General features: G+C 47.0%; 1 protein-coding gene across 1 annotated transcript; it reads right to left on the reverse strand.

Moving 5' to 3' along the window:
* Positions 1–11,980: 11,980 nt before the first annotated feature.
* Positions 11,981–44,393, reverse strand: Lgi2 (leucine rich repeat LGI family member 2). Its single transcript, XM_021163218.2, has 8 exons — positions 44,009–44,393; positions 42,050–42,121; positions 40,208–40,279; positions 38,265–38,336; positions 33,802–33,873; positions 32,566–32,735; positions 24,894–25,058; positions 11,981–17,252 (listed from the first exon to the last, which is right to left on the reverse strand). Exons 1-8 carry the CDS (start codon positions 44,194–44,196, stop codon positions 16,435–16,437), a joined length of 1,629 nt encoding a protein of 542 aa, XP_021018877.1. The 5' UTR covers positions 44,197–44,393; the 3' UTR covers positions 11,981–16,434.
* Positions 44,394–71,456: the final 27,063 nt, after the last annotated feature.

The following is a 71,456-nucleotide window of genomic DNA, read 5'->3' on the forward strand; positions in this document are numbered from 1 at the left end:
GCCTGTATCCTCACATTGTGAGCCAATCCCCTGAGAAGGCCTGTATCCTCACACTGTGAGCCAATCCCCTGAGAAGGCCTGTATCCTCACACTGTGAGCCAATCCCCTGAGAAGGCCTGTATCCTCAAACTGTGAGCCAATCCCCTGAGAAGGCCTGTATCCTCACACTGTGAGCCAATCTGCTTCGAGGGACTGTATCCTCACACTGTCCTTCATCCCTTAGATCACTTTTGTCAAATGTTCAGTCCTAGTGAAAGAGAAGTTACTAATATATATTCTGTGTTTTAATGGACAAAGGGAAATCCTCTAGTTCTAAAAGGAAGTATGTAGTTCTCAAAGAAAGTATCTTTCTATGTGTAGCCATCCCAGCCATGGTCTCCTAAGTAGCCAAGATGGCTACGAGGTTCTGGGCACCTTGGTGTGGACTTACCTTGAGGTAAGCTGACCCAGAGGAGGATCCGGGGCCAGCTCTGCCTTTTTAACCCCATAGATTATATGACTCCTTTGCTTTGATCATCCATCTCCTCTAGGTTGGTGTTTGGCCTTGTGCTTGTGCTGTCTAAGGAACCTTGCAGGTCGGTCTGAACAGTGTTCCAATCTTCCCACCTTTCCTGGATGCTCGCTTCCTTGTTCTGGCCTCTCTGCCACTGTTAGATCAGCCATCTAACAGTGGGGATATTATTATAATAGCTTTTGCATGCCTGTTGGGCACTCGAACTGGGGCACACCATGGTCCCAGAAGTAGACAGGTACCTGGAACAGCAGAAGGAGGTAAGGTGGGTGGGTTAGAGAATCGCTGAGGACAGGAGAGGCAGCTAAACAGATTCCCTACAGACCTCATCCCTAAGAAGGGACAGTCTGTGTTGCTGCTCTCTGACTGTCCCCCATTTGGAATGCCTGCTGCTTCTATTACCACAGATGTTCGAAGAATGATCCTAAAAGCTTGGAGCTTAAAATCAGAATTATCTGATTTTTTTTCCATGTTTCTGTTGGCCCAAAATTTCAGGAAGGTGCTCAGCTGGGTGACCAGGTGGAGGCTGGAGCTGTAAGAGGGGAAGACTGGAGTGGCCAGGCTGTGGCATCTCTTGTCTCATTGGAGGTACTGGGTTTCTCCAGAGATCTCCCTGCTTGGCCTGGCCTGGCCCTCCTCGAAGCACGAAGTTCTCAGGACTGTGGCACTCTCCGAATAGACACCAAGACTGCCAAGAGCACGTGGACATTCTTAGGGATACCGTAGGAGTCTTACCTTCCTAACTTCTGCAGTGTGTCTAACCCTTTAACGTCTGGGGTGCATCTAATCTTCTAAAGTCTACACTGAATACAACAAGGCTTACACTGTTCATGATCTCTACTGTCTACACTGTATGTAAGCCCTTAATGCCTACCCAGAAAGCATGAGGCAGTGTCATGCTTAGTTACAACATTGTGGCATTTGTCACACCACATCCTGACCCAGCACGGCTTTAGTGATGCAGCAACTTCAGATGTCACAGAACCACTTCTGTATCACTGTGTGGGTGACAAGTGAGCCATAGGCCCACCCATACTTGAATATTGGGAAGGAACGTATTGTCAGGATTGGACAGAAGCACCCAGCCTGCAACATTGGCAGAATTGAATTTTAATGTGTGAGGTCCATAATTAAAAGTGGAGCTGGCTCTCTTTATCCCCATCATCATAATTTGCACTTCAAGTCTCCTGTTCTTCATGGGGAAACCATGTGAGCTTTTCTCAAGGGTGTCTGCCCCCTTGGTAGAGTCTCTGTGATGATTTGTATATGCTTGGCCCAGGGAGTGGCACTATTTAGAGGTGTGGCCTTGTTGGAGTAGATGAGTACTGTGTACTGTGGGTGTGGACTTTAAGACCCTACTCCTAGCTGCCTGGAAGCCAGACATCCACTAACAGCCTTCAGATGAAGATGTAGGACTCTCAGCTCTGCCTGCACCATGCCTGCCTGGATGCTGCTATGCTCGTCTTGATGATAATGGACTGAACCTCTGAACATGTGAGTCATCCCTAGTTAAATGTTATCCTTTATAAGACTTGCCTTGGTCATAGTGTCTGTTCACAGCAGTAAAACTCTAACTAAGGCAGTCCCCAAGTCACACGGTGGCAGGACCTACTGTGAAGCAGGCTGTTTCAAACATGCCTCCCATGCCACACAATGTCTTCATTGGTAGGAATGTGATAGGCTCAGATCTGAGCCTGGAGGACACCCACTGAAGCCTCTAGATTCTTGTGTCCCAAGGACAATGAATTGTACCAAGGATCCATTCTGAGTGATGGAACTAGACTCCATTACTGAGACAGGACGTGCTCTGAGGATGGGAGAGGGCTCTGAGCTGGGACTGAGCATTGCCTCCAAAAGCACTGGGCCACCATATACCTTTATAGTCATTTACACAATACATCTCCCACATCTGTACCAGGGGCTTTTCTTACAGATGTATGTAGCCCAGATGGGGAAGGGTTTTCAGTCTTTTCTTGCCCACTAGCTTCTTTTAGGTTAATTTTGCTGTTTCTCTAGTCCTTACTCGTTTGCTGCAGAAACAGCTGTGTATACCTGTGAGTTTCCTTCCTACCTGGCCCTTCCCACTCTCACCTGCTTTCACTGGGCACCGGCGAGTGTTTCTCAGCCTCTTGTGAAGCGACCTCTGACACAGGTGTATCCAGCCATTTCTCAGGGCTACATCTCCCCTAAGAAGCCCTTCCCTGGTCCTGCACTGTTCCTGAGACCCAATAGAGCAGCCCACTAGCTATACCCCATCTGCTGCCCTCAGTGAGGAAGGACCTTGAGAACATTTAGGCTAAGCAGACTGAGATGGGGCTCGCTCAGTTGTCTTCTGCAATACCCCCACCTAGTGGATCTGCTGGAACGAGTCTCCAAAGGGGATAAGGATTCCCAGTTGCCCCAGGGAAGAGAAGGAAAGGTTTTAGCCAAAGAAGGAGGCCAGTGGGCAGCTGAAGTCTATGAGCAGCTTTCCCTAACCTCTTTAGCAAGAGACTTGACAGCAGTGCCCTGTCAATGAGACGCAGATTCTAGATCCCCTCGGTTGTAGTACCACACTGAAGCTTGGCTGTCTCTTTTACAAAGGCACAGGGCACTCATGGGATGGTGCAGAGAAAGTGGGACCACCACCCAGAAGATGGGGGTGAACGGGGAGAGGGGCAGGGAGAGCAGAGAGCACCTGGCTGAGGTTCTGGGTATTCGACATGTGCTTGGAGGTCAGGGTAGGACCAACAGGGATGCAGAGCCCCGGACACACCATCTCATGCATCCCAGGGGAAGTCTCCTCCGACAGTCCACCCCCTGCCCCCACCCCAACACACACACACACAGAGAGAGAGAGAGAGAGGGAGAGAGAGAGAGAGAGAATCCAGGGGGAAGTTCCAGTGAGCTCTTTCAACATGTCCTCAAGATAGGTGGCCCCAAATGTCAGATGCAGAAGGTCTGACTCCATGGAGCTCAGAATGTATATACCTGTCCTTGTTAGGTGAGGTGACCTGCAGGGACTGAGAGGACTAGGGGAGGGGCCTTCAGGGGCAACAGCTGCTACAGGAATGTCCTTGAAATGGAGGTAGTGGCTGCTATCCAGAGCATTGGATGCCACAGGACCCCTCCCTAGTATGCAGCACCACTGCGGGGCTGTCCATCCGTTATAGCAGGGAGATCTTTGAACTGGATGATTAGATTACGAAAAATGGCGATCTTCATGTTGTGCACAACGAAACCGAGGCACCTGCCTAAGATCACTCAGAGCTTAGACAGAGCCAACTTGACCCTAGTGGTCCTGAGTCAGAGGTTAAACCAAGACAGGGCAAAGGACAACCAGATCCAGAAAGTTCTACACATATATTTAATCCATTTTCTACTGCTCCAAGGACTCTGGAGAAGTCCTGGAAAAGCCGGAGAGGGAGGGAATCTGGAGGACAATGAGCTAGTGGGACTCATTAAAATAGCGGGTTAGTTTGGGGCTTGGGACTTACTCTCAGATTACTGGAGTGGAACTAGTATGGTTTACTGCTGCTTAGTGTTGTAGGCTACATAAAGGAACATTAGCACAGGCCTGACTTGGTATCCCAGTAGTTACAGAACACAAGAGACCGGGGCAGGAGAACTGAGAGAGCTTGGGAGCAGCCTGGGCTACCTAAGAAAACACTGTCTCAAATAAACAAGTAAGCAAGCAAGCATGCCAACCAGGGGAAATGAAGAAGCTGCGTTTCTGGCACACAGAGTTGGCTTATGTCCTCATTACTGCTTAGCCTAGTCTACCTGAGGCATGACTTGGTTTGAACTTGAGAGTCAGGCAGTTCCGGGTTGGAGTGCAGCTGAGCTGTTTGCTAAATGTTGGGGCTTCATTTTCTTCACATAAAAGTCTGTAGAAGGGCTGGAGAGATGGCTCAGCAGTTAAGAGCACTAACTGCTCTTCCAGAGACCCTGAGCTCCATTCCCAGCAACCACGTGGTAGCTCACAACCATCGGTAATGGGATCCGATGCCCTCTTCTGGCATGTGTCTGAAGATATAATATACTCATATAAATAAAAAATAAATTCTAAAAAAATAAAGTCAGTAGAAGAAGTGCATGTCACGAAGAGCAGAGACCAGCAAGCATCTTCCATAAGGGCCAGAGAGTGAATAGTGAAGGCTTAAAGTTCACAGAGCCTCCAATGCAGCCGTTCCACTGTGCTAACAGGACAGGAAATGGCAGCAGATGATACTGAGTATGCTTGATGTGCCAATAAAACTTTATTTGCAAAAGTGGGCAGACAGATTTGCCCCGCCCCACCCCTTGCTGGTTGTGTTACAGAGTTTCTTAAAAAAAAAAAAAAATCACCCCTCAGCTAAAGCAAAAATGTCTCTCTCTCCTCTTTGATGGTCTGGAGAAAACCAATGTTTTCTCCATCTTCTGTCCCTTAGGGACCAGGCTCGCTCCCACAGTCCCGAGGGATATCCCAACAGCCGCAAGGCTGAGGCTGGAGAGACCGTGGCTGAGCAAGCAGAAGCTGCAGTAGAAGACAAGATATGGAGGTTTTGCAGAAGTGGTGGCTCCCAAGTGAGACACACAGAAGAGGCATAGAGAGGGGTGAAGGCTTGAAGGCCATTGTGCGGGATCTCGCTTCTACTCTGTGACTGATGGAAAGTGGTACCTTTGGCCCTGACCCACCTGTGCTTCACTCTCCACAGGACCCCTCAGACCCTGGGTGGAGAACAGACTGCAGTGATGGAGCCAGGCAGGCATCTGGAACCCACAAGACAGCCGGGGCAGAGCCCCAAGATAGCCAGCAGTGACTTGGGAAGAAGCAGGCAGATTTTGGAGTGATTTTTAAATGCTTTTTTTTTTTCCCTGCTCAGAAGGTTCATGATTTTGCTCAGCTTATCAAAAACATTACAAAGCGCTTGCCAGTCACATTTAGGATATGACCCAAACCCTCTGGAAACACTTCATCTCTGAGTGCCATTGTACAAACAGCTGCACACGCGCGCGCGCACACACACACACACACACACACACACACACACACGAATTGTATGTCCTTCATTAGGCGCTGAAGGATGCTGCTTAGCATAGGTTATGACACATGGGGCAACAAAAGTTTGCAGAGAGAGCAAGAACAGGCAAAGCAGGAATTTCTCTCTATAACTACAAGAATGCATGGAAGTAGATTGTGTACCAATTCCCGGAGTCGGCTGTAAAGCAAATCTTGAGGTTGCTTTCTTTAGGATGGAGACTTTTCACTGGAGAGTCCCATCGGGTAAAGAAAGGATTGCCAAGGTGAGATGCGGGTGTGGCACAGGCTAGTCCACTCCAGCTTGAGCAGCTTCAGCCTCCTGGAACTCCTCAGGCCGTGGGCCTTCACGGCCCTGCTTCTTCATCAAGGAATGGGTGACGCTGCAGATAGATCCCCGTGGGTAACATGCACTTTCCCTTGCGTGGTAAGGACTAGGCACAAGCAGAAAGTGACCAGGTCAGACTTAAGGAAGGGTTCATAATCTCTACACTTCAGCTTCCTCCCCAGACTAGCCAAGGCTCAAACTCATGTGGCCCAGGCCTGGTCTCTCTCACGTGCTGGCACTAGAGGGAATGGCTGGCTAAAGGTAGCAAGACAGCAAATGTACTGGACACGAGAAACAGCCGGCTTCAGAAAGCATCGCTCGTGCCTATTACTAGGCCAGGGCTACATCAGGGTCACATACAGGTGTTCTGTATTATCCTGGGCAAATGTCATGAACAACCCAAGTCTCAGCTCCTCCAATCATATTTAAGTTGCCCGTGAAAAACTTCACAATAAAGTAAAAACTGTTTGCGAGTATACGCTAAACGGAGGCCAGCGTCGCTCTGCCAGGATGCCCTCATGGCTTGTTGACAGTGCCTGGCAAGGGTAAAAAGTAGGCTGCTGGGAAAAGTCATGAGATTTAGGGGAGTGAAGGAGAATAAAGATGGGGAGAACTAGTTTGTATTTCAGGGTGGTGGGAAGATGGCTCAGCTAATCCTCTACAAGCATACTTCTAACCTCCCCCGCAGCTTAAATTCCCAGCACCTAGGTGAGAAGTGGGTCGTGGCAATGCTGGAAGGTAGAGACAGTTGAGTCCCTGAGGCTTGCTGGCCAGCCAGTCCCGGCCTCACTAGTGAGCTCTGCATCAACGAGCCATTGCTTGTTTGGAATTCAAATTTTACTGAGCAATCCACACTGTATCTGGCAACTCTATTATGAGGGGAGAGATGGGGGGTAAATTGGTTATATTTGTGTTCTGGGTACAAAGCTGAATAAACTTTCTAACCATTCTATACCATATCGCCCTAGTTTTGCCACCCTTTCGCTGTGTGACCTTAGCGAAGCCCTCAACCTCTCTGTGCCTCTACTTCCCCATCTGTAAGATGGCCAGATGGAGAGCATCCACTTCCCAGAGGCCTCTCAAGAATGAATGAGAGAAAGAAGGAAGGTTTAGTCCCACTGCTCGGTGCCCAGTACTCAAAAAGGTTCCGCCCCTCTCTGCACTCCCTGGGTGGGGGTGAGGGGACACACTGGAGGAACAGTCAAAACCCACCAGGCCTGGATTCTGCAGTCAGCGCTTCCTCCTGCCCCAGCTTCCTCCCCACTACCACCCCTGCAACAGCTTTGCTAGAATTTGCTCTCACTTTCCCTTCCTCTGTGGTGTCATGACTGTAAATCATTGCCCGGGATTCCTGGGCTACACAGAGCCTGGGCTAGAACCTACACACTGGAGGTTTGCTCCAGTTATTTATAGTGTCAGAGGGTGCAAATGGCTGGCAGTCAGCAGAGGGAGGGAAAGCCACCTCAGCAGTCTGTGCCACTGCAAGTGCAGATGGCAGGCCGCGGGGAGCTGTGTTTTCAGTAAATAGAGCAGATACTCCACTTGGCTGGAACTACAAACCACCAGAAAACTTCTCACTTTCTATGTGCGAATTGACCGGCTTCTTTCAGGACCCCGTGACACTGTAGCTCCCTGTCATCAGGATACTGCAATATGAAAATCTGGTGAGCACAGACTGGTGAGAAGAGAGGTGAGGAGATTGTTGCCACCTTGGCCAGGTCCCCGTCACAGACCTCATCACCTGTACTGCAGACTCGTCCTGTCCCTCCTTACCAAACTCTCCTCCTTCCCTAACCTTCCTCAGAGAAGAAAGATCTTTTCCAATGGGGTAAAAATAGATTCCCTGGTCGCTGAGCAGAGTTTGCAAATGGAATCAGGGGACAAGGAGCCAAGCTCCCAAGGATACCAGGAATGTTGGCTTGTCCTCAGAAGGGGACAATTGACAACTGACCTTGATGGAAAAGGTTGGTTTTTTTTTTCCCCCCACTTCAGAGGATTCCTTCCCCCATATGGGAATCCTGCTGTGAGATTCCCAGCAGCCTCCTTGGGGCCTTGCTCTCTCTAGCTCCTACACAGTGAGTGAGCTGAGTCATTTAGAACCTGGAAAGTGGGCTCCTTGATCCCTACCTCAGTCTGGCCTCTCTGGTCCTCCTGCAGAGAGTAAGAATGCCCCACCCCCCCCCCCCCCCCCCCCCCCCCCCCCCCCCCCCCCGCTCATTCCTGTCAGCAAGTCTGCACCTTGGTGAGCACTACAAGTCTCATGGTATGATCTTTATTACTAAACAGGTGCTGGGCGGACCTTGGCCCTGCTTCTCAAAGGATGTGGTACTCAGGTACTCAGATGGCTTGGGACAGGGTGATCTCAAACCCCAGGAGCTGCCCAGGACTTTATATTATAAGGCCTAGAATGCTGTATGGTAGCCGTAGTTTCGTTTCAAATGAGTGGGCTTAATCGTGCAGCTTAGCAGTAGCCAGAAGACGGACAAATGCCATCAAATCAGGTGCTTATGACATCCAGTAGAGATGAATAGATGTCGCATGGAGAGAAAGCTAACAGAGGTGTCATTTGCCAGTCTAAGCTTAGGTTATTTATATATGGAAAAACGCAGTGGGGCATGTGTTGTTTCCTAAACCTTCTCAGAGTAACAAATTCCATCTAACAGTGACTTTATCCGATGTGACAATAGAAAGGGAATATATTACCCTCTGGTTCACACTAAACTTCCCCCAAACTCGCCAGTTTTTAAAACAATAAACACTTAAATCTCACATTGTTTCCGTGAGCTAGTAATCATGCAGTGGATGCCAGGCACAGGGAGGTGACAGTCAAGATGACAGCCAGTTCTGGGTCATCCAAAGGCTCAGCAGAGGTTGCCACCCTTCATGGGAAGCCCATTTCTCTTTGGACTCCTCAGCACACTCCTGCAGTAGCACACAGCAGCAGGTCTTCTTCAGAGATTGTGATCAAGGAGATTTTTTTAAAAAGCACTCTGCATTTTAAAACCTGCTCTCTTGAGAGGCAAGGGCTGGCCAATCACTGTAAGTTCAAGTCCAGCCTGGTCTACATAGAAAGTGCCAGACCAGCCAGGGCTGCATCATGAGACTCTGTCTCAAAAACAAACAAACAAAAATATTCACCTATTCCTATAAATCTTTCATCATTGCGCTACATTTTTACCCTACAAGCAAGTCTCTAAACACAGCTCACACTCCAGGGTGAAAATCCAGGTCCCACCTCTTGATGGAGGGAGAATGGAGGAATCTGGGAAGACTTAAAAGTTCCCAGAAGTAGAGCAGCATAGAAGAGGGAAGCCAAGGCAGAAGGGTCTAACTGAGGAAGCAGGGATCAAATACATGACTGTTAGCTGCTGCCTGTGTCCCACTCCCTCTCTCTGCTGAGGGAGATGGGTGTGGGAAGGAGAAGGGGTCAGGTATGGACAGAGTGGAGAGCTTAAAGAGGACATTAGAGAGAGATACAGAAGTGGCCTGTGGAAGGTTGGACAAAGGCCTTCCTCTTCGGCTGTGGACACAAGGAGAAGACCTCAAAACAGCTGGTCCTGTCTGTGTGATGTGTGGGCTGTTTCATTAAGGGTTGTACCCACTCACTCATGTTCTCTCTCTCTCTCTCTCTCTGCCTGTCTGTCTGTCTGTCTCTGTCTCTGTCTCTGTCTTTCCTTATCCCTCGCCCCCTCTGCCCCCTCCTCCTCCTCCCCCTCTCTCTCCCCCCTCCCCCTTCCCCTCTTTCTCTCTTCCCCTCTCCCCCTCTCCCCCTTTCCCCATCTCCCCCTCTCCCTCATTGGCTGACTAGGGCTATGTGTAGACCAGGCTTCAAAACTCACAGAGCTCTGCCTGCCTGTATTAAGGACTTGTGAATTCTGAGCACACACAGCACGAGTCACATGGTGAGAAATCAGAATAAGCTAGAAAGAGTCGGATAGACAAGAGACTTGGGATTTTCATGGGATGTAAGATCCAAGGTGCTGTATGATATAAAGGGACTAGGAAAGGAGGTAAACATGAAATTCAGAAACAAACCTTATGGAACTCAGTGTGTCCACCATTCATGGAAGACTGAAGAACACGAACGTGGGAGTCTTGGGCGGGACAAGCATCCAGAGTGGCTCTTTACCTGAAGCCCCTCCCCTGGTTCATTGTTGCCTTTGACTATGATGCCCTCCGTGAGCAAACTGGGTTGTTTGCAGTGACTACCTCTCACCCAACCTGGAACTAAGACGGAGCTCTGAGCTCTGTGCCATCTTGAGGGGTGGGAGCAATGTCAGTCTTGATTCAGTGAGCTAAACTTTCTCCTCTTGCCCTGAGGGAAACCCAGCTGTCCTTCCCCTCCTGTCCATTGGAAGCCTCTTGGACCAGACACCCAGAGGTCTATATAGAAGGTTCTGGAGTGGTCAGAGATGGCTAAGTTACCGCCTGAGGAAACCTTATACCCTCCATAGCCTTCCTGCCTGGTTCGCTGCCTGACTCCAGACAAGACCAGAAGTTCACACTTAAGGAGAGGCTGCCTGGAGCGGAGGCCAGAAGGTTGGGTTTGTGGGATGCCTTCATCTTCACCTCTGCTACCAGAGGGGTTTTTGTTTGTTTTTTTAAAGTCATCTGTGCCAATTAGACCTGGTAGTAAAGGAGTGTGCAGTCTAGGAGGCAGGGACAAGTCAATTGTACAACCAGTTGATCAGTGACGGTGGCACATCACTTGGGGCTCCAATTCTTCCCAGACAGTTCAGCTTCAACTAGTGCTCTGATGAATGAAGAAGGAAAGTGTCTTTGCCTCTACTGGGGTTGCCAAGCCTCGAAGATATCCAAGACCAACCACACCAGGATGTCAAGACCAGCCTCTGCCTTAATGAGCTCCAGGCTTGCAGGCTTGGAGATTTTTACTTCTTTTCTGCACTTCACAAACATGAAACAACAGAATAAGAATCCGAAAGACTTTCTCTGGTATCTTTCTATCACTAAGGTATTTCCTGTGGCCCATGGTGACCTTGTCCCTAAGAATCAGCTCTATGTACAGCTCCTGTTGCCCTGGGTCTGAGAGAATGCCATTTGATGGTTGGGGCTTGTTCTGATGAGCTGAGCATCCAATCTTAAGAGGAGACACTTTAGGGTGACTTCTCAGTCCCCATAAACTGTGTCCTCATAGAGACCTTCAAGGGATGAGAGCAGAGTCTGTGACCTGCATCAAAGCAATAAAACCAGGCCAAAGTGTTGGGTTTTCTCTTCTGGGCTCCAGAGGACCTGGAGAAGCCCACATATATGGGGCTGAAGGAACGCTGGAGAAGGGCAGGGGCCTGGGGGTGGGCTCTCGGTGCTGAATGAGGCCCCCAACCGAAGGCCAGCAAGGAGATGGGGACTCCCACATTCCAATCATGAGAAAGTCAATTCTACGACGTGAACAAGCTGGTTCTCTGGGGGATTCCACACACAGTCCTAGGGGACCTTGAACAGAGGCACCAGCTATGCCCCCCTGGGAATGGGGTACAACTGTAGCCATAGAAAGCTGGTACTGTGTCAGGCCTGGGCAGTCATCTGTCTACTTATGACCCCTAGTGATTTGTTGTTGTCGCTCAACTAGCAACACAGCCGTCTATGAGCAAGTGAACTACACCTAAGTACTTTTTATGAAATTCACGGCACATCAGAGTGCTCCGCACACAGTAGGTATCGTCTCCCTTATGTAAATTAAGCTGATGACCCTTCCTTTGTCCAGCTACATCAACGGGTCTGAGGCTAAGGTACATGTGACAGCCATGTGTTATAGACCTCTATGCGCCACTTAGATCCTAGACACACAGAGGACTGAGGTCCCTCCCTCTAATTGTCCCAGGTAACCACAGCTCCTGAGAGATTCCTGAAACCCCCAGACCACCCAGCAGGCTTCAGAGACCACAGATCAGGTAGCAAGCCCTTCCGTGAATATTTAGTGGCTTTTAGACAAATTCTTAGTTTCCAAGTGAAAAACCAAACGGCCCCCATGGTGCCTATCTTCTGTTTAAACAGCAAAGCAGCCACATAGGCCTCTCCATCCTCCCAACCCCCCCTCCCCAACTGCTCTCTGTATCACCCTTCAGCTCTGCGATCCAGTGGGTGCATCCATTTTTTTAAAAACAGACCAGAGATCAAAGCGGTGTTAGGCATTTACTACTTTTTATTCACAGGATTACAGAATATATAGAATCAAGAGGCATATCATGTGTCCAATCTATTTTCCAAAAAGAGCTAAGTAGATACAGCTTTAAAACACATCCAGCATTGCCCGTCCACTGTAAAATCCACGTCCATACACGTATAAAGTATTATTTCACCTAAGTTGTGCATTTAAAAGACATAAAAACAGTACCAAATGGCATATTGGCCTATTTTATCACAGTTCTCATACATTCCTGATAGTCAGGGGGTTTGGATAGGGAATGCATAGTTTCCCGCTAGAAAGAGGTGGCTGCTGGCGCAAGCAATGAGACAGGGTAAAGAGCAGAATGCTCGGCTGAGAGCCCAGTGGCCCAGGGATGTCACTGTTGTCTGAATCAGCATTACAGTGGATGCTGTTCAGTGATTGGCATGCTGCATATGTGCCTGGTCATCCTACCCTCTGCTAAGGCAACAGAGATTATCATTACTCTTTCAAGCTCATTCCTCGTTCCCCCACAAAGCATCCCCTCCCAGACCATCTGCCCCGCACGTCTCCCCCACTTTTCCCATGGAGCCCCTGGGATCTAAACCACCCTGTTCTTTGTACCTGCTGCTACGTTGCTGACTCTGCTCTAGCATGCTGTCGAACACAACCCTTGGCCTTGCCTAAGGAAGCAAGGATTGAAGCCACACAAGGATAGTCTCCTGCAGAAGACTCAGGAAGCTGGCTGGAGGCTTCCTTTAGGGGGCATGCAAACCAGAGCCCCTCCTGCAGACCTTCCTCTGGTTTGCCTGGAGTCCCCTAAGCCAGAGAAATCCCCATCACAAGCACTCCCAGCAGCTCAGCTTGCAGCATCTCACATTGATTTTTTCCCCCCTAAAAACATGCAGCCTCATTCCACGAGAAGAATACAACACTGGCCCGGAGCAATTTACCATTGCTCCTGAGTTGGGGTTTTTAATTTCTCTCCCCTAGAACTCATCTTATCTGGTAGACACCATGACAAGAACCAGATGTGTCCAGCCTCAGTATTCCCTCCATGGCTATATGTGAGGAGACACAGTCATGCCGGCTAGAAATCTTCGCTAGACAACTGAAGCCATCCACCATTTCTGGAAGGCTTTCTCAAGCCTGGCTAGACATGCCCCACAGTTCTGAGGTGCTTGCTAATTGTTCGATGGCATTGACGATTGAACGGTGTGGGTCAGGCATGACTTTCACCCCTGGCTCTTCATTCTGCTTGCACTTTTACTTAATCTACAAGAACTGCTGCTGTCTTCACTGTCATGGTAACAGAGTCTGACTTTGGGTGGGCACAGCAGAGCATTAGAAAGAGAAAATGCAGCACCTGCTGTCCACGGGAAAGTTCTAGTATGCTGCTTAAAACCGGATAATCTCAGGCAGGCCATCTACTTCGGTTCTGTGTCTATTTCCTTCTCTCTGAAATTAGAATAACACCTGCCCTCTGTAAACCAAAGAGCTACATGTGACACATGAGCAGAACACAGATGCACAGGGGGAAATGGCAGGAAGCTTCCGGGATGCGAGCTGATCTTATCCACAGCCCAGGAACAAAGTGCTTGTCAGCCTTAAGGTTTATTTTTAGTCTTTATAGAAATCTACTACGGATCCTACAGAGTCTGAGGACTAACCCTTGCTTTAGGTTATGGCCTTAAAGCCGCAGGACTGATTGGAGGGATCATCTTAGAAAGCCAGCTGCAGAGCGGACAAAGGGCGGGCTGAGCAGACGTCAGTGGATGGGTGTTGGGAAGGAAAGAAAGAAGAAATGAGGAGGGAGGAAGAAAGAGAGGGAGAGGGGGGGGGAAGGAGGAAGGAAGGGAGAAAGCAGGAAGGAGGGGGAAGAAGAGACCAGTCTCCCTCAGCTGGACAGTCCTATGCATTTCTCTGCCTTGGGCTCTTGTTATAGCTGTGTGGGTGGGTTTTGTTATTTTACTGGAAGAAAGCATTTTGCAGAAACTGCTTAAAACTTCAGGGATTCTTGGGAGAGAGCAGTAAGATTAATGAAGCAGAGCTTCCCACCTTATGCCAAGAACATCTATGTTCCTTCGCTAAGTTGGCCAGAACAAATATCTCCTCCCATAGTGCAGGACTCAGAAGGCTGCAGACTCCAGTCTGGTATAAACTTGTCTTACAAAGAAAACTCGATTGCAGCAGAGCAGAATGCTGGTCCTCTCATACCCCTGCTGCACCACCCACCAGGGTCTTTTTCACTCCCCAAGTGCTTCATCCGGGTCTGACAGCCTGCTCCACCCCCAAGTCAAACCCCACATATCTTGGCTTTTTGGACTCTAAGCAATGGCCGTGGCTTTACCCTGTGAGGAAGCACAGAGAAGCTGGTGCCAAGCTCTGTAGAGGTGGCACTCTGAGAGATGCCTGCCCCTGTGGGTTCCTCTACAAGTGGTGGGAAGCAAAAGTGTTATCTCTGCCTGACATCAGTGCTACCTGCCTGTCTGCAGGACCCATGCATGGAGGAACATGGCTCCCCAGTTCTTCAGAGAAAGGAAAAGCAATGATCACACTTCCAGCCTCCAACAGGGAAAGCCGGGAACTCATGGGCAAGCCAATTGAACCAAGAAGACAGAAGGCAGCGAAGAACGTGTAATTTACGCTTAGAACATTAAAACAGACCGCTCTTTCTATTTGCTTGGCATTTAGCACCAGCAGTCTAAGCAACCACACTATAGAGCCAGAGTTCATTAAAGTCCTTGATTCCCCCTAGGCTGGAAGCATCAGCCAGGAGTGCTGATTACCATCAACGCATAGCTCTCCAGTATGGTGTACCAATCATCCCCTGCTGCTTACAGTCAGGAGACAGCAGACACATTCGCATTTGTGGAGTACCTAGCTACAGCGTGAGGATGACCGTTAAAACGACACCGTACTGCAGTGGGACTCTGCAAAACACTCCCCTAAAACAGCTGCTTAGACAGAATAGCCACTGTGCAACCATCTACACAACCAGACCCCCAGCGTTTCCCTGCCGTCCCCACAGGAGGCCTATTTTGAAATAAGCCACCTGGTCCCACACACAGACCTGGCCTATGAGATTAAGCTCATCTGGTTCCAGCTGGTCTCGCCTGAAGCTCTATCAGATACCCCACCACTAGCGCATGACCTGCTTCCTATTGCTAGCGTGCTGGATGAGGGAGGTGGGTTCCCGTGATTTTGACTTTTGTATGTTCAGAAACTTCTGCAGGGCCACACAAGCCAGCCACTGTGCACACCTACAACTTAACAAAGGACTGTTCCAGGCGGAAGGGAGGCAGGTGGGCAGGTAGGCAGGCTGCTATTGAATCAATTACTTGAAATATTAAGTTGTCCAGAGGGCAAAGACATGCAACAATCAAAGGACCCCCTCTGGGTCTCAAAGCACATGGAGATCTGAGTTAAGTGCCCTCTGACTCCATAAAATCTCACTTCAAAAACCCTACCCAATGCGCAGGAGATGGGAACACCTGTTCCATCCCTCTAAGGGACAGATGAAAAGCACCAGTCAGCCTTTGGCCTGCCTGCCAGTTACCCACAAACTAAAAGGATGGGCTCAGAGATTTGAGCGAGCAACGAGAACATCAAACACACATGATTGCTCCAGCCACCTCAAGGGTTACCTTTAAACCACACACACACACACACACACACACACACACACACACACAGGGAAATCCCTTCATCTTGGGCACATCCCAGGCTGGCTTAGACACGTGTCACCCGAATATTTTCTCTGTGGCAGAGGAAACGATGTTAAACATTAACCTATGTGCATACTCATGACAGAGATCGACCCTGATGAGGGCAGAGCCAAGGTTCTACTCCAAGGAAGATTCTGGAAGACTGGCCTGGCCATGACTTTCAGGAAACTAGCATGGCTCAAAATAGCACTGTGGAGTGTTCTAAGATTTTCAAACAAATGATCAGCAAATCTTTTCAGCTCACTTTGGCTTTACCAGTTCTTAATTGAAAGACTGCCTTAGCAGTCTTTCTTAATTTCTTAATTCCTATCTTAATAGGAATGGAAAGGTCAGTGGAGTTAGATGGGTGGGGGTCTCTTGTCTTAATTTCACTAGAAGGGCTGACCCATCTTGTCTATTTTATCCTTTTTTATTGAAATTAAAGTAGAAGCACACTGCCTTCTAGATGGTAAAGATGCTGCGCTCCTGTCTCAGATATTACAGGCTTTAAGATGTCGCTTGTAAACAGCAGCATAGGCCTGTCATGCAATCAGCCAAAAGAAAAATGCAATCCCTGGTTAAAATGTGAATCCTAAAAGTTTGAAAATGTCTAACTATTTCCCCCAGTGCATTATGAATTTTAATTTCAGAGCTCTGAGCCTGGCTTATTTTATGATTTTTTATTATTATTATTATTTCTTCTTGGTCCTGTCTCTCTTGTGAGAGCTAACACTACACATCTTTGAAATGCTTCCAGTCACACCTTCACAAACTTAAATCAACAATGATATGTTCAAAAATCTTTGTCTTCCCTTTGAAACTGGATGCAAAAAAGAAATCTCTCCTGTCGGTGGAGACGGCTGTGAAGGACCGAGGCGCCTGCACATAGATTTCTTTAAACTTTTTAAACTGCTGTTTCTCTTTATCCCACTGGTAGATCTGTGAGAACGTGTAGTCACTCCCCAGGGCCAGGTAGTGGTTATCTTTGAAGGAGAAGGGTTGCAAGGTCATAGCCCCCCGGGAAGGAAGAGCCTGGACCTCCACAAACTGCTTACTGTTCCAACGCATGACCCGCGAGTCCCCGATGAACCGGGTGAGGGAAAGGTAGAGGGTATTCTGCATCCGGAAGCTCTTCACAGCCAGCACATCCTCCATATTGGGGATGTCACCATGGGGGACAAACTTCTTGGAACTTTTATTCCACTGCAGGATGATGGGGACCTGGGAGCGGCTAGACAGGATGAGGTGAGACTTCCCGTCGATGTCAACAAACTCCGCATCTGTGTCCCTGAACCACTCATGTAGTGACTGGTAGGAGTAAAACCCTTTGCTGTTCCACTTGTAAACTGTGGACAGCCCCGCTTTGGAGCTGTCGGCGATGATGAAGAAGGTCTCGTCGTCGATCTCAAACAGCTCAATGTCGTTGGGCTTGGAAATCCGAGACACCTCTATATCTTGGAACTTGACAAACTTGGTCCAGCTCTCGTCGTATTTGTAAATGTGAGAGCCACCGAAGAGCTGGGCCACCACCACAAAGACCTGGTCGTCAATGAGGATGGCCTTGCAGCCCACGATGGACTGGCCTGTGGCCAAAAGAAAGAGAAGACATTAGTGTGACTGTAGTGAGTGGTAACTCTCCCTCCGGACTGTGGATCAGGTGCTGCTGGCCTAAAGGTACTGTGTACAAGACACCGTGTGCTTTCTTGTGAGCTTAAACCTAGGCTTGCCAAATGACAATTCTATTTCTTGATACAAACCCAAAAAAGCTTAAAGCAAGGCCTGGAAGAGATACCTGGATACTAATTTGAGAGACCAAATGTTCATGTTTAGTCACTTCCAAAGGGACCATTGGGAAAGATGAAGAAGGCGACTTGCAGTTGGGGTCTGAAACAGCCAAGCAGACCAAAGGAAAGCCAGGGCTCTAGAAACCTGACCTTGGTTGTGTTTAAGTCAAATGTTAGGGTTGAACAGTGAGGTTGGTGTCTTAGGTATGGTTTCTATTGCTGTGATAAAGACACCATGACCATGACCATGACCATGACCATGACCATGACCATGACCATGACCATGACCATGACCAAGAGCAACTTGGGGAGGAAAGGCTTTATTTGATCTTACAGGTCCACGTTACAGTCCATCACTGAAGGAAGGCAGGGCAGGAACCTGAAGATAGGAATTCGAGCAGAAACTATGGAGAAAGGCAGCTTACCACCTTGATCCTTGTGGGTTTGCTCGACCTGCTTTTTTTATACCATCCAGGACCACCTCCCCAGGAGTGGCACCACCCACAGCAAGTTAGACAACCTCCCCCAATATCAATCATCAATCAAGAAGATGCTGTACAGATGTACAGATACACATGCCTTCAGGACAGTCTTATGGATACAGTTTCCTCTTCCCAGATATGTTTAGATTTGTGTCAAGATGACAAAAGACAACCAGAGCAGTCCCTGGGAACATTGGGGAAAATACAGAAGAGAGCTTGCAGCTGGGGTCAAAGACAGCCAAACAAACCACATGAGAGGAGAGGCAGGGCTCTAGGAAAGCCAACCAAGCCAGTCTTGGCCAGAACCCACAATCCCACAGATTCCTCTTTGGGGAATGTACTGGCCGGTTTTATGTCAACTTGACACAAGCTAGAGCCACCAGAGAGGAGGGAGCCTCAGTTAAGAAAATGCCTCTGTAAGATAACGCTGTGAGCAAGACTGTAGGGTATTTTCTTAATTAATATTGGTGGGGGAGGGCCCAGCCCATTATGGGTGATGCTATCTCTGGACTGGTGGTCTTGGGTTCTATAAGAAAGCAGGCTGACAAACCCACAGGGAGCAGCACCCTCCATGGCCTTCTGCATCAGCTCCCGTCCCCAGGTTCCTGCCTGGCTTGAGTTACTCTCCTGACTCCCTTTGATGATAATCCGTGATGCTGAATAAACCCTCTCCTCTTCCCAGTCACTTTGATCATGGTGTTTCATCACAGCATCACTAGAAACCCAAGCTAAGACAGGGAGCATGAACCACTGCCCTTTCTCTGAGTAAACTTGTCAACTGCACTGATAGTTACACCTTTCTTGCATTTCGATGCATCAAAGACATTTAATGATAACAGACTGAATTGTGGATGAAAATGATTCAAAAAAATATTCCTCAAGCTACTTCAGAAAAGGGACCACCCTAAGTCACCCCAAGGGTGAATCGCTGGAGATTGGTTAAGTCAAGGATTAGAAGTCCAGATGTAGAGATGGCTTGCTGCCAGGCTGCTTGGCTGGGCCTGTCCTCCATTCTAGTGGGCATATTTACTTTCACTTACCCTCCTGTTAAAAATAAACAGAGTGCTTGTTCTAGCTGTGCCCCTCCATGAGCTTTTCTTCCTCAGGAGAGCAAAGATTTCTGCCATGGCTGGGGCTAGGGGGACTTCAGGAGTGGGGATTTCTCCATCTATAACAACTTTGAGGGAACTGTGCTAGGAAGTAGGGGTTTGGAGCAGTAACTAGGCCACTCATGATCAGAACTACCCCGACAAAAGAAACCCTAGGGACCCCCTTCTGCCCTTTCACCATGAAGAGATTTGGGCAGGACTGGAGTGGGGTGCAGTTGCACTGAGAGACTAGGGAAGTGGCTCTGGGCATAAACACAAGGATCTGAGGTCAAATCCCCAGGTCCTAGAGTCCCTGTGCTCCTATAGCAAGATGGGAGATGGAGACAGGGGAAACTGTCCAGCTAGCTAGCCTGGCGTAGACAAACAACAAAAGAGAAATCTGTCTTGAACAACACGACAGGCAAGGACGGACATCCAAAGTTTTCTTCTGCCTGTACTCACACATGGAAGCACTCATATACCACACACATATGCACAGCTATGATGGGTGATCTTGCACCAGACTTGAAATCTGCTGGTCTCTTGATCTTGGATGGCTCAGACTCCAGAACTTGAGAAAGAAATTTCTGTTGCTTATACGCCTCCCTGTAATAGCAGCACTAAATATACCAAGACAGTCTTACTGAAAGCATCATTACACACAGCAGCTGAAAGGTGGATGCTATATCCACGCTTCCACAGACAGATTAAGGGATAAACCAACTGTGGTCCATGGATACCAAGAATAGTACTCAGCCTCCAAAAGGAAGGAAAGCCCGATGCTTGGTACAACCTGGACTGGCCTCGAGGACATTCTGCTAAGTGCATAAAGCCAGCCATGAATGGACAAAGCCATCAGTCCTCCTGCAGGTAGAGTCACAGGCACAAAGACATAATGGGATAAGGAGAGGGAAAACTGAACGCCCACAACGCCAGTGTACCTAACACCACAGCACAGTACACAAGAAGTGATGGAAATGGTGTTTTGCACTGCATGTCTCCATGGTGGGGGGGGTCCTCAGGGCCTCTGAAGACATCAAAGGGTATGCAAGACCCTTAGTGCATGGTGCTGGCACACAGGAGTGGCTGGCATCACATGATAAGTGAAGTAACTGAACTGTCCTGACAATCTCAAGACATCCCTCACCTCTTAACGCTTTCCCACAGTTCAGAAATGCCTGTGGAGTTTACAGTGGGCTGAGACCCAGCTCAGTATCGCAAGGGACCCACTCCCACTCTGCTCTGGGTTGCCACGGGCATTCTCTCTACACTGGATTCCCATCCCCCACTGAAGGCCACCTACCAAAGATGACTGCCCCTCCTTTGAGATCATAATACCGTTTTGTCTTTTAATTTTCCTGGTAATTTGACCAAAGTGAATTTGGTCTGTAAATTACAAGGATAATGATCCAATTTCTGTCCTGAAGATTAGCTTTGGGGCTAATCAGTGGCTTTCAGAAAGGTATTTGTTTTCTCTCTTTTAGTGTTCTGAACTTCCTGCAACCCGATCTCTTGCCTTTGTTTAAAACAAACTCTTGAATTGTATTTTTCTGAGGGCAAAAGTGATGTCCACCAAAGCAAAAACTGAAATCACCACGGGGAAAACTTAAGAAGTGGGTCCTTGAAAGCACCTACCATCCTAAGCACCTTTTCCTGTCTACTTCCTCTTCCCAGTCACTGCTGGAGACACTACAAGTCTTACCAACACGTTCGTCTTGCCAACAAGACACAGATGAGTTAAGCATTTCCTAGAAAGTCACATAGCCAGTATGTGATTGCACCTGGGTTTTAAGTCTTGATCACCCATACTCCATCTCTAAAGTACCAAAAAGACACACCCAAAATTAAAACCTATGCTGAAACCAATATTAATGGGTAAATGTTAATATTTTGATATATTTCCTTAATCTTTAGTCTATTATCAATATCTATATATCACTATATCAAATATGCTTTTAAAAAAACATTGGGGCTTATACTATATACCTGCTTTAAAAAAAATCTGCTTTTATGTGTATGCGTATCTGGTTATCATGTATGTACATGTGTGCCTGGTTATCATTTCTCATTGCAAGCCCCAGGCATCCAGCTGTCTCTGCCTCCTCAGAGCTGACATTATAAGCACAAGGCACCACATCTGTCCTTTTTTTTTTTTTAATGTGTGTTCTGAGGATCAAACTCAGGTTCTCATCCTTGCCAGCAACGCTTTCCCAACTGAGCACTCTCCCATCCTTAGAACCTACTTTTTTCACTTAACCTGTATGCGGTTAGCTATCTTCTACAACTGGATTTTTTAAAAATTACTATGTGTTGGTGCTGGAGAGATGGCTTAGAGTTTAAGAGCATTTGATGGTTTTTGGTTTTGTTTTTGTTTTGTTTTGCTTTCCAGAGGACCCCAGGTTAGGTTCCAAGCACCCACAGTGCAGCCATCTGTAATTCCAGTTCCAGGGATCTTATGCCATCTTCTGGGCTCTGTGGTCACCGGGAATGCAAGTGGGGCACATACAAATAGGGAGGCAAAACACCCTTAAAAATAAAGTATAATAAAACTAAAAGAGAAAAAAACCCACAGCACTATGCAACATTATACTGCATGAATGCACCAAATTCTATTTAACTGATCCTATACTGCAGGACAAAGCAATTCATTCTAGGGTATCGTTATTGATAATTCCTTCCACATACCGTTAAATAAACATGCTTTTAAAACCTCTGACAGTATTCTCGCATGTAAAAATCTGCTAGCATAAATGTTGGGTGTCTTTTCTAAGTAAGGCTTTAGGGTTTGAACTACCAACAATGCCCTTCAAGAACTCCCACTCTATAAACAGCAATTTCTAAATCAAGCTTCACTTCTCCCTGGGGTGGAAAGGCTGGCTAAAGAGGTCCCTATCCCTAAGGGAGACCTTAGAAGTCTGATTTCAATCCCATGGCCCAGATGACCAACCTGTGAGTGTGTCAGCAGCAATAGAAATTGAGTGTGTGTGTGTGTGTGTGTGTGTGTGTATACACTCAATATACACTCATATGTCTCTCTGTCTGTCTGATTGCCTGACTGTCTGCCTGTTAGTATAGGAACAAAGATTACAAGTTTGAACACATAGAAGTCACAAAACAACAAAAATACAAAAAGAGCTAGAAAGGAGGAGAGGAAGCCATGGGCATTGATGTGAACACGAATTTTCTCACTGGAGACAAAGGAACACCTTACCAGGGCCCCAGAAGAGAAACCGGGTGCCTCTCTGATTCCTCCGACACTCCATCTAACAGGCACACACTGAGAACACACTGAGCAGCTTAGAGTCACCCATGACCAAGCAAGATGATGGAGGAGGAAGGTCCTTCCCAAGGAGGTGAGAGCCATCCACTCTCTCCCCCTTACTCTTGTTCATGGCCAGTGGCTCCACACATGGCTTTGCCTGACCACCCAAGCCAGAAGGACTCTTTCATACCAAGCTAAACTTCAGCTCCCAAGGACAGGCACATACTCTTCCCCTGCCTGAGCAATTCACTCGCAGGAGTCTCAGCCAGTTCTGGGGTTCTCTGTGCCTATAAAAGTCTCGGAAGTCTTAGCTGAAGTCAGAAAGGTGCGGTCTCTGATGGAGGAGAGCTGGTTCCATTTCCACCATAGTGGATAAGGCTACCATTGGCCTCAGGATCTGCCTACTACACAATACCTATTACATCATTTCCAGACCGCCAAGGCCCATACTACACTAATCCAATTTCATTGATGAAATAGAAGCCACAAAATTCCCACTGAGCAATGAAAGAAACCTATGAACATTAATGAACTTGCCCAAATGCTATGTCCCCACCCGCTAGAATGCAGCTAGTTCGGAGAAATGCCCAATAAATGAATGCATGAAGAAAGAGTGATTTACAGTTGCTACCAGTGCTAGAGTTTTAAAAATAAAATCTTAACCAAGAGACGTGAATCTCTGGGTGGGAGGGAAATCTACTTTAGCAGCTGGGTCAAACACCTTGGCTAAGGACCACCTCCAGCGAGGAAGGCTCACCTTAAGCCATGCTAATGAGTTAGGTGGACTAATTAGTCTTTTAATGAGATTTTCCCATCCCAGAATCCTCACTTCTGGTGCAGAAGCTCGCGGACCCAGAGCACAGCCGAGCAGGTTCATAAGTCTGATTTTCTGAATTGGTCAGATAAGGGTCTAGCTTTTCCTTTTCCTCTCTCTTTTCTGAGTCTGCTTTGCGCCTACTCTTCAGCCTTTGGCTTCTTCCTTACCCTTTAGAGAAAGCCTTCCTCCCCACCGCATGGCCTCTTGCTCACCTGTATCTCACTGTCCCAGCTTAAATGGCATGGCTTTTTCTTCTCCTTCGTTTACCCCTCCAGGCAGCTGCTGAGACTTAGAGCTGTGTGTCCTGTACTTCTCCTTCTAATACTGATAACGTTCTCCTTGTGCTTACATTTGAGCTCATTCTTAAAACCTTCTATGAATGAGACTAAAGGAGGACCCCAGTCTCCCCTGCATGGCCAGCTGCCGTGAGTGGCAAGGGCAGGTGAACAACAATGCTACTCCCTTCTGTCCTCTTCGGACCGGGACAGGGACACACATAGAGATAGGTTCTGCCCCTGAATGAATAGAGTAGGTCACTCATAAAGCTGTGCCAACTGCACTGTCACAGAGGCAGGAGCCAGCCCATGCAAATTCCACCAAGCGTTAAGCCCAAAACTACAAAGCAAACTCTACCAGGATATTAAGCTCTCCATGCGTCCTCTCTTTCCCTTGCCGTGGTCCAGGTTCAAGGTCCTTCATGCAGATCTGCACTGGGTCTGAGCTTCTAGACTCTACACCAAGGACAGTGTGCTCCACATCAGAAGGCCAGGTGTTTGTGGCAGCAGCAACTAGCTCATCGGAGATGGCATCTCCTGGGCATCGGGGCTCATGATTAGACTCATTAGTAGCCTGTTCCCCAGGGGTGAAACACCACTGTTTCTGCCTACCTATGCGCTTGCATTTGCTGTATAGCCGCTTGTGCCTGAGAAACTCCTATGATCTTCTCAACCCAGACTTTGTACCAGATCCACTCCAGAGAAACAGTTCAGTGCCTCCTGAGCCTCGGCAGGACAATGGTCAGACTTTCAGAGTGATGTTTCTAAACGCCAGGATCAGTTATGTGGACAAACTGAGAAGCCTGAAAGATTGTTTCTATCCCTGATTTTATCCTTTTACTTAAGGAGCAAACAGATAGCTTGTCTTTAGTATCACTAAAACCCTCAGAACTCATATCAGGATCGAAAGAAGCCAAAGGTTTGAACTTAGGACCAGTCCATTCTCATTGCTATGCTTTTAATGAGTGTGAGCAGTGATCATCATGACCCAGCAAAGGAGCATGGGAGTGAGCAATGGGAGGAGGAATGGTGTGTACATGTGTATATGTGTATATATATATATATATATATATATATATATATATATATGTGTGTGTGTGTGTGTGTGTGTGTATGTGTGTATGTGAGTATATGTATGTGTATGTATGTATATGCATGTGTGTGTATGTGTGTTCATTAGTTAATAATCAGCTTAACAAAAACAAAGCGGTGACTTAACTCTGGTATAGACAGGCCACCCTAACTATGCAAGACCATGGGATTCCCATGGGACTTCTTGCCATTGATGGAAGAAACTCTCACCGTTCTCATGGAGTCGCCACCCCCCCTTTCCCAAAGGGATCTCCACCAGTAAGAAATCACCACCTGAAATTCTACACTTATCATCTCTAACCATATGGAGAAAACTTTAGAGGGACCATTAGCGTGGACTGGAATGTAGTCCCTGCCTCCCCTCCAGCTAGGGCATCAAGCCTTCCCTTGACGGCGGCAAGGGATGCTTCTCCTCACAACACACCTGTGATATTGTCATAACTCCGGAAATTCATTTCTATGTGGTCCCACTCCAACACCATGCAGTTCTCCATGCTGGGCTGAGCGATGGCCACGTACACATCGTTCTTGGAGTTGAACGTGTCTACTGACACCGACTGGTACGGCAGAGTCTGATGAACGACAAAATCTGAGAGTGGGTGTTGAAAAACAAATATTAGTTCACAAAATCCTAGTGAGAGTCCCAACTGCCATCCTCTCTGCTTGGCATCATCAGTCTGGGGACCTGGGGAGGAACAGGCAACTCCACACTGCCCTGGGGAATGTTCTGCTCTGTAGACTCTGAAAGATGGGACTGTAAGGTCCATGCAGTTTGTGATACTGCTTCCTGGAGACACACCCCCAAGTTACCAACAAGGTCTCAATGGTCTAAGCAAATGTGGGAGACCTGGCTTTCAGAAAGCCAAGGCAGAAAGAAGGAGGCAGGATATACATGAAGCTGGCATGCAAAACAGGGGATGTTGTGTTCTAGTAAGTTCTGAGAATGCTAAGCCTCTAGCTCTCTCAGAGCAGCCCCTGCAGGAAAGAAGATGGCTGAATATGGCTTGATGATATTCTTCTCAAACTCACTCAACACAGGGAGGCCTGTGATTTAAACCCAGTTCCACAAACCCCCTACCGGGAAACAGCGCCCCTGCAGGCCACAGTGAGTACTACATTCCAAACAGGGCATGCATAAGTTTGGAAACAAATACCTTTTGCTGTGGTCTTAGAGGTTTATGAAGGGCCCCCTGGGGAAGTTGACAGGAACCTAAAAGAGCTTCCTGGACACCAGTCTTGATGTCCTGTGCCTATGATCTGGGCATCATGATATAGCAGCAAGCAGGCACAGAACTCTGCAGGAACATGTGGCATGGGGATTGAGTGTCCTCACCCACAGAGAGCCCTTAAGTGACAACTCTCTGTGAAAGTTTGGGTATGGCACAGAACTGCCAAGGGATGAGGAGCAAGGGGCATGCCCACAGTGCTAGCATCACCTGTATGTAGGGGAATTAGAAATCTAGAAAAGAAACATTTTTTTAAGACACACACACACACACACACACACACACACACACACAGAGCAAGATGTGTGGAGCATGCTTCTAATCCCAGTCCTCAGGAGGCAGGCACAGGCAGATAGGTGGATTTCTATGAGCCCAAGGCCAGCCTGGTCTATATATCAAGCTCCAAACCAGCTAGGGCTACACAGTGAGACCCAGACTCAAAAAACACAAACAAACTAACAAATAAAACCTCACAACAAATGGTATAAAACACAGACTAAGCAGTTCTTCTGGCCAGAAATGCTCCAACACATGCAGCCCCTCCAGGAGGGAGTTCACATCCAGGAGATCCAGCGCTTTCTCACCTAATCTTTAACCATCTTGGTTCATGTCACCTACAAGGCCATCTCTGACCAGCCCCCACAACACTAGCTGGGCTCATCTCTGGACACTGACATTTAAGTCGTAATCATACGACTCCAAACAATAGTGTCAAGAGTCCCACTTGGAGACACTGTCTGATCAAAGAAGTCACAGGGGCCATGCATGGAGGGAGCCTGTTCAATCACAGAGGCAGGAGAAGTGACAGCAGCTACGCAAGGGTTGGGGTGGCAAGAATGAACAGGGGTGAGAAGGGTTAGTAAAGGCGTGTGGTGAGAAAGTCAGGGCTCAGGAGATGAGGACTGTGTGAGGTACTAGGGCAAGCATTGTGCCTGGAGGCAAATGGCCTGAAGTGACTTCCTGCCCTTAAGACCCCCCGGCTGGTGACTTTCAGGTCTTAATTCATCTGTCATAAGATGAAGGAAGGAGCTTCCCCTCCCCCACTCCCCACCCCCCGCCCAAACTCCATGGTGAGGACAGATCAGATCTTGCTAGGTGAAAATGCTCACCTCAGGGCTGAACACACTCAATATAAACAAATGCAGACAGAGGCCGTCCCACCTGCGTCTGTATCCTGACCATCTTTGTGAGGTGGGAGGTGTCTATTTTAGTAACATTGTTGCTGAGTTGTTTCTTCATGTTCTGAGTAACCTTGGGAAAATGACATTCTCTCTATCTATCTCTCTCTCTCTCTCTCTCTCTCTGCCTTCCTATGTGTGGGGGAGGGGAATGCACACATCTGTAACACACTTGCATGCATAAGAGCACCACTTAGCCCAACACAAAAGGAAGTTCCATACACCTTTACTGTAAGAGGTGTTCTTCTTCATCTGGGGTACCCAGTAAGTGTTCACTATGCTATTTTACTTAATGAGTGGGCATAGCCTCAACCCAGGTCTGTCGTAGAGACTGGGGGGGGGGCAGCAGGCAGGTCCTGTGAGAGGGGGTAGACAGAAGAGGAGTTTGTCACTGGGCACTAAGAGGAGGATGTTTCTGTAGTCCAACAGGCAGAAGGTAATTGAGAGGTGGTGGAGGGATAGATGTGTCTAGAGAACAGGATGCCCCTCCCCATATTCCAGCAGAGAGCAGCCTCCAGGGGAGGCCAGCCTTGGTGGACAGGAAGGTCAAGCTTCCACGTGACCAAAGGTGATCAGAGGAGCCTACACTTCCAAAGGCGGTGGTGACAGGCATAGCACCTGGCCCATGTCAATGGAGGATTTACTTCTGCAAGATGACAGTAGCAAGCCAGCTGCTGAAGAGTTCGGGAAGATGCCCTATAGCTTCTAGGCTGCTCCTGACGTCCCCACCCCCACCAAGAAAAAACTGCCGCCCCGGTGCAGAAGGCAAGGGGCAAGTGCTCAGGCTGCTTCTGTTCAAGGCGGGCAAACAGGAAGAATGGTAGCTCCTGCAGGCTCCCTCTCTTGGCCTCTACAACATGGAAGGACGCAGCTCTTTCCACTTCAGCAGACACAGTGAGAAACTCTTTATTAAGCTGCTCTTCTTTCATCATGAAGGCCACAGGTTCTAAGCACTCCCTGACATCTACCTGCTGGCTCGTTTCTCTCCCAACTGTGTTTGTTCTCAAGGCCCAGAGATGTAAGCCTCTGCAGGAGAATGTGCGCACTTTAAGGCAAACAAAAGCTTTTCACCTTTCCTGAGGAATCCTGAAATACAAAGGATCCGCCAGAATAGGGGCTGCAGAGATGGCTCAGTGCTCAAGAGGGCTTGTTGCTCTTGCAGAGGACCCAAGTTCAATTCCCAGCACCCATGTCAGCTGCCTCACAACTGCCTGTAACTCCAGCTCCAAGGGATACCACACCCTCTTCTGGTTTCCACAGGCACAAATGTATGCACAAATCCATAGGTATATCTACACTTAAAAAGAATAATAAAAAAAGAATTTTTTTGTTAAAAAAAAGTTCTACCCCCCAAATTTATCCTGTTTACAAGAAATGCAGGGACAAGGATGGAGCAGAGACTGAGGGAATGACCAACCCAACTTGAGACCCAACCCATGGGCAAGCACCAATCTCTGATACTATTAATGATACTCTCTTATGCTTGCAGACAAGAGCATAGCATAACTGTCTCTGAAAGGTTCCACTCATCAGGTGACCAAAACAGATGCAGAGACCCACAGCCAAACATTGGGCAGAGGTCAGGGACTCTTATGGAAGAGTTGAGGGAAGGAGTGAGGGACCTAGAGGGGATAAGAACTCCATAGGAAGACCAGCAGAGTCAACTGCCCAGACCCTTCAGGCTCTCAGAGACTAAACTACCCACCAAAGAGCATACACGAGCTGCACCTAGTCTCCCAACATATATGTAGCAGATGTGCAGCTTGGTCTTCATGTGGGTCCACCAACAACTGGTGCCTGTCTGTGGACTACATTCCCCCTAACTGGGCTACCTTGCCAGGCCTCAGTGGGAGAGGATGCACCTAGCGCTGCAATGAATTGATGTACCAGGGTTGGGGGGATACACAGCAGGGCCTACACATTTTCAGAGGAGAAAGGGGTGGGGGGAGATGGGAGGAGGAACTGTGAGCAGAGGGACTGGGAGTGGCGGCAAAGGTCTGGACGTAAAGTAAATTTGAAAAAAAGTTCTACCAGAACACAGAACACATTATACAAACCAAGCTTCCCTGGCCCTGTTTTAATTTATTTCTCCAAATTGAATTCATTGTTTCATAATATTTCCTATACTCTGACTACCTAGCATGACACACACTGTTAATCACCGAAATGACTAATCCTACATAGAAGACCTAGGACCACACCGACCACCTAAGGAACAGTGACTGAGACACGGGCCTCCATCCATCCTAGAGAGAGGGAGGAGACAAATTTACATACCCTTTCCTACCCCGCATCTGGACTTGAACTTTTACCAAAAAAAAAAAAAAGCCAAAAGCACGGTCATTGTGGAGAGACCTCAGAGGACACGCATACCGAGGTGTCACCAATTTACTGGCGGTAAAATATTAACGGTATGTGCCTCCATGAAAGCCACCGCTTCCATTCACACCAGACCAAGTTCATGATGTCAGTGGGTCTCTTACAATTTCAGCCTTTCTCCCACTGGAATCCATGGATTTTTACATAGCTATTTATAGAACTTGTAGAAAATAAATTATACATGATGCTGAGCCTATGGGGAGAGAGAGTGCACATTAATGCATTATTTCTCTTTGCATTTTCATCAGCCCCGAAACAGGGACGGTAACAGGACAATTAGGATGCGCAACTCACTCCCTCTAAGGAATTTAGCGAATTATCCACCTAACATGGGATCATCGATGGGTAACAGGGAATCTCTGCCTGGTTAAAAATAGACTTGAAGGGGAGGGTGTAGAAGAATTGTGATTAATCTGAATTGCTGAGGCAGCGGGGTGATGGCTGCCTGCTCATTTCTCTCCTCTGCAGAGGAGCAGCATGGTAACAATGTCGCCATCATCTCTTGGGCCAAACAGCTCTGAGCTAAGAGAAAGACTCCACAGTAAGGAAGCCATAAGGTGACCCTACCTGCTTGGGTTCGTTCTCTCTCTCTCTCTCTCTCTCTCTTTCTCTCTCTCTTTTTCCAGGAGTCTCATCTCCACCCCTCCACACACACACACACACACCCTCATACCCACCCTCCAAAGTCTTTGGTAAAGCACCAGAGGCCAGGGCTTGATGTGAGCAGAAGACAAGAGAGTCAGACACCTCATAATTATAGAGGGTATATGGCAGGGACAGTATCTGGGGACAGGTCATCTTGTGTCATTTCACCCATGCACCCACCCCATAGAAAAACATTGGAGCGAGCAAGGGTGTCCAGGAGCTTTACGATAACAGAGACAGACAGTCAGTGATGTCTCATCACTTGAAAGCCTCATGTGGACTTTGCAAAGGAGTAGGAACCTCATTGGCAAAGACAAACCCAAGAGAGATGGCTCAAATGTGTTAAAAGACTCGCCACATTGCCCCCGGATTCTGAGACTCAGAACCTGGCCTTTCTAGTTCCAAACTGTCTCTTTGCCAAAGACAATTCTTAATCCCAGAATGCGATTTGAACCGTCCAGAAGGCCTTGAGGTCAGAAATCCTTTTTGTTGTTGTTGTTATAAATGATGCTCTGTTCTCAGACTGTTCACTTTCCATAAACCCATGTCATCTTTTCAGAGGCAGACACTGGACCAGGTCAAAGGGAGTGATGGGAGACGCCAACCTCACTGTGGAGTTTAGAGAACTCTCCAGAAAGGAATTGAAGGCAAGGCCCAGAGGAGCCTCAGATGCCTTCCTATGCACTTAATGTCAAATGGTCTTGAGTGACACCTTTCTGCACAAATGTCATTGACCGTGACCTCTGATTTATTGGCCTGATAGCATAGTAAATAACCCCTTAGTGGCCTGCCTGAGTAAGGGACACCTGCCAATTACACAGCTGAATAGCCCCAGCTCTGGGGTGAAAGACAAGGTTACTTCCTTCAATCTTCCAGTTTCCCATCAGAGAGCAGAACTTGTGAGCTTCTCCAGCTGTAAACACACCCGGGCACGGGCACACAAATTGAAACACCTGGAATTCATTCCCTACTTGGTAGCTTTCAGTTTATTTGTTTGGAAAGGCAGTAGTATATTTTGGCCTAAATACGATACTTTGTTTCTGGGAATCTTTATGAGTTTTGCGTTTCTTTAACTGTTTTTTCATTTTTTTCTGAGTTCTTTTGACATGCCTTCAGGCTTTGTAGATAGCAACTCCTAACCCCCCGCCGTTTATTTCCACAAACATCTAGAAAGCTGGCTGCACACTGTGGATTGATCCTCCCTCCTTGAAAATCTGCCTTCAGAAGCAGTGGAAACCTGCTTGAACCTTTCGAATGGAGGCACCCCTCCCTTCACCCTCTACCTGCAGGGACACGGAGGGAGTCGGCATTTTAAATTTTCTTCCATAACCTCAAAAATGTGGAAATGGAAACCCTGAGGTGGACTCTGAAAAAACAAAGCCAAGCCACCTTTACAGTTTCCCCCTCTATGTGACTGGTTTTTTCCAGCAAGCACTTGTCAAGGTATATATTCTGCTTTGCCACTGGCTATAATTTTCCTAGTTATCTCGTCCTACTTGAAATGGAAAATAATTTGTAGATATAAAAACACATATTAAACTTACTGTATCATCTTACTAGAAAAAAATAAAAAGCCTATGACAGTAAAGTTATCCAGATCCCTCTGCACTGGATTCCAAGGGAAAGGCAGGCCAGGCTTGTTCAAAGAGGGTCCTCATGCTAAGTTCTCAAGTCTGCATTTTAATCTTTAAAGAAAGGCAGACAGATAGACAGTCTGGGAGAGCTAGCTTAGCCAGAAAAGTATTTTCTGCAGGTGAAGACTTAAATTTTCTTCCCCAGAACACACATAAAATACCTGAATGTGGTAAAATTCACACAAAAGCTCAGTGCTGGAAAGACGGGAACAGGCAGAGCCCTGGGTCTCACTGGGTATCTAGTCCAGCTGAGTCGGCAGGTTCCAGACCAATGAGAGATGCTGTCTCAAACAGCAATCTCAGAGGAATGACCCCCAAGTTTGACCTCTGCCATCCACATACCCATGTGCACACACAAGAACACGTGTGTGCACTTGGACACACAAACATACAATTAAAGGGAAGAAACAACACTGGAGGATTTGAATTTTGCAAAGAATCAAAATTAAATCAGCCTTGGTGAAAGAACGCTTGCCATACCTCGCCCTTGGGAAGTGGAAACAGATTTGCCTCAACTTCAAGGCCAGCGTGCTCAGCATTCTATCTAGCCTAGCTAACCAGGCTAGCCTGAGCTACAGAGCAATACCCTGTCTCAAAAGGGGCAAAAAGATAAAGAAAAAAATTAAAATGAGAGCCAGTACAGCTAACAAAATCCTCCCCAACTGTTGAGATGTTCTCCGAACCCCATTGATTCTTGATCTTAAACATTTTACACGATTTCTTTTGTGTGTGCATCTGTGTGTGCACGACCATGCTCCTGTGTACCCCAGAAGACAACTGAGAGAGTCACTTCTCTCCTTCAACCACAAAGGTCTCAGGCATTGGACTTAGGTCACCAAACTTGGTAGTAACTTTACTCAATGAACCACCTTGTCAGCCCTGATTCATTTCTTCTAAAATCCTTACACTTTCTCTAAAGTGATTTTTATAGAAAAATATCTCCATTCGCTTTCCCTTGTCTGCAGCTGACAGTCTACAAGGAAAACAAAGGGTTGTTCTACATGCCCACCTCTGAGGGCAGAGGCTCTGCCTACCTGTGGTGGTACACTCATAGTCAAAGCTGGTCACATCATTGAGTTTCTTCTCCTGGTATTCTGGTGGACCGATACACAGCACGTCAGAGACGGTGGAATTTGTCATCTTCAGCCATAGATACAGCCACTTGGCTTTGCAGTCACATTCAAATTTATTACCCCTTAAGTCTCTGAAACACAAAACACACACATACATAGGGAAGCAGACATATCTGGTGTGTTTTGGAAGTTGTACTGCTGGTTTTGTGTGTCAACTTGACATAAGCTGGAGTTATCACAGAGAAAGGAGCCTCCCTTAAGGAAATGCCTCCATTTTCTCAATTAGTGATCAAGGGGGGAGGGCCTAGCCCACTGTGGGCTAGTAGTCCTGAGTTCTATAAGAAAGCAAACTGAGCAAACCAGGGGAAGGAAGCAAGCAAGCCAATAAGCAGCACTCCTCCATGGCTTCTGCATCCATTCCTGCCTCCAAGTTCCTATCTCTGGGAGTTCCTGTCCTGACTTCCTTTGGTGATGAACAGCAATATGGAAGTGTAAGCTGAATAAACCCTTTCCTCCCCAACTTGCTTCCTGGTCATGATGTTTTGTACAGGAATACAAACCCTGACTAAGACAGTAGTAATATGAAACATTGGAGTTATTTATTCATAGCCTGATAGATCTAAAACATTCCATATATGGAACTGTTTTTTAAAAAAATAGTTGAATTTCATGGATCTTATTTCTTGTACAGACTTTTCTCTTGGTTGAGTATTCCTTGATGTGGTGATTTTAGTTGAATGAGATACAGAAGGTTCTCAAAAATGAGACATCAGCCCTCTTAAAATTGTCTCAGCACAATGCTGGAAGTGGGAAGGGATGAAAGAAAAATATCCCAGTATTGCTTCTCATAAATGACAAAGGATGTGATAGGAAGGCAGTATTCACGAATACAACTGGAACATTTAAAGTCTTGTTAACCTGCATCCAGTAAGATGTGCTACAGTCACGATGCTTCCAGTGAAATTTAAGAAGGCAAAGCAGGTGGATAGACTACACAGGAGCCAGCCAGCCAGCATGCCTAATTTACTATTGGACGCAGGGTACAATATCTAATGGCTGAAATCAACACAAGACAACACACACGCTGTTTCTCAGTGTGGACTACTTTGTGGTCAACGGTTGAGAGCAAAGGGATTTGAAAGATGTTATTGACTAGGGCCTGTGGCAGTATACACAAATTTAAATTGCATTACTCACAGTTCAATGAGGGAATCCAGATCACTGAACACGTCCCTGGGAAGTGCTTTTATGTGGTTGTTGGCCAAGGAACTAGAAAACGAAAGTCACATTTTAATGTGGTTACTACCTTCCTGCCAATCATCCTGAAGTCCCTTAAAGTACATCTAATGATTCAAGGAGAGTTCTGAGCCTCCACATCAAAACATTGCTCAATCCATAGCTTGATCATCACTGAAAGACACAAATTCCATTACACAAAGACAACTGGATTCCAACGTAAGCTTTTTTGCTTTTAAAATGAGCACTTTATTAAGTAAGCTCTTTATGCACAGCTATTAAACTACAGTTGGCTTCTATAGTTGCTGGAATAAAAGCCAACGTCCTAGGCCAGGTTTAGTGGAGCAACACCCTTAATTCCAACCCTTGAGGGGCAGGAGGAGGTGGATCTCTGTGAGCTTAAGGCTAGCCTGGTGTACGTAGTGAGTTCCAGGCCAGCTCATCTTATCTTCAAAAACAGGAAGAATAAAAAAAATGCAAGGTTCTATTTCATGGCATGTAGGACTCTCCATAACCTAAGCACACCCCCATGAGGTGAGACTGCACTGCCCACTACTCTAACCCAGCCACACAGGACTCTCTGTCACAGCTCCCTGGTCTCGCTTGGGAGATGGTCATTTGCAAACTATGCTTTACTCGTTTGCTTCTTGACTGTGTAACTTCTTAACACAAAAGCAACACACAGACAGACACTGCTGTCCGTCCGTGGTTTCATCCCATCCCTAGAACAGGGCACACACATAGGAAGTTGTGAAACTTTTGCTCATAGAGAAGATGGATATGCTATTTTTAAAAAATGAATTAATGAGGCATCAATATAAGACAAACAGCAGAAGGTGCACAATCCTCTCCCAAGTAGTCCTCCTGTGGTCCAGCCAAGTGTATGCGATCATTTGTGCTTCTGAAGCGGACTCAGTGAACCCTCTTTTGCATGAAGACACTCGGCAATAACAATAAAACCTCACTAAGGTGGCATGCTTAGCGAAGAACTGACTGTGATCCATTTTATCTTCTCCTTAACCAAGGCTGATGAGAAACCATTTCTTTGTTTCTTCTGAGGGTTGCAGAGGTTTCTGAGACGCTAGCCCACACCCACCTCCAGCAAGAGTAGAGGTTGTAAAGAGCCTCAGCTCCCATCGATTCAGGATTCTGCACTGCCCTGATGCCAGCCCACTGAGGATGGATGGCTACAGCTCAGTGCTGCTGTGGGAAGATGCTGAGTGGAAATGCTGGGCACCAGATACTAAAGTAACGTGGTCAGGAAATGTATACCTTCCTCTTGAGATGTCTACTACACATGAGTACAAATGGCACCATGTATAACTGATAAACACGTAGGTGGTTTATAAAAATGTATGAAGTTAGTCATACCTAGTCATAGCATGGTCACGGCCCATCCCAGAACTACAGGTAAATGAACAAGCACTCCTGCTTACAGTCAGTTGGGTGTAGTAGAGAGCGTAAGCCCATTTTTACTGCAAACATTCTTTCTTCAAATACTGACTGAGACTGCGGAGAACGATAGTTTCTAATCAGTCCCCTTCCCACTCAGGCAACCATAAATGGATTAGGATACCATTCTATGGGCTATTTTACCTTGCTTTTCATAATGAGGTACTTACACATTTTTTGATGTGTTGGGAAATAAGCTGATTATATAATCACATTGAACATACGCTGGGGGTGACTTGTGGGGAAAGTTTAAAGGGGGTGTTTGTTTTGATATAGAAAACAAAGCACAAAAAGACTTTAGCTAAATATCAGTTCATTGTTTGGTTGGTCTTTTTTTTTTTTCTTAAATGTGGCTACCTGAAAGCTGTTGCATTGTAATGGTAATAATGTAACAATATATATAGAGACTGGTCAAAGAAAAAAAAATCAACCAACCAAACGAACAAATATATTTTGCAATTGTTTCAAGCTTATAATTTAGATTTCATAAGCCAGCCCTATTTCCATAAGCTCTCCACCCTATCCAGGCTAAGTGCTTAACATCTTCCTTTTAATTTTGTCTTCCTTTTTATTTTGTCTACAAACCCATAGCACTTACTTCATTTCTCAAACTATTTAATAGCTTCCTGTCCCCTGGGTTCTATAAGAGTGCTAGAACACAAACGTCCTAGATTTTAGTTACAGATTGGCACTGCTCCCTCTGCTTTGGAACCCAACCTGGATTTTAATATGAATGTGGGCATCTAAGTGTCAGGAAAGCTCACCGAAGGCCAACATCGAACATCTCATTTAAGTGACAAGAGTCTGGCTAGTGACTTCCCTAAGCGAGTGCTTTCTGGAGCCAAGACTTCCTCTGCATGAGATGTTTAAAGAGGAACAAGGGGACAGTCCCATCTATAAACAATGGGTTAAGTTCTGCCTGCAGCCTGTGATCAATAGCAGCGGCCCTCCTTCCTTCTCAAGTTTTGAGACCCACCCTTATCTGCCTCAGTTGCTCTTCTCCACACAACCACATCTGCCCTTCAGCACTCTCTATCTGGATATTCAAGTCACCAAGAAAATTTAGCAATCCAGGGAGAAAACCAAGACTTTTTAATGACTGGAAGGATGAAATGATACTGTCATTGAGGAGAGGAGGAGGAGGAAAAGGAAGAAGAGGAGGAGGAAGAGGAGGAGGAAAATGATGATGATGGTGGTGGTGGTGATGATGATGATGATACCTGCCAAACCCTGGGCATTGGCATTTACTATGGAGAATAGGGATGCAGTCTTTGGAGACTGCACGCATCATTAACCATTATGTACATCATACCATCCACAGTCAGTAAAACAATGCTTATCTCAAGAATGAGGAAGCTAAGTGTCAGAAAAGCTAAGTAATATCAATAAGTAATCACTGGGTTGTGAACCCAGACCTGAAGTCTTAGTCCACAGGAACTAAGGACTCCAGTAGACAGGTTGACTCTGTCCTTCCATAGCAAGTGAAGAAACCCGAGAACAATGTCAACGGATGCGTGTTCTCTGTGCAATGTGCTGACAGCTGTTTTGATCCCCCATGGTCATTCCCTACCGCCGTACTCTCCAGTCTCCAGCTCAGCCAGGGCTTCTGCTTGGTGGCCCAGATGCCAGGCTCACTGTGCCCACCAGCAGGTGTCTTCATCAGGATCATTACAGCCTAATAAGAAGAGGCTTTGGGGTTGGTTTTGTTTGTTTTTCAAGACAGGATTTCTCTGTGTGTCCCTGGCTATCCTGGAACTCACTCAGTAGACCAGAGTGACCTCAGAGATCCACCTACTTCCGCCTCTGAGTGCTGGGATTAAAGGTGTGCACCACCACCTGGCAAAAGAGTCTTTTTTTTTTTTAATGAATATGCCCCTACACTGTGGTCAGGGTTACACTCAAAGGTACCACCATCCTTGCCCTGCACCTAGACTCAGTGCTCTCAGTTTCCCTAACTCTCCTTCTTAATGTAGACAAGGTGACCATAGATATATAGAACCCATCATCTTGATTATGCAAATTAAGCCCACATCTTAGTGAACAAATGCCCTCTTCCACCATGACAGCGATTGGTTTGCATTTCTACAAACACAGCCATTATTTTTCCAGTCTTATTAACTTTTCTAAGTGTGTGTGCTTGCTTCATTCTGATATGCCAATCGATTCAGATCAATTCCTCTACCCCCCCCCCTTTGGTCTCTGGAACGCTCTTAAGGAATTGAAAAGCTTAGCTGAAATTCAACATAAAAGAAAAAACAACTTTCATCCTACAGGGAGGACATTCAAGGTCTCTATACCGCTTTATCCTCTAGGTGATGTCTTTTGCTGAGTCGCTTAAGTCAGAGTTCCCAATTCTGTAAAATGGGAACTCACAAATTATCATAAACCCTGGGAAGGCCTGTGGGTACCAGGTCTGGCAGCTGGCACCAACTGATATGAGAGCCATGCCTCTATCCCAATTCCTTCCTGAGCACACGGTCCACACAGCACTGACGGTTTCCCGCTTCCCATGGAGTCCTGTGTGGTCTCCATGGTGACATAGGATGATGGAGATCAATATGCAGATAATCACCCCAACAAGTGCTGTCTGACAGCAGAGGAACCTCTTAGGCAGTGTGAAAATGAGTCTCCTTTGAGAGATGTTGTGACTGTGGAAACATCACAGAAAACACCAAAGAAAAACAACTGTGCGTGTGTGCATGTATGTGTTCATGAACATGTGTGCACATGTGACCTCAGGAGCCATTCACTTCATTTTTTGAGACCAAGTTTCTCCCTGGGACCTAGGCATCATTGCTTAGGCAAGGCTGGCTGTCCAACATGCTGCAGAGATCCTTCTGTCTCTGCTTCCCCAGCACAGGGATTGCAAGCATGTACCATGATGCCTGTCTGCTTACGTGGGTTTTGGAAATCAAATCAAGAGGCCTCATGTTCTCGTGGCCAGCCCGTACAAGAGATTGCATAAGACTTACAGGTGAGTCAGGTCACGGAGGCCCCGAAAGGCATTTCTTGAAATGGTTTCTATTTTGTTCCCTTCAATGAACCTAAGGAGAGAAGCAATATAATATAACTGAATTCCCTCTCCTTAACATCTCTAACAGATGATGCAGTGTGCTTTGGCAATAAAATCAGAAAGCACTTATGAGGTACAGACACTCCAAAGTTAGCAGCATGCTATGCTAAACTCCGTGAGGGAGCCGGGCATGTGAGCAAGAACACGTGCTCTCTGCTCTAGCCAGCCCAGCCTGGGCGTCTCCAAACTCAGAGCTGGCAACGTGGCCAATCACATCTTGGGTTTGAGCAAGGGAGAAGAATGTACTGCACAGGGGCCAGAAATTCTCCCATCTCTGCAACACTGGAAAGCTTCCAGGCAGTCTCCCTGCTCTCTCTTACAGTGCCCTGTGCCTTGCTAGCCATACTAATACCATAGTCCCTAGAGGAAAGCCCATTGTTTTATATCTCTATGTTTTAGTTTTTGCTGAGGAAGGAAGAGTTCCATTAAGCACGGCTTCCAGAAACCTTGAGTTCATTTTGTCCTATACAGTCTCCTATCTGGGCAATTGATAACAAGGTAGAGGTGTTCTCAAGCTCGGGACAAGGCTGTATCCCAAGCAAGGCTGGCTTGCTCTGGGCTGAGATAGTACAGGGCTTACAGCAGACACCTTGTAGCAATGACATTGACTAAGCCATAAACTCTCAGGATATGACAGGGATACATTGTAACTGTTCTCCAGGGCCAAGGAGTTAAGTCAAATAAATGCTAGCGGGTCTTTGCTGAGATATTCTATGGGAAAGGCTTTGCTATGTCTGTGACACAACTGATGAGTTAGGTCTCACAGGGAGCAGTCTCTGATGCCTGTTTTTTAAAAACTCTGGTGTCTGTTTAGTACTAGACATTAGTGTACCCTGATAAGCTGCCTTTCTCCCTGACACCCTGGGCAGCATCTGAACTCCCCACCAGAGAAAATCTCAAGTACCCCACAGCTATTCGTGGGCTTTGGGGCAACCCTGGTGGCTTCAACCCTGCAGCTGTGACACTCTTTGCACATCAAATACATGTCAAAATACCGGATTATAAGAGGATTCTCCGGAGAAAAAGTTCCTAGGGAGACAGCGTTCCCTGAGAGTTCATATCAGCAGAGAGCTTTTTCTACCTGGGATGTGTCTAGAATTCCAACATCTACCTGTTCACCTCAGATAAGACAGCAGGAACAAGGCTTTGCAAATCCTCTGAATGCTAAGCAAGGAAATCCCAAACTGATAGCAGGATTAATGTTATTACTGACTTACCAAATACAAGGCTAGGACAACTTAAGGGGGAAGAGAAAGGTTTGAATGTGAGAAAGGCTGACATAAGAACCATAGCCAAGCTCATTGCTCAAGGGGAAAACGGTCCATCTGAAGAAGGGAAGAGAATTCCCTCTCCTGTTTTCTTGTTGTTATGGTTTGATTTGGGTTTTCATTTTTAGAAAAAGGAAAAATCTAATTAGACCTTCAACACGACTCCCAGAAGCCAGAGCCAATGGGATATGGGACAGCTGGATAAAAACCAGGCAGTTTACCCCCAAATAGGGAAACTTTGTTAGAAAAAAAAAGCCCCCAGAAGTGTCCAGCTCTATTTCTGGCCCATCAGCAAACCCATGCCTAGTTATGGAGGTAAAAATATCCAACGCGATTTCCAACTGTGCTTGCTACATGACAAATTAAAGGTCAGCAGAGAATGAATGAGTGAGTGTCTCCCTTCCTGGGCTTTGTCTCCAGCCTCTTCCTGCCCTAGCACACTGAGAAGTAAGTCAACTCACAGGTCAGTGCTGGCATGAGAATGGGGTTTGCTGCCCCCCTCTCCCACCACAGGACACAACTCAGAAATCTCCCAGAGGCAACAAACTTTCAGCAGACACCACACAACACTTACAGGTATTCAAGATGAAAAAGGCCAGCAAAGGCATCGTCCCGGATCACCGTGAATGAGTTAGAGTTCAGCAATCTGAAAACAAGGCAGGTTTTAACAGAGATGGGAACGTGATATCACCTGAGGAAGCCATTTCTTTTTCTTTTGCTACGTGATGGTCCCTATGCAAATGAGGGCTATTCTCAGCCTAAGGACAACCCCTTAGGTCCCTAATGTCCTCACCACTGTGATAGGGACAGCAAGAAAGGGAATTTCCCCCTTTGGCTGAATTTCCCCCACTGTCTCCAATACTACCTGTCTCACGCCTGGAGGAACTTAGGAACTGATGGCCATCATTCAAAAGCAGTTTTCTCCTAGGCACAACAAGGCAGCCAATAAATATTTCAGGATGTCCAAGAAACCATGGAATTTCAGACCTGCAAGGTCCATAACCCAACTGTATCCTAGAGATTTTAAGCCCCAAGAAGATAAGAGACTTGACTAAAGTCATACAGTGGGAACCTAAAAGCAAAACTCCTTTCTACCACACTATACCTTCTCATGAGAAATAATCATTTTTTAAAAGGTTAAGAAGTCTCTAAAAGACTATCTCTATGTAGTTTTCAATTTGCGTGGCTAGGTAAATCCATTTGATAAATATTTACAAAACCACCTATGTTTATTTGACTAAATAATATCTACGCTATATTTCTATTCTAAAAGAGTGGAGATTTAAGGGTATGTATGTATTGCAAAGTTGTATGTCCAAAAATGTATCTGTGAACACAAGTGTGCCATAACATATATGTGAGGTCAGAGGATAGTTTGCTGGAGTTAGTTCACTCCTTCCACCAGACAGGATCAAACTCAGGTCATTAGGCATGGCGGCAAGCACCTTTGCCTACTGAGTGTGTCCTGTTGCTGGCATACGAACTGAGATCTTAAGTGGTAAGTTTAATGTTATAGTAGATATACAACATATTAAAGGCAAAACTAACAATGGCACCTTATTGTGGCTAAGAAGTGATGAGTATCTCTGACCTTTTCTACAGTGCATTGCTTGCTTTAGGTATAGTCTCACTCCATCCAAGAAAGATGGCAAGTGTCAGTGCTATATACTCACGACTGCCTGCTGATCTTTGTGTTGTTTGTGTAGTGTTAAGGATGGACCCCAGCGCTGCATGGTAGGCAAGCGCTGTACCACTGAGCTACATACCCTCCACACACACATACAGGCCCCTGCCTAGTGCACTGCTTTCGAAAAGTGACTGTGGGACAATTATTTTCACTATCATACATCAACTGACTTGGGTTTCAGGACCTTAAACAGGCACTCACCATGACTCGGTAACTTGGATGTGATTCCCTAAGAGGAGCTGGGGCAAACATAGTTTGGGGCTTCCAGTTTGGATCCTGACTCTGTGACTCAAGGCAAGGCAGTTACCTTTCCTGAGCACCAGTTTCTTCATCTGTCAGATGGGAAAACGAAAGTACCTTTCCTGCAGAGACGCCATGCCCGTGAGATAAAAACGCACACACCTGTGCTGCTTGCTGCATGCATGTGAGACAGACTGGAAGCATTCCTATCGAAGAGCAATATCAGGATTTTTTTTTTTAAAGATAAGCTTCTTTTTGAGGTGAGATGTTGGAGGTGAAACTCTGGTTATGGTCGATGCAGCCACCTCCCAATTGCCTGATCTGTGACTGAGATCTACCACAAGTCCCAGGGGAGAGCTTGGCCTAAGTCAGGGAAGGCCCTGGAGCAGGAGAACAGTGGTTTAATGTGGACCAGCTAGGGTGACTCGGAGGGCTGTTGGTTGTAGGAAGACCCACAGGAACAAGGCAGGCACCACATCTCATACTCACAGCAGCTGCAGAGAGGGCAGGTGGGAAAACATTCGGTCCTTGATTTCCAGAAATGTTCCATTTACCAGGCTCCTACGGGCAAGAGAGGGACAGAGTGAGGCCCAGGGTCCTTTGAGGAAGTGCCGAGCCAAGTGGGCAGTGTGCAGTGGGCATTTCCTCCACCTGAACTTCACACTCCTCCTCTCTGGGTGAAGATTCCTGTGTTTGGCCATTGTCTTCCCGGGGAGCAAGATGAGAAAGAGGACAGTTGCTTCCCAGTATACTTGGTCAAGAGGAAAACTAGTCTGGCTAATAGAATCCAGTGCTACGTATGGGTCTGGCTCCTCTCACAGACATTAGCTCAGTCAGCTTAAATCAATTCCTGAGCTTCCCTCCCTTAACTCCAGGAGGCCTCCGCTGAAGGTGGATAATTACTTCACCCAGGATTCTGTTTGTGCAGACACAAAGTTAATGTTGGCCCACAAAACTCTGGGGTAGGATTAAGCATCCCCCCTTGGAAGCACAAGTCTCTGGAAGACACTCAGAGAACTTCTGACTAAATGCACTGTGAAAGCCTTGGGGGAAACTCACAGACACCTGAACTGGCCCAGGAAGCGAGAGGCAGGGCCATCTGCCAGACAAATGGTCGAGCTGGGAAAAGAAGCTTGGCTGCTTCTGCCTCAGGGTCTCCTGCCCTTTCTGGCCACAGCAGGATTTCCATACATGACTGGAGTTAACATGCAGAACACTTCAGCTTTGATCCCATCCAAAGGGTTTAACAAGAGAAATTCTAGAATCCTCCATGTGATCTAATTTAGCAAGAGTAAGAGGCAAACAGGCCTGCTGTGCCCACAGCCGAACTCTTCCAACTTTTTACAGATGTAAGCAGGATCTTGGACCCTCTCCCTCCCTGTACGCTGATGCTGTTTTTGCCCTGAAGAAGCACAGGACACGATGGAGAAGGCACAAGCAACGTGGTACCCAGAACTACCTTACCCTCAGGATCCCCTCCTCTACATCTGCAGGGTGTACCCCAGCACCTCAGCCTGGAATAAGGGGCTGTCCTAGCAAGAGATGCCCCAGCAATAAACAGACCACCCTCAGGTCCCTTCCTTAGCAACACTTCACCATTGCCACTGTGTGAGACCTAGTTGAAAGTGCTTAGCAAGCGAGTGGAGGAATCTCCCTGGTTAGTTCTGTCAGTGCTGGTAATACAACCCACCATGGAGAAAGATGGTAAAAAAGGGGGCCCTCTTGAACTCAAGGCAAGAAGTTGGAAGGTTTCCCTCACCAGGGGGCTCGGCTGGACACCATATACGGAAAAGCACTTAGAAGTCCTCTGGGTTTCCCCTATTTAAGCCACGTGGAGCAACCCCTCTACTTCCAGAAGCTGTGTGCCTTTGCACAGACTAGGCTTTTCCTAGCCTGCAGTGTGGAGAGGTCAGGAGGGGGCCAACCTCCCAGCAGAGCTGAGGCCCGCTGCGGTGAGGCCTCACCCATTCCTAATTAGCCGCTCAATCCGGGCGCGTACAGCTGCTCTCCAGTCACACACCCACCCACTCACCAACACAACAGAACCACTCAAAACTTTAAGGTACCCCAAGGATCACCCCGTGGCCCAAAATACAGGCTGTGGACTCTGATTCAGAGACCCTACCCCAAGGTGGGCCCTGGGTCTGCAGTAGCATCAGCTCCACCCCCCCCCCCCCAGGTAGGTCTGATGCAGGTGGCCTCGGGCCACAATGAGAAACTGTCACGCGGACCTGTCTGGATTCCCGTACTCTGGGGTTTGGAGTCCCCCTATCCTCCACTCCACACAGATTCCACCCACGTTCCATGCCCCTCAACCCAAAGGCAAAGAAAGGGACTAAGGAGCAGGGTCAGGTGGCGCTGCCCCAGCACCAGCCGCAACTCCCTGGCGGCGGCCGGCGCAGGGCAGGGCAGGGCAGGGCGGGGCGGAGATGGAGGGGTCCCACTCACAAGGAGCTGATGTCGCCAGGCACGATCCTAGGCACCCAAGAGGAGCCCACGCAGATGATGGACTCCTTGGTACAGCTGCAAGTGGCGGGGCAGCGCGCCAACCGCCTCACCTGCGCGCTCGGCGGGATGAGACACGCGGCGCTCAGCAGCAGCAACCCCAGAGCCCCGCCGCCTCTCCATAGCGCCATGCCGGGTCCCCCGGTCCCCGCCCGGGCTCGGACCCCCGCCGCCGCCGCCGCCCCGCGCCGCGCGCTCGGACCCAGCGCCGCAGCAGACGCGGGTGCCGCTTGCCGATCGGCCGCCAGCGCTGCTGGCGAGGACGCGGGCGCCGCGGGTGTGGGAGGCCGAGCCGCAGCCGAGCAGCATGCTGGCCGCCACCCCCACTCGGCGCCCCCCCACCCGCGCCCGGGCTGCTGGGCGGCCGCCGCACCCGCCTCACCCGCGCTGGCCTGACATCAGCACCCGCGCCCGCCGCGGGCCCGGACCAATGAATAATGCACGCGGGGGCCCGCCCCGCGGGGGAGGGGGGAGGGAAAAGTTGGATGACCTTGGGGGAGGGGCCGGCCGTGGCTCAGACCCCCTGGGGGCAGGGACCCTCAATCCTTCTGTGGGCTGCAAAGAATTTCACAGACAGTGGACTCCTTTCTACAGGGTCAAAGCCTGAGCTTCCTTCCCCGCAAAAAATAAATAAATAAATAAATAAATAAATAAATAAATTTTAGAAAGTAGAAACAGTAAGAACTGGAGCCTCTACACCCTCAGAAAAGTAGGAGTGGGGAGTACTGTCTTGATCTGGGAGAAAGGTCTCTATCCCCGAGTGCCCCGAAGAGGCCAGACCTTTGGCAGACTTCATTTATCTTACAGAGGACCTAATAAATGTGGCACAGGGGCCCGACTGGGCCACCTTGGCTGGCCCACCATGTTTCTGTGGGGTCTGAGTCTCCACTGCACCTCAGCTCACTGAAGACATCCCTTTTCAGTTGCCCAAGGAAACTAGAATCGCAAAACTGCTACAGCAGGGTATCCCCTGCCTGGCTGTTGGGCCTTGCAAAAACCTATCCTGCAAAGAAAAGTTTCCTGGCTCAACACGGTAGCTACGCCCCACCCCCACCCCCCTGATTAAATGATGGGGGACACAGATTGTTAGGGAGAGACAGAGTTTGTTGCTCTGAGCACTGGGCCTTTCATCTCCTAACCCTTAGCAGATGCTATCCATCTTCAAGAATTTAACTGATGAGAAAACTGAAGCCCAGGAGTCCTGGGTAGCTGTCAGAGTGTGCTGTTAACAGTCAACACCAAAGAGAAAGACTGGAGCCTGAGATGGGGATTTGTAACTGGCCCCAGGGAAACCCTTTTTACTTCTGGAATCTGTCTTAAGGAGCGTTAATGTTATCATAAGGTCGTGTGCTGCTGGGAGGCATGGAGGGAAATGCCAAAGCAGAACAAAGCATTATAGATCCCCTACCCCACCCCTGCAACTGCTCTGAGCTCAGGCCTGTCCATCAGGCTACCAACCTGGGCAAACCATTCTGATGTTAGCGTGTGCCTGAAACAAGTACAGCCAATGCAGAAGAGGAAATTCATCGGTGCTGCCTCTCATTCCCGAATCATTTTAGCACAATTCAATGGGGGAAATATCTGGCTGTCCACTATGGGAAAGGAGAAAAACTCTCCCTATGGGCAGGAAAGTTCAGTAGCTGGACAGATAGCCCAATAGAAGGACCTTCCCATAGGTACATGGATATAAGAGACTGGCCAAAGGGTGGAACGTGGGATGCTACTATGGCACTTCATGGAGAGAGTAAAACACGGTCTTAGTTACTTTTCCTGTTGCTATGATGAAATATCCTAACAGAAACATCACAAATAAGCAACAGTGGCACTATCTAGCAGAGATATCCAGGGCTCAGCCTCAGCACCAATCAGCAGGTGGGACCAGGAGGGACACCAAAAGAAGTTCCCAGTTGTGCCTCTCTCAGAGAAGCAAAGATCAGCAAAGACAGGAGACCAACAAGCATTGCTCAGCTAGCTCTGCTGGCAAGCCAGCTCAGCCTCCCTCACTGTCTGTTGAGTCCTATCTATAATCCCTCCACCCATCGCATGTCCCCCACAGGTCTTGCCTCAGCACATGAGTCTGTCTCAGCTGACATCACTCTGCCATCAGCCCGAGTCTACAGAAGTGGCAAGAAGCTGCAGCACACCACCAGAACTTTTTCAGTAACTTTCTCTCTATGGAGTCCTGACAAATGGAGCTCAACTATGCAATGTAAGGCGTGTGTGTCCTTTCACCGCTGTTTGCTTCGGTGAAATGTTCATTAACAGGTCGGCCTTAGCCTTTAACCTGTGTCCACTTCAGTGAAATGTTCCTTCATGTTCCACCCAGCAAAACACCATCCAACACAACTGACTTTCCAAAGAACACTAAAGTTTCCATCTCACTGAAAGTTCCTCAAAGATGTTCCTGAAGGTTTGTCTTCTAGGTGATTCCAGTTGGCACTCAACCATAACCATCACAGATATCACTGAAGGTCACCATGTATCCAACAGGTACATTGATGTGAACCACATATTATCATAGACTAGTCACACACACATACACAAACACACCCATACACACACATCCTGATATGCAAATAAGAGGCAGAGAGAGAAAGCTAACTGGGGAAATGGCATGGGCTCTGGAAATCTCAAAGTCCACCAAGCAGGGACACACCTCCTCAACATAGCCACACCTCCTATTCCTTCCCAAACAGTTCCACCAACTGGAGACCAAACATTCAAAGATATAAGCCTACGAGGGGCCATTCTCATTCAAATCGCCAGCATGCTAGAATCAGCTGCAGCCCATTCTGAGTACAGTGTAGAAAAAGACCAGAGGAGTAGGCCTGGCAGAGCTGTTATTTGTTTAGGCTCTGGTAGAGACACTAAGTGAGTGCTTGTAAATTATAAGGCACAGTTTATAAATTAAGAACATAAAAATGGAAATGCAGATTACTTTGGTTTAGTTCCAAGATCTTCAGCAGTTTGAGGGGAAGAAAAATGTAATAGACAATCAGAGAGACACAATCTGTTTCCAGGAACTAGTCAGAGATTGTGAAAATGTAAATGCCTTCATTCCAATGGACAGTTGTCCCCGTGAGGCCTGGCGATATGAACGCCCAGGCCTGTAGTGTAGGAAATGGTAGAACTCCTGTTTCTTTTTCTGAATTCTCACACTGTCTGTGCTTTACATTACTGCACATGCTTCAGCTTCAGAACTGTGTTCATTCATGCCCCTGCAATCAACCACCAGTCAGCACTGACTGGGAGCTTGCTAGGAGCTGGCAGTGGTAAAGCAAGGCCAAGACAGGCATACTCCCTACCTCCATTGGAGACAGACATTAAATAAAAGAATGTACTAATGGATAGGCAGATACAAACAGAGGACAGGATATGGGAAGATCTAGCTCAGGGATGAAGGAGACAAGGAGAAGCAGAGGCCAAGGAAGGCGGAGTGCAGGCAGAAAGCACAGCACATGCAAAGGCCCAGGACTGAGACGAGCTGAGTGCCTGGTCAAACTATATATGGCATGTTCAGAGATAAAGGATGGGGTGCCATGAGTTCTGGAAGGTAGGAGCAAACAAATCACACAGGACGCTGCAAGCCAAAGCAAGGAGCTCAGCTGTCCTTCCTAATGCCAGAGGGACCTGAGTCAGAGAATTGGCATGATGTCATATACTTCCAAGTAGCTGATTCTGACTGACAAGTCAGACCCAGAAAGGGGGAAAGGCAGCTGGGCTCTATCTACAGCAGGAAAGAACTATGGTGCAGTTTCAAGAGGCATCCTCAGGGAAGAGTCAGCAGAGCTCACGTTCATTTCAGGCGGGAAGTCAAAGGAATCGAGTGCCAAGGTTACCTCTCAAAAGCTGGCTAGGGCCTGTGTGTGATGGATGGTGGTGTCACTTCCCAAGATGACAATGTCTGAAAAGGAAGAGGGCTTGGTGAGAGAGGAGTGTCAACAGTTTGGTGTCAGGGACATTGAGTTTTAAATGTCCAGGAGGCATCCAAGTAATGTACATGCCGAATGGGTCTTTAGATGCCCGATCATAATGGTTCATACTGGTCGGGAGGAGTTATGGGAGGTAGCCTTCACATCCCCTGGTGAAGCTTCCGTTCTTTCTCCGTTCTCAGTGTGCTGTTGGTAAATTGCATAAGCGGGAGGGAGACATTTCAGACGTACATTATCGAGAAGATACCTCTCAGATGTATTCAGCCAGGAACAATGCATATTACAGAGAACTGTGGAGCTAAGAATACTGCAGTTGGGGATGTATTTTTAGATCGCAAGTACTCTTCAAGTCCTAAACTGACTATAATAAGTCTTTTGAGAATCCTAGAGACTTTCTCATACAGTTACTCTCCCTTCCCAACTTGCAGACTGAAGTCTGCCAACAGCCCCACCTAAGTGTCCCCACAGAACCGCAAGCCTTGGAGAGCTATCCCAGCACCCAAAGCTCTTGGCTCCCAAGCTTAGAGAGAAATTTTGCCCACTCAAACCTCAGAGGCATTTGGTTTGAATGATTGCACTTTGATGATCCCCCAGTACTGTCCTCCCTCACACACACACACACACACACACACACACACACACACACACACACACACTGAGTTTGCCAACCCCAGTTCCACGACATCCAATCTGCCACTCTGTGTTTGGCTGCTGATCAAACAAACACAGAAGCTATTTCTGCCCCCCTCCCAGGCCCCCATCCCACCACAACCCCACCCCCGCTGCTTTTATCAAGAAACCCAGGTGAGTCCACAGGCTGGAACCCACTCTGAGCTGCCCCTTGATTTCAATCAAGTCCCAAAGGACTGCCTGTGGGTGGGTGTCTTGCCCCTAGGACACTGACAATAGCTTTTAGTGACCTTTGTTACCTTGTCCTCACCACCCGTGAAGTGGAACCTTACGAGCCATTGTTAGCTTTCACCAGCAGCTATGTGGTCTCATGGCAACAGGACATAAGTTTGCATGATAAGGAATCACACGTCTTCAACCACATGGCTCACTTGAGGGGCAACTTCAGCTTCCATTTCAGACATCATCTCCACGAAGTTGTTCCAGAACACTCCGTTCGCCAAGCCACACAGACCGAGTAATTGATTGGTGACAGTTAGTATTAAATGTCAACTTCATACCTGGGAGGCAGGTCTTGGGGTTCATCCAGGAAGGATTGTCTGCATAAGATTAGTCTCTAAATCATCTAAAAGGAATTGTTTTGATATGTTACTTGACATGGGAAAACCCACCCACTGTGTGCAGGACCATTCCCCAGGCAGAGGATCCTGGACTATGTAAGAGAAAAAGTTAGGGCTGGAAAGATTGCTCCGTAGTTAGGAATGTGAACAGCATTATAGAGAAGCAAGTTCGGTTGTCAGTGCCCACATTGTCTGGTTCATAACGGCTTGTAACATGTGGTCAAAGGGAGTCCATGTGTCTGGCCTCTGTGGGTACCTGCTCTGGCATGCATAGACTCAAATACAAAATATAGATGCACGTAATTTTTTAACTAAAAAAGATGGGGGACATAGTGGTCAACACCTTTAATCCAGCACTCGGGAGAGGGAAGCAGGCAGATTTTTATGAGGTCAAGGACAGCCAGAGATACATAGTGAGACTTTGTCTAGAAAATAACTGCAACAACAGTAATAATAAACACTTAAAGAAAGAGTGGAGGAAGTGAGCGTTGCGCTCATCTTACTGCAGAGGCATTGCCCAGCTGCTTCAAGTTCCCGGGCTCTTGGCTTCCCTGCAGTGGTGAACCATGCTTTGAACTGTGAGCTGAAATAAACTCTTTCTCTTTTAAGTTGCTTGTCGGGCAACAAGAACAGCAACAAGAAAAGAAACCAAATGTAGGTTTCACAAAACCCTTGAGGGAGCACTTTCATGAAACAATAGGGAGCACTCCCTTCCCTACCGACCAGGGAGCTGTGTTGCTGAGGGTAAGAGAGTCCACACAGCAGGAGCCAAACCCTACCTACAAGTGGGCTGCTGTGACAGTTTAGGGACCTCAAGTCAAGCAACCCATTCAAGTGTTCAGTTATGTGGGATAATAGATATCCCCCTTCGTTTAAGTAGTATGAGTCTGGGTTTTATCCAGGGTCCAACTCTTCTCTTTAGCCATTATCAACAGCAGAAGACAATATTCGGGGACACTGAGAGGAATCTCAGAAGTGACCGAAAACAAAAGCCAGGTCCCCATCTTCACTTTTTCTATGATTACCTCATTTAGTCAAAACAAACGAATTGTTTGTTTTGGTGGAGGTGTGTGCACATGTGTATGCACATGCATATGCAGGTATATATGTACTTGTATGTGTGTGGGGGAGAGGCAGGGCCAGAGTTCAACTGTGAGCATCTTCATAAATGATTCTCCATCTTATATTTTGAGACTGCATCATCTTTTATTGAACTGGAACTTGTCAATTTAGCTGGACTGACTGGCCAGGGAGCCTGCAGGGACACTCCTGTCCCCACAACCCAGCACTGGACTATAAGTCCATCATGCCCAGGTTTTTGCAGTGCTTCTGGGGGTCAACTTCCACTTCTCAAGCTTGCATAGCTGTCACTACTTTACTGACCAAGCCACGTCTCCAGCCTCTTCCCACAGTACTGTGATGCCTTTGTCAAAGAAATTTTAATGATGTGGTGGTTCCATTTTTACCAAATTTGCATATTAATGTTTATTGTGGCACTATTAACAGTTTTCAAATTATAGGACCAACCTATGTGTCCATCAACAGATGAGTGGATAAAGAAAATGTGGTCCAGATATATTGGAGTTTTATTCAGTATAAAGAAAAACAAAGTCGGAACTGGCTCAGTAATTAAGAGCACTGGCTGCTCTTGCTGAAGACCCAAGTTCAGTTCCCAGCACCCACAAAGGTAGCTCACAAACAGCTGTGACTCCAGTTCCAGAGGATTTGTTGCCCTCTTCTGGCCTTGAAAGGTATTGCATACACATGGTATGCATACCAACATGCAAGCAAAACATTTATACACAATAATTAAATCTTTTTTGGGGGGGAGGGGGTTCGAGACAGGGTTTCTCTGTGTAGCCCTGGCTGTCCTGGAACCCACTCTGTAGACCAGGCTGGCTTCAAACTCAGAAATCCGCCTGCCTCTGCCTCCCAAGTGCTAGGATTAAAGGCGTGTGCCACCACTGCCCAGCCAATATTTTTAATTTAAATTAGAAAACAGAAATGCATACACTCAGAAGTGCCCTCTCTCTTCTTTTGAGCAGCATTTCTGTTCTGCTGATTTTCTTGGGGGGCCTTTGCTGACTTTTTTTTTTTCTGCTTTGATTTTCCATGCTTTGACCCTACATTAACTACCTATTCTGTCAGGGACTGCTGTAATTTCTATATCTATCTGTATGGAATTCTGCACTTTATAAAATTCTCCACCAGTTAGAGTCTCTTTATTATTCAAGTCACCTTCCTTTGAGTTACTTTATATTTATAAGCCAGAATACCTTTAATTATGCTCCTACTTCTAGGAGAAAATGCTAACTCTAGTTGGGTTAAATGGGATAGAGGCACACCTGAGAGGTCATGCACAGAGGGTTCATGATATGTCCCCTAAAACAAGCACAGTATTCTGCATGACAAGTGTTCAGTCTCAAATTCACACGACAGTTTTATGGGATATCTCTGCTCTTCTTAGTGAGCACGCTTAGAAGAAACTTCACTTTATCAGAATGAGTCGTGAAGTAGAGATTTAACTTAGATTTATAATAAGGGGCCTTAAAATAGCCTCTAAGCTGTTCTCTTATCCTAAATCAAAATGAGTCTCGTGCTTTACATTCTGGCCTTTTATCTTCTCCAGACTCATGCTTTCAGAGCAGCCTTTGGTCCCTATTTATTTTTAATCAAATCTGAAACTTAACAATTTCCCTGTTCCACAGCATCTGAGTTACTCTGTGATCATATGCTCTTGATCAGCTGGGCCGAACCACATCAAAACGTGTTCTGACGGAATCCTCTGAAAGGCTCCCACATGAACCCCAAAGACTGCCTATTTATTGGGTCTCCTTATATCATGGTTCAGATCTAAAATGTCCCCTGAAGGCTCCTGCTATGAGCATTTGGTCTCCAGTTTGTGGAACTATTTAGAAAGCTGTGGAGCATTTAGGAGATGAGCCTTGGCTGGTCGAAGTAAATTACTAGGGTTGGACCTTGAAAGGGCTGTAAACTGCCCATACTTCCGGCCTAAGTCTTTGCTTTCCTGGTCTGCCAAAAATGTGAGGAGCCCAGCCACATACTCTACTCCTTGCCACAGATACAATTGCCCCAATTACTCAACACAGACACAGCTGCCCCCATTCTCACTATAGAGGCAGCTGCCCCACTCCTCACCATAGATTGATCTGCTCCACAGTAAGACCTTTCCCACTCTGGTAAATGGAAATCCCTCTGGAGCCATGGGCCATAATAAACTTTCCTGTCTTTGAGTTGCTTCCAGCAGGTATTTTGTCAGAGTGCCAAGAAAAATAGCTAATGCAAAAATATAGTACCAGGAGTGGGGTTGTTGCTGTGCTAAATCTGACTCTATGGATAGTACCAGGAGTGGGGTTGTTGCTGTGGTAAGTCTGACTCTATGGTTAGTGGGCTTTATAAGTGGGTTGCATGAGGAATACAGAAGACTTTAGAAATGGAGGCTAGAGAAGCCTCAGAAGGCTAAGAGTAAAATGCTATAGGCAATATGTGGTAAGTGTTCAAAAGACTAGACTTGATTGACATGAAGAAATGTAGCTCTCAGATTTAAGCCAAGAACCATGGCGAGGATGGCAAAAACACATTTCTGTAGTGAGACCATGGACTCAGTTTTCCACTGCTCCCTGCAGGCCTAGCTATGGGTGTCTCCTCTTGACTTCACCTATGTCTTACAGGAAGAATTCTTCAGATAAGAAGTCGGCAAAGCTTATTTCTGGTACTCTCCACACACCCAGAATCTTCATTTTCTGGGCACTTCAAAATGGAGTACTATCAGTGTAATTAAGAGAATTCCCAACACACTTGCTAGCAGCCTGTTTTTATGGAGGGGATTTCTTAGTTGAGGTTCCCTTCCCTCAGATGACTCTAGGTCAAGGAGCATTGAATATGGGATCAGAGTTGATTATTTTGAACCCCATTTCCACTGTTTTTCTTCAAGATATTGATTTTCTGTTTTGAAGGTGGGAGAGAACTGTATACAACCACCTTGTTGCTAGGAAGATCAGTAAATTCCTTATATATGATACAAGTTAACCAAACAGTTAGCAAGTTTATCTCTATTTATTTAGTAAGAACCATAAATTATCACAGATGCAGATACCATGATGTATGCACTACCTAGTTTTATGTCAATTTGACCTAAACTAGAGTCATATGAGAGGAGGGAAACTCACTTAAGAAATTCCATCCCTAAACTTGGACTGCAGGCGAGTGTGTTTGGAATCTCCTTAACTAGGGATTGATTTAGACTACCCTAGGCCCCTGTAGGCAGTGCCTCCCTTGGCATTGTCCTAGGTTCTAAAAGAAAGCAGGCTAAGCAACCCATGAGGAGCAAGCCAGTAAGCAGCACTCTTCCATGGCCTCTGAATCAGCCCCTGCCTCTAGGTTTCTGCCATGTTTGAGTTCCTGTCCTAATGTCCTTCAATAATGAACTATGGAATAATATGGAAGCATAAGCCTAATAAACCCTTACCTCCCCAAGTAGCTTTTAGTTATGTTATTTCATGGCAGCATAAATAGGTACAGACATTGGAAGATATAAATCTAACACAGATCATTTTCCTCCAGAAGTTTCAAATGTCCTCAGGAAATTAAGATTCTCTTGTGTCAGAAAAGCTTCCTGGACTCTCTGAGTTATCTTAGTTCTTTCTCATCACTTTTCTATAGCTTCAAGAGATGGAATTTATGTGTCAAGCTGAAGACTAAAAGGTGCCATCTTCTCCTTTCTAAGCAACTCCTATGGACCTGGCTCTATGACAGACTCTGAAATCCACCATAGACAATGTGATATCTGCTGCCTTCAGAGAAACTTTTATATCAATGAATCTAGTGAATACTTAGAACTCTGCAGTTAACAGCCCACCCCACTCTCAGCCAATGGGACTATCTTAGGGTTCTACTGCTGTGAACAGACACCGTGACCAAGGCAACTCTTATAAGAACAACATTTAATTGGGGTTGGCTTACAGGTTGAGAGGTTCAGTCCATTATCATCAAGGTAGGAACATGGCAGCATCCAGACAGGCATGGTGCAGGAGGAGCTTGAAAGTTCTCTGTCTTCATATGAAGGCTGCAAGCAGAATACTGGCTTCCAGGCAGCTAGGCTGAGGGTTTCAAGACCACTTCCACAATGACACACCTACTCCAAAAAGGCTACACCTCCTAATAATGCCACTCTCTGCACCAAGCATATGCAAACCACCACAGTGATTCACAGGATCCTGTAAAAGAGCAAGATGGTAGAGGTGCTAAAAGCCCCTCATCCCCCCACCGCCCTCATACCAGGGCAGCACCAGACTTGCCACTGCACAGAGACATATTTCCATCCCTTAAGCAGGCCTAACTTCCTGGTTCTGAGTCTTTTGATGACCCTGGAGCTTAGAATTTATGTGTCTGCTAAAGACTGGTAATTTGTCAGGCTAGCAGGTGATCCATCATTTATGGAAGGGCAAAGGGTCTTTCTATGGACCCAATACCTGTCATACAAGAGGAGCAGATGGTCATAAATTCCATATTTGTCCTCAGCAGGTCATCTTCGTTCATATCACACTGAGGCTTATTTTCCATTATGCAGAAATTTTTGAGAGTGTCTGTTAAAGCACACAATGTTGTTGAGATATTTACCTTATCTACTCACTTTGAAGAAGAGAAACAGCCCTTAGGGGCACAATGACAGTATCTGACATTTGCACGGAGTGCTTACAATTTGTAATGCCTTTTACCTCTCTGATCTCAACAACAGTTCGTGATAACCCTGGATCAGAAGAAGAAACCTAGGCATAGCAAGTAGCTTGTCCAGAATCAGACAACTAGAGTTGCTATGTCAAACACTGTACTGAACGCTAATGCTTGCCACATTCTAGAAAAGGCAGAAACCTAGCTGTTCCTACCTCCTTACCCCAACTATTTTGAAGGAATCTTTGATGTTAAAACTTTTCTGAAAGCAAGATGAAATATGACCATTCATAATCATCATCAGAGAGCAATGTTGTAGGGTATTTGATCACACTGTGAACCCTGAGATTGTGTTGTTTAGTGGAAAAACCAGTTTGTAGTTGTGATGTGTCTTAGCCTTAGCACACTGGCATGCCCTTAGTACACACCTTTAATCCCAAGCAGTAAACTTAGTTTGTAAAAGGAAGTAGCCATGTTTGAAAGTGATACCTAATTGAGTGACAAAGTGATGAATCAGAGAAAGATTTGACAGAATAGGACATCCCAACTCTCCAAGAAGAGAGGGGAAAGGGAAGCTACTTAAGGAGCAGTGCAGAGAGGAGAAGGAGGCAGCTTTATCAAGGCAGTTGTACAGAGACAGGTTGCAGAGAGAACAAACTAAACACAGGGGGAAACAGAACAAGCCAGAGAATGAGAAGGAGCAGAAGATTAGAACAGATTGCTAGAGTTAAGTTTGAGGCCAAGCAGAACAAAATATCAGAGCCCGAGGAGGAAGCCAGATTGAATCAGTCAGCTTGAAGAGTAATTTGAGCCAGAACAGCTGAGTTGAACCAGCCATCCAGAGCTCAGAAAGGGCTAGGAAGAGTGAGCTTATTCGGAAACAAGACTCAGAGGCTGAAAACATTCTGGACCTAGATAAGATTAGGCTAGAAGCTTCTAGGACTAAGCCTAGGTTAACGGACAGAGGCAATAAGCCTCTGAGAAGACAATTACATCAGGCAAATTAAAATTACCTTTACAGAGTCAGTCTTGACAACTCAGACACATGGGAATGACAAGATGACCATGCCCAAACATCCCAATAGGTCCCAGCTGAGTGTGTGGGAAATGGCAGAATGACTGTTCTTTATAAACTTTCTCTAGGCAACTAAGACCTAAAGGCAAAAATCTCCAAGAACCAAGACAGAGCTGCCGATGGTGGAGAAGAGCAGCAGGGAAGACAGTCACCCTTGGAGATCATTCTTGAGGGCCAGCTGGAAAGCTTCCCCAGCTGCCCTCCACAGCCCTCGTGGTTCTAATGGAAGCTTCAGCACCTCCAAGGGGTGCCATCCCAGACAGCCCTCTGTATTTTTATTTTTTATCCTTTATAAGAAATAATAGAATTCATAAATAATGTCTTGGTTTTAGACTCATTTGGGAAATCTGAAAATGTGCCTTGAGAATAGCACACTCTGATCGAGTTTACTATATTTTAGACAATGTAATTACAGCTGGATTCCCCAGAAAGATTCTTAGCATCCTTTCTGATCTATGGACAGGCCACCGGAAAAGGCATCTGATGACCTTCAGAGAGCTAAAAGTTGCTGCTGCTGTTGCTGCTGCCGCTCCTGGATCAGTGGGCTACTCTTGAGATATATCTTTATATTGCTTGAATATGTGTAGGGGTACTTGTACCACTGTGTGTGTGTGTGTGTGTGTGTGTGTGTGTGTGTGTGTGTGTGTGTGTCTGTGTGTCTGTGTGTCTGTGTGTCTGTGTGTGTGTCTGTGTGTGTGAAGTCAGAGGACAACTTTCAGGAGTCAGTTCTCTCTTTCCACCATATAGGTTCCAGGGATCAAATTTTAGGCCATCGGGCTTAGCAGCCAGCATTTTTAGCCACTGAGCCATCTCAGCAGCCCATAGCAGGATATCCACATCAGGATATCTTGGGCCTTCATCTGCTACGATGTGCAGTGCTGTAGGAGCTCCATCTGCTCCGAGCTCACCCCAGGCTCTCTTGGACCTCTGGCATGCAGTGAGTGCCTTTTGACATTGCTCGGAGGCAGACCTGATCTGGACTGAGAGGGAAAGGCCCACTGGGGAGCAGAAGTAAAGGCTGGAGTAATCTGGGCAGAGGAGCCATCTATGGCAGGGTAGGCATGAAGACAGTCTCCACCAGCCCATTGGGGAGCTGGAGACAGAGCTACCACAGGGAGAAGTCCCACATGGGTCCCCAGTGGAAATGGCTGGAGCTTATACCATCACCTTGTTCAGTCACAGTCTGGGGTTTCCTGGATGAAGAAGGATCTCAGCTCACAGACTGAGGAGGATCCCATGAAGCAAATAGCTGGAGGCTATCAGCCAAGCACACGGCTAGCCCCTGAACAGCTTAGTCCTTTGGTGGGGAGTCATCTGAAGTACCATTCTCTGGTTCTGCTGCAAAGCGGGAAAGGCGTGTGGGCTGGGTCAGTGGACATAAACAGAAAGGGTCTCAGTGAACACTACTGCACATCTCTAGGGCTCTCTGACTGACAGACATTATTCCTGATGCTTCACGAGGAACTCGTGCTCTACATGGGACTTAGTTGTTGCTTACGCTTACAGAATGCTAGCTGTTATTTCTGCTGGCTTCTCTGTTCTATAGGAATGGGTAAACCGGTCAAGAAAGATGAAAAAGGAGGCTTAGTGTGTAGCTCAACAGTAGAGTGTTTGCCAGGGAGGAGGGCAATGAAGACCCACATCTGTGCAGTTGCAGAAAACATAGGTCCTGGCTCATCACAGGCCAGAGACTCGAGCTTGCTCTGCCGTCTTCACCATTTAACAGGGATAAGCTGAGAACAGAGGTATTTAAGGCCACCATTGAAGAGGCTACAGAGGACACCATGCCCAGTGAAGGAGGCTACAACCAATCAAGAAGGCCACACCTGGGTGTGTTTTAGCCTAGGAGGAGCCTGGACCAGTGGCCTCAGAGTTCTGGGTCCTCACATGGATCCCCGGCTCAGGTGTTCCCATAGCTGACCCACTAGCCATGCCTTGGGACTCTGTAGGAGAAGGGATCTCAGAAGGAAAAGCTGTCTGTCCTTCTTGCAGGAGGAATGTGACAGAGGGCAGCTCCCAGGGACACTGAGAGCTGAGCCCAAAAGGCTTGGGAACTTGGAGCCATGAGCTGGCTGGCACAAGGGCAAGGTGATGTTGTTTGTATTTCAATATTAATTTGGACCCCCAAAACTAGTTGTCCCAGAGACTGAGAAAAATAAGCACATAAACACTAGCTAAGTGATCCTACCCCCAGTTAGTTGTGATTGCTAATTAAAGATGCCAACAGCCAATAGCTGAACAGAAGAGACATAGGTGGACTTTTGGTTCCACAGGCTTGTGGTCAGAAGAGAACAAGAAAGAAAAAGAAGAGATGGCTCAGTGGGTAAGAGCACCCGATTGCTCTTCCGAAGGTCCAGAGTTCTAATCCCAGCAACCACATGGTGGCTCACAACCATCCGTAACGAGATCTGGCGCCCTCTTCTGGAGTGTCGAAGACAGCTACAGTGTACTTACATATAATAAATAAATAAATCTTAAAAAAAAAAAGGTATCTTTAAAAAAAAAAAGAAAAGAAAGAAAAAGAAGAAGAATATGGAGGAGAGGAGGAAGGAGAAGCCACCATGGGTTAAGGGGTCAAGAGAATATCGTGGCCCTGAGAGTTCCCAACTGAAGTTAAGAGCAGCCCAGATGGAACATAGTAAATGATAACTCGGGGTTATGGATAGGAAAGAAGATTCTAACAGCATGAAGGGTAGGCAGCTGCCCAGCTCTTGTGCTGTTTAAGGCTTATTGTATATACAGGAGATGGAGTGTGTCTTCCATCCAGGAACTAAACGATCAACACATTGGATGGGTGGTGGGGGGTGGCAGTAGTAGAAGCCCCGGGCAGTCTCAGTACCTACCGTTCCTTTTTAGTAACGTGCTGAGCACAGGTGTGTTCAACTCAGCATAAGCATCTCTGTACCAGAGTCAAGTGGTCACCCTGGGGTGCATGCCTGGCATGATTTCCTGATTCTCCAGGACAGCACGTTCTGTCCTGCCCATTGACCCGCTTCCCAGAGCCAGGTGACAAGAACCCTGTGGCCCCGGAGATAATTAGTTTGTGATCCAGCAGTTTTAGGAAATGAGTCATGAGACACCCCTCCCCGAACAGATGAAGGACTCTCAGGGGACAGAAGAAATCAGAGTATGTGTGTTGGGGCCTCCTTTCTGTCACGCAATGACCATCCCCAGCATGCTGCTATAGTCTCCAGCTAAAGAGGACATTGAGGCTTCAGGAGGGATTTCATCAGCCAGAGGGTGGATGGAAATGCTAAGGTCCCACCCGCCATGCTGGCAAACCCTGTGCCCACTCGGGTGCTGAGGACTAAGGCTCCACGGAATTCCAGTTCTGTCTCATGGTCTGTCTCACCTTCGCTGAACCATGGCCCACCCTTTGCTTTGTTAACCCCATCTCTCAGAAGAGTCTCCTGATTTTAAATCCTGTCCCTGTTGTCTTCTAAAATGTTCCCACCCTCATCTTCATCCATGCACACTGCTTCTGCTTCCTAAGTGGTTCCCGTACTTAGCTTATTTATTTGCATTGATGTCTGTTTTCTCATAAGAGCACAACCTTTCTAGAAGCATAGTCCCTGCTGTCTTGTTCTCTTCTCAGTCCTAAAGTCCCAGGATAGCCCATAGAGGAGAGTGAGAGGATGTATGGATGGCATTGAGGCTGCTCCTGCAGAGGTCTGAGGTAGTGGCCTTCCACTGCCCCAGCACAGCCCACGCTAGATCACAGCCTCAAAAGTTCACTGACAGAATAAAGGAAAGAACACAGTCAGGACTCATTTCCTCCAGAAAATGCTAAAGATGGAGCACCACACAGAGAGAAGCCAGGGAGAGCCAGGAGTTCTCTAGACCACTGGGGTCATTCAGACTCTGGTCTAAGAAAGGAAAGAGAAAGGAAGAAGAGATGGAAGATGGAGGAGTGGGGATGGGGACGAGAGGAGAAGTTGTTCAGATGTAACAGGCTCATCCCTAAGCCGTCCTGAACTAGTTAAGTCCATGAATCCTTAAGTTAATGACTTACGCTAAACTTGCAATTGGACATAATATAATTTCCCAATAGGCTGGTGGTTTTCTTTTGGTTCTTCTTTACAATTCTATAACTATGGTTATTTACTATAGTGCCCCCCACCAGCCGGGGGTGGGATGGCAGGGAGCCATTTATCCCATCTATTCCAGATCTCATCAAGTTAACACTGAGATAACAACCATAGATGTTAGGTGACTGTAAACAATCTATGTGTGGGTGGGCCATACATCCCATAACTTTAAGCACATATATATCTCATCATGTGTGCACACATATGAGATTGTAAATATGTTTTGTTCTGGTTTGTTTTGGTTTTGGACAGGTCACTTCAAGGCTAGACATTCTTTTTGTTTGTTTGTTTGTTTTTGTTTTGTTTTTCAAGACAGGGTTTCTCTGTGTAGCCATGGCTGTCCTGGAACTCACTCTGTAGACCAGGCTGGCCTCAAACTCAGAAATTTGCCTGCCTCTGCCTCCCAAGTACTGGGACTAAAGGCGTGCACCACCACTGCCCCACAAGGCTAGATATTCTTTATACCAGTCCCAGGGAGCTAGAAATCCTCTATCCTGTGGTCCAATATCATCTTAATGAGAGACATCACTATATCAATGGGGAACCTACTTCCTTCAAAGTCCTATCCCAATGCTGTGGGTTAGACCTTTGACATGTGAATTTTGAGGAGACCTCAAATCAACGCAGATATTCACAAGATGTTTTCATTTCAATCTTCTGATCAATATAAAAATATTGAGCTATCTTATTTTCTTCATATTAAGTCATCGAAACACAGAGTTGAATTTTATACAGAGGCGTCAACTTTAGCGGTGTGCTTTGCAGTTAATGACAGTTTACACTCACAGTGCTAAATTTTCCTCAGCTACATTTTATCTATGTTTGCTATTTAACACATTTCTAGTTGAAAAAAGAAGCATATGCCCAAAGTTTTCAAAACATACTTCAAAGTTGTCCAGTAATTGAACGGAATACCTAAAGAGCCATCTTCCTTCAACTGTTCTGCATGAGAACGCACGGGGTGTCTTTACCCACATAGACTGCTACCACGTCCTTGAACGTCCCCCAAAACCGTGCTACATAAACTACTGGCTTTTATTAAATGCATAGTCTTGGAGATTTTGTTATAGCAACCAATTATCTAAAGTAGACTTTTAGGGGAAAGAATCTATCATCTTAGAGCATGGACCAGCAGGTCTGGAGACACTGGCATCTTCCCTAAAGAACCCAGGAGGCCTCTTCTCATAGAATATCTCACTAGCCTTTATTCCTTTCTCCCTGATAAGGAAGCTGGAGCTTAGAGAGGTTAAACAGCTTGTCCAGGTCACGTTTGCTTCATAGCTGGCTTAGTCCTTCAGCATCCCAGAGGCCCACTGTAGAAATCCTGGTTCCATCTCCCCTTGAGCTTCGTTCTGGCGCTGTTATTCCCGTAGGCTTCATATCTCATAGGAAACATAAATACTCGTGCAATTAATACAGGATCCAAGGTGAACTCACAGATGGCCTCTGGGCCCCTTAGTGTTTTAATGGCTTTCTGGTGTAGCAGGATACCAGCCTCCAGTTTAGCTTTCTCCTCAGACCACAGGCGTCCAGCTGTGCTGGCTGAACCTAAGCACCTTCTAGGGTCCTAAAAACTTCTTTGATCTGAACCGGGTGAGGTTTTGAGTATCTAATCCCTGCTCCCTACCATACAGTTGTGAGAATCTGCGTGGACTATCTACCCTGAATGAGGGAGGCAATATCAGTGAGGTTTCTGGTGCTGTTGCTCCATGGTTGTAGCTCAAGCATGCACAGTTTTAAAATTAGGGAGTAATAATCATGTTAAAATGTAAAGCGTACCTCCTCAAACTCCAAACTCAGGAAACCACTGTGGTGAGGGGTTCGTTCATTCAACAGTCATTGATAGAGCCTCTAATATATGCCAGGCTCTGTCCCAGGCACTGGGGCTGTAGGAAGTCGGTATTTGTGAAGACTCACCCCTAGGTTTGGGAACTAGCAGGTATACACATGCTGAGAAGCATCCGGAAGGCATATGAGGACATGGGTGGTATTTAGGAAGCTGAGTAAGTGCAGGGAACGTTGCACAGAGGAGACAGAAGGCAACAAAGGCCTTGGGGCACTTGAGGGCTTGGTGTGTGCAAGGACAGACAGAAGGCAGAGGCAGGTAGCCCTGACTGTGGAAATCAGCAGGCTGACATCAGAGCAGTCAGAGGGAGCTTGCAGGGCACAGGGAACAGTTTGGGGTGTGGTGGAAATAGCTGAAGGAAAGGAAAGGAAAGAGGTGAGAAGCTAAGACACGCAGCCTCTAAAGGGCTTGCTGTGCAAAGGACAGACCGAAGCAAGCCAGAGGAAGCAGGAAGGTCAGGCTCTAGAAGGGTCCTGGGGAAAATGTCACACAGGCTTGGGCTTGTCACAGTTGTAGAGAATTGAGGCTGCCATCTGTACTTCCAAGAGTTTCAACCCACACTTAGCCTCTTCATTTAGTAGCCCTGAATCCTGGAGGTACCTAATCTGTGGATATAGCATGCAAACATTGAGCTAATAGCTAAAAGCAGAAAGATGAACGTGTGGGTCCTGAGCTGGCTGTGTTATGCCAACCCATTCGAACTTCAGCTCAGCTCTCTCAAGTGAGATGGAGAGAGGGAGGGAGGAAAGGAAGAAGGAAGGGAGAGGAGAGACCAAGCCATTCAGTCTTTTCCCACAAGGAAACACATTGCTGGGGAGCAGAACAAGTGGGTAGCTGGCCTGGGTATGAGGGCTCTGGGCAACAATTCTCACCCATTAGTTCATAATGAAAGATAAATAGTAAACCATGCCATGCCGTGAATAAATAATTATCGAGTTGAGGTGCTCTCCAAATGATGTCAGCCAAGCTGTTACATATTAAAACATCAACAGAAAGCACTTCAGGTACTTGATGCAAGACGTTCACTCAACCCCTATCAACCTGAATGAATTTGACCTGCAAAGATTTGGCTACTTCAGCTCCAAAGCTGGCTAGTCAGACCTCTTTAGTAAGGTTTGAGAAGCACATGAAAAGGTCCACATGAACTGAATCAAGGACACACAAAACCACTCTCTCAACAGAAGTCCACGCAGTTAAATTCATTACTATATTATGGTTGCCGCTATTATTAATCTGTTAGCCCTGGGTGTTGAGGAATCTGGCTCCATCTGTCTTTCTTTCGTCTTTTAATTTCCTTTTCCCTAGAGTGGAGAAAGAAGAAAGGAAAGGAATGTTGGAGCTTTGGGACTCTGCCATTAATTGGGCTGTAGAAGCTCTTGCAAAACCATGAGCCATTATGACGGGAAATACCCTTTCCATCCCCACTTCATTTATCTGAATCAAGTTGGCTGCCTTTCATGAGGACATTCCATTAATCCCATAAGACACTTCCCGACACTAGCAAACGCCATCCTGGTGATGCCACAACAATACCAAAGCAAAGCCTACGGGTTAGAAAGGACGTTTGTCAGAGCACAGCATGGTTACCTGCTGAGGACAGGCACCGAGCTGAATGCTGTTGTGTGTGTGAAGAGCAAACATCTACACAAGATGGGTGTGGCAACAGTGAGTACAGCCACTTCCCTAAGACCGTGCTGAGGACAAAACACTCAGGGTTCATGTGTGCTAAGCAGGCAGCCTACACTGAGACATGAGCCTATCTAGCCCATGGGTTTTAACTCATTGGGCTGTGTGAAGTCACCACTGTCTTGGTCTTGGCCATTTGAGGTTTCCTTGGCCTCTTTGGTGAGGAGTTGCTATCAGGATGAGAAGGGAAAAGGAGGCTGGGGAAGATCATGCTGAATGTTGGGCCCTCCAGTCTGAAGTAGGAGAGGCATTCCCATATTTTCTCGATGCTGGGCCAACCCTCCAAACCCAGCACTTTGCCTCCACTTTTACCCTGTTATCTTTCTGCCTGGAGCAGAAGGCTATGGTCAGTCCCCATCTTCCCTGTCCCCCAGAGGTTTCTCTAGGCTCCCTAGGAGAACCTCTGCCTCCTCCTTTGCATCTTCTACAGGCTTCCGTGGTCCATGGCTGGGGGCCCTTTCCCCATATTCAAAGCCTGTTATTGTTGCTACCACCTCCTCCATAAACTAGGCTCCTCCTGACTCCCGCCTGCTTCCAAGGCCCCAGTGATTCACTGAGCTCTAGGGACCCAGAATCATCTCTCCATCTCAAAAGCCTTTATTTACTCTCAGATAGACAGTGCCCTCTGCCACGGAAGGTAACCTGTTCCCGGTTCTAGGGTTTAGGGTGTGTGCATGTTGGCTTGTCTGCCTCAGAAAGGGAAATAGAAGATTAGCAAGGGCAGGTGTCTGGGCAATACCCAGAATGCCTTTCACCTCTACAACAGCTTTTTCTGAAGTATATCTTAGTGAAGGCTCCAAGTCCTGGTGGCTTTGTCCTTGGTCCATCCCTTGCCTGCTTTCGTTGTTGCTGTTTTGTTTTGCTTTGTTTAACTCTGTCCAAAGTAGCAGTTTCTTGAATTGCCCAGTCAGAAAGCTGTGGTATGTGATTATCCAGACGGGGAGGGGGGAGAGAGAGGGAGAAGGAGAAAGAGAACTGGCATTTCCATTCTCCTCTCATCTCGGGTTGTCACCCACTATCCTCTGAACTCCAGCATACCTACCACCAAGTCACACCCACCTTGTCCCCAACCCCTGACCCCTGAGCTCTGGTAATGTTGCATTGTCACAGATTCCTCCTGAGGACTGTCTTGTCTTCCTGCTGCTGCCAACTTCTGAACTACCTCTCTGTGGCCTTTAGACTTCTCACCACCACCAACCCCCCTCACTAGTGTGACCAATTACTTCATTAAATTCCCTCTCTTCACAAACCTGAAGTGGTTTGTTTTCCTCATTGGATTCTGATTGATTAAGCTGGTGAAAGATTAAATAAGCTCCGTATAAAAATAGACACTTCGTGATACTCAAATTAAAGTTCTGAAACTCCTCTCTCTTTCTCTGGGAATTGTCCCAGCATTGGGTTTTCAAAGCAGACAAACAGACTCCCAACTAGTCTGCCACCTTTCTAGACCTGTCATGAATGAACACTTAAAAATCACAGAAATGGGGGGTGGAGAGATGGCTCAACGGTTAAGAGCACTGACTGCTCTTCTGAAGGTCCTGAGTTCAATTCCCAGCAACCACATGATGGCTCACAACCATCCGTAATGAGATCTGGCACCCTCTTCTGGAGTGTCTGAAGACAGCTACAGTGTACTTATATATAATAAATAAATAAATTTAAAAAACAATCACAGAAATGGATCCTTAGCTCTGGAACCTAGACATCGAAAACCAAGGTGTCAACAACTCTGTGCTACCCACCAACCCCACCCCACCCCTGCCTGCCTTATGTGTGTAGCTTGGATCCTAAAATCCTGACTAAGGGCTGCAAGGGAACAAAGCTGGGGTCAGATGGGCTGTGCACACTCGGGTGGAGCAGCACCCACTCCCACAATGACCCAGAACCTTGAATGTTTATTATGGGTGAAGGGCCAGGTAGTCTCATTAGGAGGCCTCTATAGACAAACAGTCGCAGGCTGTAAGAAAGAGTTCAGGAAGAGGAAGCTGCAGCTGCTAGTTTTCGTACACACAGACTGTGGTAGTCTGGAGACACTTTTGCAAGAAGAAGGTTTTGTCCGTTGAGATCCTGGTCCATATGGAGGAAGGCTTGGCCAGTTTCCCATGGGTCCAAGGTGTTGGTCTTGTTACGGCTATGGTCACGTCTACAATGCACACTCACTGGGGACTTCACTCACTCAGGACTTACTCTGCTCCTACCCCAGACAGCTCAGAAAGAAAGGGCTGCTGGCCTTTTGTAGTACCTAGGGCTACAAACATGTCTTAGCTTGCAGCCGCATCCTCTAGTCTCTACTGCCATCCTGACGGGCTTCCCCTCTTGGTGTCTCTCAGTCTTTCTTTAGCAAAGATACTCTGTGATTTATCTAGACTTAAGCCCTTCAGGGTAACCCAGGATGGTCTCGTTGGAATACTCCTAACTTAATCACATCTACAAATACTCTTTTACTAAATGAGGTCGCAGATCCCTAACATTAATATACAGATACGGGGGCTAGCAAGAAGGCTCAGTGGGCAAAGGAGCTTGCTGCCAAACCTGAAAGCCTGGGGTCAGACCCCACAGCCCACATGGAGGAATGAGAGAACCCACTCCCACAAATTGTCCTCTAACCACCACACACATTCACATAGACACACAACAAATAAGCGTGTGAAAACTTCAACCGTTTCTAGAAGGCACAGATACATCATTTGTACAGAGGTGCCACTCAGCCCACTACAGTAAGTTTGACTGCTATAGGACAAATTGAAAATATCTATCTGTGTGTATGTGTGTGTTTATATACAGATTAGGTTTATTTCTCTATATCTGTTTATGTCTGACTCTTTCTCTCTGTCTGTCTCTCCATCCCTGTCTCTCTTTGTCTCTCTGCATCTGTATCTATATCTCTACTTCTTTCTCTCAATGCCTCCCTCTCTCCCATCTCTGTCTTTCTCCTTGACCCCTACATGAATTCTCTCATGTCACTTCATCCACTAAACTTAGCATCTTTTGCAGTTCCTGGAGGTCATCTCTTAAAGACACAGTTTGTCCCCAGCAGATACTGAAAAACATTTTCTGTCCACACCTCCAGAGCTGGTTAGTGGAAGCAGCAGCCATTGAAAGCTGCCATAGCCTTGGCCAATGTCAATCAGTGGAAAAGTGGCTGGGACCTCTCTGTGGAAAGTGTCCTGGTTCCATCTTCACCCTTCCCTGCCCACCCTGGCAACAGCTTTTCCTTTTTTTAATCGAAATGTATGCTTCCTAGTTTATTCTTAGTAAACATTAGTCTGCCAAGCTAGAGGTTGGCCATCGGTGCAAAGTTCCTCAGAGTCATCCGAAGGCTTCACATGCATGGGTGCCCGGGCCTGACTCAAGTTGACGGAAGAGCAAATGATGACGTAAATGAACACTTCACATGGCTTCTCAGAGAACCCCAGCTATGGGTTCAGAACAAACAGAGGTTCGGACTGAAATATCGTTACACTGACTAATGCTCACCAAGAATAAACTGGAGAAATCGTTCAGAGCAGAAATAGAACAAGTAATTGCCCTAAGTTTAAAAAAAAATGGAAATAATGTGCTTCAAAGATGACTCAAATTCTCTATCTTTTTTTTTTAATGTAGGAGATAAGCAAGGTGCTACATAGAACATCTGTACAAACTCGGAGTGAAGGAAAGAAAACTACTTCAGAGCAGACTAAACCAAGAAGATCAGGACTTCTGAATTCAAGGCTAGCCTGGGCTACATGAGATACTGTCTGAGAAAAAACAAAACAAAACAAGAAATAAAACAAAACAGTGCTCCATGGGGTTGTGTGGATGGCACGTGCCTTTTTTCCTGTGTATGGACAGTGCCTTACACCGTGCTATGCATATATTTGCTGTTATCCTAGGGAAAGAGGAAAACAAGGAAGCAAGAAGGTAACATCATTGGTTAAGGGCTCCAAAAAGGACACTCTGCTGTGCTGCTTTGAGTGAACATAGACCCCATAGGCTCATACGCTCATACCCCAGTTGGTGGAACTGTTTGGGAAGGATTAAAAGGTGTGGCCTTGTTAAAGGATGTGTGCCACTTGGGGGTGGGCTTTGAGGTTTCTAAAGCCCATTCCATTTCCAGTTAGCTCTTCCCATCATCAGGTACTTGCAGATCAGATGTGAGCTCTCAGCTACTGCTCCAGCACCATGCCTGCCTGCCTGCTGCCTCCATGCTCCCCACCATGATGGTTATAGACTCGCCCTCTGAAATCATAAGCCCCCTATAAACTCTTTCTTCTCTAAGTTGCTATGCTCATAGTTTCTCCATAGCTATAGAACATTAACTAAGACAGCCTGCTTCTATGTAGAAAACGGATGATTGTCAAAAGCTAGCTGTGGTGGTACACACCTGTAATCCCAGCACATGGGAGGCTAAGGCAAGAAGATGAACCTATGAATATGGGAGCTCATGTCTCAGTGACATATAGAAACCTGATTTAGAAACAAGAAGTAATTTTTTTTTAAATAGACAGTAATAAGGGATGGAAGGAATAGTTGATCATGGAAAGGAGAGAAGCTATAAGCTGGCCTACTCAAATTGTTGTTGTAATAGGGATGGCATATGAGTTTGGGTGCTAGGATGGAGATGGAGAGAGGGGCAGCAGGAAGAGACCATCAGAATCCTGTAGAACGGGGAGAGGAGAGAAAAGCCCTATCTGGTCAGTATCAGTGTCTCTACTGGTGAAAGCTCAGTATTGGTGGTCTGTGGAAGGAAGACCTCAGGCCAAACAAAACCAAAAAAAAAAAAAAAAATCTAAGAGGGCATTTGCAAAAACATGCAAGGAAGCTAGGGAAACAAACAAACAAACAAACAAACATGTACTGGAAGGGGTGTAGGGGAGACAACACCTGCCAAGCCAGCAGGAACATCTGTACCACCCAAGGCAGCCAGGCACACCTGCACCACCCAAGGCAGCAGGCACACCTGCACCACCCAAGGCAGCAGGCACACCTGTACCACCCAAGACTGCCAGGCACACCTGTACCACCCAAGGCAGCCAGGCACACCTGCACCACCCAAGGCAGCAGGCACACCTGCACCACCCAAGCCAGCATGCACACCTGTATCACCCAAGCCAGCATGCACACCTGCACCACCCAAGGCAGCAGGCACACCTGCACCACACAAGCCAGCATGCACACCTGCACCACCAAAGCCAGCAGGCACACCTGCACCACCCATGGCAGGTCCTCAGCAGCTGTCGGAATGGGCTCCAGGATTTTTTCTCATGTTCTAGAGTCAGACAGTGTGGTAGTGCTACTTTGTCTGTGGTTCTATTTCAGGAGTGAGAGCTTTTGAGTTTCCTTCCACTTATGGGACAGGATGGCTCCACTCACTGATTCATGGTGGAGATGGAATCCACCCTGCTTCCTCCCATCCCCACTGCTGCCTCCAGAGCTCTGGACAGACCTTGTACATCTTTGGAGGAGTGTCCTCCCTCTCCCTGGTGACCAGTGTCCTGCCTGGAGTAACAGACAGTATTTGGCGAGAAGGAGGGGAGTGTACTGAACAGTGCCCCCCAGGTTCACATCCACCTATGGTGTGACTGTGTAATGGGGCGGCTGAGGAATGTGGTGCTGGGGCAGAGATGGAGAGAGAGGCAATATGTTTTACAAAAGCAACCCAAGAAAAGAATGAATGATTCGGGGGTCACAATTCAAGTGACAGCTGAGAAGTCATAGCCACAAGAGTGTGAGGCAACTGGTCACATTTCATCCACAGTCAGGTGGCATCAAGTGATTTTTTTTAAAGATTTATTTATTTATTATATGTAAGCATACTGTAGGTAGCTGTCTTCAGACACTCCAGACGAGGGCATCCGATCTCATTACAGATGGTTGTGAGCCACCATGTGGTTGCTGGGATTTGAACTCAGGACCTTCGGAAGAGCAGTCAGTGCTCTTAACCACTGAGCCATCTCTCCAGCCCCCCAGGTGGCATCAAGAAATAAGTGCATACCCAGCTTGATTTAATCCTGCTTGTTCAGGTCAGGACCTCAGTCCAGGACTGTTGCCATCCACAATTAAAGTGGGTCTTCCCAACCAATTAACGGAATCTAGATAATCCCTCACAGACACACCCAGAGGCGTTTCCATGGTGGCCTAAATCCCACCAAGCTGACAGTCAGGAGGAACCCACGCTGTGACTCCATTTGGAAAGATGATTAGTTAAGAATCTGGAGATGGAGGCACCCTGAGCCCAGGATGGGGCAGAAATCACATGAAGAAGACGACACTGGACACAGGTAAGACCACGGAGATGAGACCGAGGCTGGAGTGACGGGTCTGTAAGCCACAGAGGCTGGGGTTCAGGGAGGCGGCTCCTCCTAGGGCTGTCTAGGCAGTTGTGTGCCACCCTTGACTTTGACTTGTGGCCTCCAGAGCCATAAGAGGGTAAATTGTGATCTTCTTATGGCAGCTCTGGGAAACCCATCAGATGGAGAGGGACCAGAGTGGACTGAATGTAAGAGATGAAGGGGAGGAAGAATGGTTCCAAACAAGAGGTCCATCCCTTCTGCTGAAATAAACTGACAAACGAAACTAGGACAGTCTATACTGGTAGATCTTTGCTGGCTTGCTTGGTGTTCTGGGATTGGACAACAGTCACAATCAAAATGGAAAAAGAAAAGAAAAATATCACATTAAAACTTTTAAATGTTGATTATATGTCCAAAATTATGTTTTAAAATATATTGGATGAAATATATATTAAAATAACTTCATTATACCTCCTAAAGTCTTCTAATATCAGGGTTTTAAAAGAAATTCTTATTTTGTGTGTGTTTCACCTGCATGTGTGTATGTGTATCATATATGTTCCTGGTGCCTCCAGAGGATGTTAGATCCCTTGAACTGGAGTTGTAGGTAGTTTTGAGCCTCTGAGTGAATGCTAGGTATTGAACCTGGTCCTCTGGAAGAGCAGCCAGCTCTCTTAACCATTTAGCCATTTCTCCAGCTCCATATTATGTGGTCTTTCTTTCTTTTTAAGATTTATTTATTTATTTTATGTATGTGAGTACACTGTAGCTGTACAGATGGCTATAAGCCTTCATGTGGAAATTGATTTTTTTTAGGACCTCTGCTCACTCTGGTCAACCTCTCCACTCCAGCCCAAAGATTTATTATACGTAAGTACACTGTAGCTGTCTTCAGATGCCCCAGAAGAGGGAGTCAGATCCCATTACAGATGGTTGTGAGCCACCATGTGGTTGCTGGGATTTGAACCCAGGACCTTCAGAAATTCGGTCAGTGCTCTTACCCGCTGAACCATCTCGACAGACCCCTATGTGATCTTTCTATTGAACAGTTTCCAGAGGCCAGCAAACATGGCCCCCAGGTCAAATCCAGCTCATTGCCTAGAAAGTATTATTGCCTATAATGTTTAGGGAATAATAAATGTTTAGGGAATAAATAATGTTTAGGGAACTAAATAAAAAGGGGGGAGGCCCTAGGGAAAAGTGGGGGAGGAAAAGGGGCCTAACGTCTGACCAGAGTTCCCGGGCAGGCCGACACAGGCAGAGTTGCTGGACACTTTTCCACTCACCCCCGGGTGAGCATGCCTGATCCACAAGGTGGAAAGAGGCAGCCCCAGACCGGGGACCCGCCTCCCCCCCCCCAGCTACCTTGCTAAAGCCCCAGGGTTGTAGGAGAGAGGGAATAGGGGAAGGAGTTCCCAATACTGGCGAGAGAGCACAGTGGACCTTGAAGGAGCAGAGACTCTCTATGGTTTAAAAGCTTTATTATAGAAATGCAAGGGAAGGAAAGAAGGGAGGGGGAAGGCTAGAGAGAAAGAAAGAGAGAGGGGGGAG

Source organism: Mus caroli, chromosome 5 (genome assembly GCF_900094665.2).
Source record: "Mus caroli chromosome 5, CAROLI_EIJ_v1.1, whole genome shotgun sequence".
Classification (NCBI taxonomy): Eukaryota; Metazoa; Chordata; class Mammalia; order Rodentia; family Muridae; genus Mus; species Mus caroli.

What these genes read in the sequence shown, in the direction of transcription:
- Lgi2 (XM_021163218.2), bottom strand. Translation starts at nt 44,196, where the DNA reads ATGGCGCTATGGAGAGGCGGCGGGGCTCTGGGGTTGCTGCTGCTGAGC. An exon ending in CCTGGCGACATCAGCTCCTT is followed by an intron (nt 42,122 to 44,008) that starts GTGAGTGGGACC and finishes TCTTGCCCGTAG; the next exon opens with GAGCCTGGTAAATGGAACAT. An exon ending in CTCCGTGACCTGACTCACCT is followed by an intron (nt 33,874 to 38,264) that starts GTAAGTCTTATG and finishes TTCGTTTTCTAG; the next exon opens with TTCCTTGGCCAACAACCACA.